At 37.2% G+C, this 72,089-nt stretch overlaps 2 protein-coding genes and 2 long non-coding RNA genes across 6 annotated transcripts; all 4 read right to left on the bottom strand.

Annotated features, from left to right (window-relative positions):
- Positions 1–9,702: 9,702 nt before the first annotated feature.
- On the bottom strand, positions 9,703–12,305 carry LOC113302618. Its single transcript, XR_003336972.1, has 4 exons — positions 12,075–12,305; positions 11,903–11,973; positions 10,945–11,399; positions 9,703–10,838 (listed from the first exon to the last, which is right to left on the bottom strand). It is a non-coding gene; the product is annotated as an uncharacterized LOC113302618 (long non-coding RNA).
- A 32,029-nt stretch (positions 12,306–44,334) lies between these two features.
- On the bottom strand, positions 44,335–46,707 carry LOC113303137. The gene is made up of 2 exons (XR_003337315.1): positions 46,570–46,707; positions 44,335–45,104 (listed from the first exon to the last, which is right to left on the bottom strand). It is a non-coding gene; the product is annotated as an uncharacterized LOC113303137 (long non-coding RNA).
- A 1,213-nt stretch (positions 46,708–47,920) lies between these two features.
- Positions 47,921–48,331, bottom strand: LOC113305509. Its single transcript, XM_026554530.1, has one exon. It carries the CDS (start codon positions 48,329–48,331, stop codon positions 47,921–47,923), a length of 411 nt encoding a protein of 136 aa, XP_026410315.1.
- Positions 48,332–50,401: 2,070 nt separating this feature from the next.
- LOC113306831 (pinin-like) lies at positions 50,402–54,707 on the bottom strand. Of its 3 annotated transcripts, XM_026555747.1 has the most exons (10): positions 54,558–54,707; positions 54,284–54,472; positions 54,137–54,173; positions 54,006–54,073; positions 53,804–53,917; positions 53,273–53,344; positions 52,348–52,431; positions 52,139–52,239; positions 51,712–51,796; positions 50,402–51,071 (listed from the first exon to the last, which is right to left on the bottom strand). In XM_026555747.1, the coding sequence occupies exons 1-10, from the start codon at positions 54,633–54,635 to the stop codon at positions 50,733–50,735; spliced, it is 1,167 nt and encodes a 388-aa protein (XP_026411532.1). In that variant the 5' UTR covers positions 54,636–54,707; the 3' UTR covers positions 50,402–50,732. The 3 variants fall into 3 exon arrangements, with proteins under 3 accessions (XP_026411532.1, XP_026411531.1, XP_026411530.1); XM_026555746.1 differs by having other exon boundaries at positions 54,015–54,173; XM_026555745.1 differs by having other exon boundaries at positions 54,006–54,173.
- Between the last annotated feature and the right edge of the window lie 17,382 nt (positions 54,708–72,089).

Genomic DNA, 72,089 nt, shown 5'->3' on the forward strand with positions numbered 1-72,089 from the left:
GTATTAAAGTATCCAATAATTCTCCAGTCATTAATCATTTTCTTTTTGCAAATGATCGCTTGATTTTTACTCAAGCTAATCTCACTTCAGTAAATAATCTTCTGAAATTACTTCAAGATTTCAGTCCTTAACACATATTTTGGAAGCTAAAACTATGAATTCGAAGGAAAAGTATTTGGGCTCTCCATTACTTCCTGGTCATTCAAATCAAAAATCTTTCAAATCTATATAGTCTTCTATCTCTTTATCTCAAGCAGGTAGATCAACCATGATCAAGCATGTACTTAATTCTATGCATGCTTATCAAATGGGAACTTTTAAGTTTCCTAATGATGTCATTAAGCAACTCACTGCTATTGACAGGAAATTCTTTTGGGTTATAACACCAACAAGGGTTTAAATCCTATTGCTTGACATAATGTGTGCAAACCTAAAGACATTGATAGTCTTGCTTTCAGAGATCTTGATAATCTTAATCTAGCTTTACTCACGAAATTGTCTTGGAGAATATGCACTGAGTATAGTCACCTTATGGTTCAAGTTCTTGGAGTAAAATACTTCATCAACACATTGAAGCAAAAAACTGCTCTTATACGTGGAGTGGTATCACCAAAGGCTTACAAATTGTTCAGCATAATTATTTCATGGAAACTAACAATGGATGTAAAACAAAAATATGGCTAGACAGATGGATCCCAGGTTTAACAATACCTCCTTCACATATTAATATCTTTTCAGGTTCTATGAGGTAGTTTCTGGGATGCTCATTCCTAATACTAATTTATGGAATATTGATATTCTCAATTAACTCTTTGATGCTCATACTTCCAGTAGAATCTAGAATTTGTCTGTGGATTTATCTAAAGAAAATGTTATGCCGTTGATGTCTGCAAAAGAAGGAAAATTCTCAGTTAAAAGCACTTATATTATACTTACCAAGTGTAATAGATAAATGGAGTTACATAAATCCAACAATATGGAGAAGGCTATGGAATTGCAAAGCAGCGCCACAGGATTAAACTCTTTGCATGGAAATGCAGCAAAGAGTTAAATGCTACAAAAAGTGAAAATGCAGGGGATACCAAATACACCCAACTTTTACGTTCGGCAATTTGTATATACAAAACTTAATACAATATCAAGCAGGCTAAGTTAATGAACCTTGACAATATGGATATAAAGTTTATATCTCAACCTCTACTCAATCAGTACATGTACAGATACAAGTTCCGTGAACCTGATTGTTAAGCAGAGTACTTGGACGATCTCAAAAATCAATATCCAAGATCAATCTAGTCGTATCCAAATAATCCAATCGGAATTCCGCCAAGTGGTTAAACTTGTTATCTATCTTTCAAGATACGAATTCTACAAAATAAAAATAATTCTCGTAATCGATTACAACTAAGCGGATATATATACTTAGATTGAACACGTACAAACCTGTGTAAACCCAATTATAAAGATAAACAATATAATGTGGAAAGGGAAAAACACAAGACACCACAAATTTTGTTAACGAGGAAATCGCAATAGCAGAAAAACACCGGGATCTCGTCCTAATTAAACATCACTTGTATTAATCTGATACAAACACTAGCCTACTATCAGACTTCGGACTGGAATGTAGTTGAGATTGGATCCATCCTCCAAGTGAGCTGCAGTTGCGTTCCTTACGTCTCTTGAACCTCGTAAGGTGCTACACACTTTATTTCTTTAGTTGACGACCTTTACATCCTAAGAGTTGTTTCATCCTAAGTGAATACTTTTGATACCAATCCGCCTCTAGTAGATAAGCCTATTTGATTTCCGATTTCCATTTAAATCAAAAGATCAAGGTGTGGAAATATGTTTGCAATAGACAAATCTATCAAACCTCACAAATACGAAACTTACGACTCCCGAATAACATCCTAGATTCTTAACCACCTATCAAGAATAATTGTCGAAATATCAACTAAGATCAATATTAGATATCTTGAGGAATCACAAAGTCTGAGACGAAGAAAACTTTGCGATTACTATTTATCTTGCTTGAAAGAGATTGAAGAAAACCTCGATAACAGAAAAGCAAAATCAGGATACATGAACTATCAAGGTAAAGATAGTTGTGGCTTCAAAAATCCCCAAGCGAAGTCTTTTGGTCGTAGACCTAAACGGTCGATAGAGGACGACTTTACTAGGGCACAAAGTGTCAAGGATTTAATTTCCTAGTTGACATAGAGGCTCTATTTGTAGTTTTCAAAGAACGGGGTTAGCTTATAATTCAATGTATAAGATAACTTGAAAATCAAGTAACCTTCTTTCAGTCTTTGAATCACAATAAGAGTATACACGTCTGATTTGGTAACCGTGTCGTGCATAATGATTGTTCGGTTTGGCAAGTTAGCCAAAGAACTAAAAGTTATTCGATGTTCATTCAAACACTAAAGACTTTAATCATGAACCACAAGCATAACTGTTTAAGTGATTAATGAAGGCTTAGAAGTGTTTAAGAGAGTTTAAGCAAGGCTAGAAATAAGTCTTTGTGCATCTGCTAAGCATTATCGGAACAGTTGGTACAACGGTTCATGAACCGCAAGGCTTGTTCACGAGTCAGGGTGCTATGGTTCGTGAACCGAGTTCGAAAACCCTACAAGTCTCCAGAACTCAGTTGACCTCAGTTTGTGAACTGGGTTCGCCAACTGCTATCCAATTTATCCAACATACAGTTCAATTTACCATGGTTTGCCAACCGGATTCGTGAATTTTCCACGGCTGAACTTGTGTTTCACAAACTAAGTTCGCTAACCTTTCATGTATTTCTGAAACTCAGACACCTATGGTTTGCAAACTGGTTCGCTAACCTACCCTGAGACGAAATTCAGTAACTTCATATTTCTCTCTTATGATGTATTGAAACATTGCCACGTGACAAATCATTTGCATGTGCCATTTTCAACTGATCTACAAATTAATTCATAGAACTTATATTGTTAAAGGATCGTTTAACATCTAATTGCTGAGTCACATTTCGAGATTATTCGCAAGACAAGCTTGACTCGAAATTTACTTCTTTGTAAATCTACTATAAGGCATACGACATAATCTTAATAGATATAATGATGGTATAGTGAGTAAAATAAAATGGTTCAGTATTCACATACCTAGATACAGAAGCTCCCCAAATGTCTTCGTCGATCTTCAGCCTTCAAGGTTGATCTCTGAATACTAAACTACAATTCTAACCTAGTACGAGACTTGACTTAGTAGACTAGAAATCAAGACATAGTTTTGATCACCTAAATTGGACAACGAGATTGAGATAACAAAACTTGTGGATTCAACCAAGCAGTGCTCTAACAAAAAGCAAACTATCCGTTTACAACGATGAACAAGATGCCTACAGCAGTATATGTGGTCAACATGAAGAAACAATGGAGCATATCTTACTTGAATGTAGACATGCTAGAGCAGTCTGGAGAGGGGTTAATGTTAATATAGATTCATCCAAGGAAAAATATAGAAGTGTTTCAGATTGGGTTCTCGATTGGTATTCGATCAATAACAACAACACTAATGAACAATGGCTCTACAAACTAATGATAAGTGCATATTGTGAAAAGATAGATGTGATGCTGTCTTCCAGGGAGTTTCTCTAAACCATATAAACTCGGTGCAAAAAATACATTATCATATGGCATCTCATCTGCGTGACACAGCTAGTTCAAATATATGCATGAATGTTATCAGATACTCTAGAAGGATACCTCCTTTAGCAAAATATTTTAAATTAAATGTTGGTGCTTCATTTGATCTTGATACTAACCAGCTGGGTACTAACATTGTATTGCGTGATAACACATGAAGCTATCAAGGAATCAGGGGAACATACACAAATGGAATACTGAGATCATAGGAAAGAGAATGCTGGGATGTACGCGAAGCTTTGTTGTGGGAAAAAAAGAAGCAACTTTGAAGGATTCAATTGGAAGCTGATGCAAAAAATGTCATTTAGTCAATTACTGGTGATACGCTACTCATACAATGGGAAAATATGAACATTATTAAGGAAATAAAACATTTAGCCTCAAGTTTTTTGCATTGGAGTTTTTCTTTTATCAGTAGAGATGATAAGTAGCAGATCATATCTCCAAATAAGTTAGAGAATCTACTGATGTGGTGGAAGTTTATAACAATTTTTCAGCTGCTATATATAATCTTCAGGCAAAAGACTCAAACTTTATTCATACCTGATGATAATAAAAACTTTCTCTTTATAAAAAAAATAAAAATAAAATGAATAAATCGGGAGGAAGTGGAGGTGAGTAGCGGGAGAAATCCGTGGATTTGGTGCTACCCACATCCGATCCATCTAAATGGCGGGTATAAGACTCTAATTCGTGTCCAATGCATCGCCTATGGATTTGATACCCGGGGGTGGATGGACTAGATAAGGATGGATCCGCCGATTTGTATTAAAATTCCTATTTCAGAAAAATGGAAGCAAAACTAAACAGAAACATGTTTAATTGCTGACTTATAACTTTCTAAATCATCCTTAAATAAATATTCTTACATGTTTAACCAAATCCTCGTTGTTTTATTACGAACATGTAAACCCACAACTTTCCATGAATAAGTAATACGGACTCTGAAGTACATATACTATCTGGCTTGATTGGGGTATACCCAGATTAATTGGGATATACCTAATGAGACAAAACTTGTATCATTTTGAAGTAAACCAAGCCACCCCTTAACCATGTATTTTATAAATGGCTAACATACCCTTGTTTAATTAACACTAAAATTCTAATTAAATTAATTAATTGAGTTTAGATATTGAATAGATTAAAACTTATGAATTTAGGTTATGAAATTTGTTTTTGATTGAACTTATGTGGGAAGATTTTTTATGAAAAAAATTGGTTTTGAGAATATCTTTTGCAACGAAAATGAAAGCGCACTAATCAAACACTTCTAAAAAAAGGGATTGCAAAGCTGTTGTATGAAATCATACTCAAAATTAAAGAAGAAATCAACACTTTCAGTTCTGAAATTATGAAAAGTCAGCAAAGGTCGACGAATGAAGAATATGCCGACTAGTTTTAGCCGGCATGGTATGCGGATGAAGAAAATGCCGACTATATTTGGCCGACAAGATTTATGAATGAAGAAAATGCCGGCTCTATTATTTTTGACACACAGGAGACTGTTGTAAATACTTCACTAGTCGACATCTTATTGATTTCTTACCTTGCCGGCTAACTTAATGTCGGCAAGGTCGACAAAAAAATACCCTGCCGACTATGTGATTTTTGACATACAAAGAAAGGTGTTACAAATGCATGCTTAGTCGGCAAGGTATTAATTCCATAACCTGCCGACTAAACTATAGTCAGCAAAGTTCAAATTTTTAAAACATGCCGACATTAATTACTGCAACATTAGTCGGCAAGGTATAAGGATGAATACCGTACCGACCCTGTAAATATTACTTTCAGAAACAAAACTCTTTGAAAAGTCGGCATTCTATTCATCCTATAACCTTTTCGACTAAAAATAAATATGAAAAATCGGCATGCTCGACAAACAAATACAATGCCGACTGTGTAACTGCAATTCGACAGTTTCAAATTTTTTGATCTAATTTGTCATTCAAATAACAAAACAAAGTATTAGAATGAGTTTGAAAAAATTAATCGATAATAAAAAAAGCATAATCGATGAAATTTTTACATTTGAAAATGATGAAATATAGAGAAGGAAAAGGGAATTATTCATTAGATTGATGATGAAGGAGAAGGAAATAAATTAATAAGATTTTGGTTTAAAACCCAAAATAATTGGTTTTGATTATTATTAGGGAAAGGGTAATTAGGTTACTTTACACATATTAGACACCCCTTAACCCATTATTGTGGTTGGGAACAAAATGGATATATCCCAATTAATCCGGGTATACCCCAATCAATCCAGGATATACTACTGGGTATGAATTATTAGAATCCTAACCTAGCAGATGCGAGATAAAATTACAGGGGAGTGCTAGAGCAACTTTGATCTAGCAGCACTACGTTCACTTATTTGGGATGTTTGTGACATCACCGACCACGACTAACTAACTCTAGTTTGGTAGTAATTTTTGTCACAGACCGTTTTTTAAGGTTTTGTTTAAAAAAGAACCGTATGATTCTCGAGTTCTTTATGGCAACAAAATTTGGAAATTTGCATGAACTAGAATTGGGTCGGGGTAATAAATGGAAGTGATAGATTTATGTTCTCTAGATGGCTGTTTATGGATTGAATTTATGCCATGAACACATCTGGCTAGTTGATGCTACTGTCGTTAATTGTGATGATAAACGAAAAAGGGATACTAGATGTTGCTGCTGTAGTTAATTGGTCAAATGAATGGCATGGAATTTGATTGTTTTAGGGTCCTGGTATGCTTGGGAAATTCGTGGTCTTGTGAATTCGAAATTGCAGGTGCAACTAAACTATAAGAGGAGCTTCCTACAACCAGCTGGAGGCTACCTCTGTACGTACTGAATCTGCGCTGCAGTTGCTCGCAGAAATGCCTTAAAAAAGAGCTTTTGAATTCAGAATTGGAGATGGCAAAAGTGGTGTGCTAATGGCTGAACTACTCTCTCAAGTTGGAGTTAATTTCTCAATGAAGAGGAATCAGACTTTGAATCTATCTGGGGGAGAGGATAGACAGTGAGAAGAGAAGGAGTTGCGGTGATCAACTGCCATGATTTAATGCTCTTAATACTTGTGGTGTGAGTCTCGGGGCAGTTGACAGTGAAGAATGGCCGAGTTCCTCGGTGGTTTGGTCGAGTTTCTGCAAAAAGAAATGAGCGAAAAAGGAGGTATCAGGACTGTTGGTGCCACTGATTTCTTGTAGCTGAAAGGTGATGAAGTTTAGATGGATAGGGTATGAGAATAGACGGGTGCAACTGGTGGAGGTGGTTTTTGGGAGTTCACTGGTTGTGGCCAGAAATGGCTGAGATGATTGAGCTGTTGAGAGCAGTAAGCAAGGAGGGAATCTAGGTGGTCTCAGAAGGTGCTGAAATGAGTCTAGCAGCTAACATGGCTGTAAACAAAGTTGAGTTCGCGCAGTCATTTTGTTTGGACACAAATTTTAGCAGCATAAGTCTTGGATTTATTGTTTTGCTTATTGTTTTGCTTCTCAGTCAGTGGTGTATTGTGTCACAACCGCACAAGTATAGGATGATCCAGAATTTCTTTACACAGATTTTAGTAGCATAAGTCTTGGATCTTTTGTTTGTAAACTAAGGTAAACTAATCTTGGTTAACCCCAAGTTTAGTGACGTCACAAGCACCCAAATGAATGAACATAGTGCTGCTAGATCAAAGTTGCTCTAGCAGTGCTAGAGCAAAATTTTCTCCAATTACAGGGTACATCTCAAGAATGCACCCATGTCCAAGTAATCCTTGAACAGGTTGGATACCCACCAATTTGCGGGTGGATTGAATGGGGTTGGACCACCCATGCTCACCCCTACTTAAACCTGATTGAATCAGCCAAAAGGTGAGAGATTAGGAAGGTTTAGTTTGCAGGCAGTTGGTATGGTGGAATTACCTCCCAAAAAGTGAGTATATGAGGTTAACAAAGGGGTTTTACCACCGAAGTATGCAATTGAGAAGTTAACAGCTCAAGATGTATGACTAGCTAAAAGATAAAAGGTGGATAAAACATCAATAGGAGCCAGATTTTGCAAGCAACCAGCAGCGGCGGTAAAGAACCATCAGACAGAAGACGGTGGTCCACGAGGAACAGAGATAAACAGTTTTTAAAATTACAATCCCCTAAAATTGTTAAGGTGTACATCACTGATAAATTAGTACATTAATGCCCTGATGAACCAAAAGAGACCGTTAGAAGGAGAATTCCAACAAGAGAAGAAATCTCAAAGACAATTAATTCCAAGTAAATGCTTATATCAAGCTTATATTCAAGTGGGCTATTAGGCTACAATTTATTTTTAGTAATATATTTTGAATCCTGATTTTGGGCATACCAAAATCTTTTTAGGCATACAAAACAATAGTCCCATCTTGGGTGACCTTATAAGGGGTACCCTATGGGTAGTTCAATTACTTATATACCCTTAATACAAAAATCTAAAATCAGTTTTCTAAAAAATCAAAATCAGTTTCCCTTACCATCTCTTCTTCCTCCTCCTCCTCTAGCCGAACTCTTCCCCTTCCTGCGAAAAAAAAATTCATCATCGTGATTAATTGTCGATTCGTAAAAATTTGATCGTCGATTAAACTCAACCACATAATGACTCGTACAAAGAAAAGCAGGGACTAGGCAAACCAAATCGTCTTCTAATCCATCAATTGAAGAAGAAGAACCAATTGAAGATGAAGGTGTAGAAACTGAAAATCAACCACCAATTGAACCAACTGCATCTCCAACTCCGGAAATGAGGATAAAAAAGCAAGTTTTACAAACCCAATCTCCTATTTACTGTTTTTCATCGATTAAATGACGGTTACAGTGTTGGGTTCGGCTCAAAATTGAGTTGCGTTTTTAGCCGAACTGTTCTTCACAAAAGCTTCCTGTAAGTGTATATGAACAGTTCGGCATGAAATTTCATGAAATTTCAAGCCGAACCTAGTCACAGATAGAGATGCATAGGGGTTCGACGTATTCGATAATCATAATATGTGCTGAACCTAGCACATTAATGAGGTTCGGCTATTACGATATTGTCAATATGTGCCGAACCAATAACAATATTTTAACCCAAAAAATAACAAATTGATGTTCGGCTCATACGATTTTCGAAATATAAGCCGAACCGGTAATTATTTTTTTTCCGAGCTATTCAGGATGTTGTTCGGCTTACTATGAAACTTTCATATAAGCCGAACTAGTGTCTAGCAAACAGTTCGGCACATGCAGTAAACAGATTCAGTAAGCCGAACCGTTCATCAATTGGTAGGTTCCGCTCATAGATGTGAGCCGAACCTCAACCTGTTTCGCCGAACCATGATTCAAAAAACCTAACTTTTGATAATTGAGAGCTATAGAAGTGAGATTAAGTATAGGATATAAGTGTACCTGTGTATTAGAAGCATTGGGTTCCTCATCAATGTCTTCATCATCAGGATTTGGATCATAAAAATCATCATCTTGAGTTTGTGTTTGAGTTTGAGCTCGAGTTTGAATGGGTGTAAAATCATTCTCATAATCTAAGAAATCAGCCATTTCTGGATCATTGTTGTAGTTGATATGTATTTTCCTAGGTTTTTTAGATGAGTGATGACCCTCCTCATCCTCCATTGAATCAAGAATTAAAATTTTCTCACTTTCTCCTTCTCTTTCTCTCCTGCTTAACCAAACCAAAACTTTGATTATTTTTTTTCCTCAAATTTTTCATCTAAACAACTCTTATAATTCTGAAAATTATTTTAATCACTAAACAAAATATTTAATCACTAATCAAGATTATTAACACTAATACGTAAAGGGCAGATTTGTCATTAAATTTTTGGGTTAAGAGGTTATCTGATTTTGCTATTTCACAACCTTTTTTGTCTTCATTCAGTATGCCTTGGAAGATTTTGGTATGCCCAAAATTATAGTTCTATATTTTTAGTAATATATTCAAGTGGGCTTATATTCCAAGTAAATGCTTATATTCAACATTTAAAGTGGGCTATTAGGCTTTAAAAGAAAACTGATTTTCGGAAATGTCAGCACAAATCAATTCATAATATTTACATGAATGGGCGTTCTTCTTCTTCTACTACTACTACTTCTTATAACTTAGATATACAGAACAAAGTATATTCACACACTTATTCACTCTCTACCTAACCTAGTACCTGTTCTGATAAGCCCTTCACAGTAGGTTGTCTGCTTCCGCACACACTGCGCATCACCATGGTAACTATCATCCTAACTGCCGCATAACTTAGATGTCTTTTTCTTGTTGTAACAAGAGCTTCTCAACATCTTCCAACGGAAACCCCATGGTTTCAGGAACATACAAGTAAATGAACAAACCAACAAGCCATGAGAACAACTACAGAAGAGGCGTACCTTTGATGCCAATAAAGTAGCCCACGACGTCCAGAAAAAAGTGGTGAATTAGTAATTTGGAGCCCCGGTAAGCCATTGCGCCAATGACAGCACAAACAGTTCGATACTTCATCGGATATATCTCTGAAGTTATGATCCATGGTACAGTTCCTATGCCTAATGAGTAGAATATCATGTACACCGCTAGTGCCACCAGTGCTAATAAGCCAAGAGGGGAAATTCCTTCATTGTCATACCAAATCCGATCATCTATACCAAGACTCTGGCCATTAACACGAAAAACGTATGATAGCAACCCAAGTGAAATTATAATCCCAAACATACTAACTAAAAGAAGCCGTCTCCTCCCGCAACGATCTACTAAAGTTGTACAGATAATTATGCCGACAACTGAAAGAGCAGATGTGATGAGAGGAATTGCCAACACTCCCACTTTTGCCATCTCTTCATCATTTTTAGTAATATATCCAGGGCCAATGAGATTAAATACCGTGTAGCTAAGGTGCATGATCATGTTCATACCCACAAACTGTTGAGCCACTAGACAACCAATGCCCGCAAAAATCCTTTTATATGATATCCTACCTCTTATGTCGAATCTTTTGAAACAAATACTGATGGGAAATGCTTTATCACACCAATCATCATAATCCTCTATGCAACCTTCTTTGTCTATTTCTGCTTCCATTGATGACTTCATTGACTACACCTCTCCGGAAACTTCACGAGCAGATCTTATCATATGCAATGTTTCCACAGCTTTTGCTTTCTGGCCCTGATGAGACAAAAGCAGGTTATCTAAACAATGTATTTGAACCAAATATTATTTGAAGTTAGCTGATACTGGGAGAGCCAATTATCACCATCTGTAGAGTTATTACCTCTCTATAAAGCCATCTGGGGGACTCCGGAAGCACCATCATGGCACACACAATAAAATGAATCACAGCTGCAACTATTCCAAGCTTCCAAGGCGATGTTTCGACATCCTTTGTGGAGGATGTTAAATTGATAAGATGATATAGCATTTTCCCTCCAGCAAACTGCAGGAAAATTGTGCTAACTAGGGCACCTCTCATGGAAGGTGGAGAAATTTCGGAAACATAAGTTATTAAATTCGGGATGACCATTCCAACTGCCCACCCTATAAATACTAATCCCCAGAAGTTGACAAATGGATCCTGACCGATACACCATCCCATAGGGATGAAGGTAAAGGCAATAAAATCAACTGATGCAATCGGCACCAACCTCCCCCGGAGTCATTAAGCTTATCGAGCGTAAGTGCTCCTAATGTGAAAGCTGCCGCATGAATACATAACATATCAGTCACGTCCTGCACGAAACAGAACTAAAGTTAACGTTTTTTTTTTATGCAGAGTCTGTGTAAATCGTTCCCGCCAACGATTATCCTCTATCTTTAGAAACAATGTAAATGTATGGTTTAAAACTAGATGCCTCTCTAGTATGGTGGTAAGTCATTAAGTCATTAGATGAAAACCTGCATCCTAATTGACAGATACAAAAAAAACAACAAAAATGACTCTATGTTTTGTTTCAGTTATGACAATTCTTCTGCTCATAGCGATGCAAATCTACCCCGCCCACAATCTAATTTCTTATTAGTAGCTGCATCTTCATTACCTTGTGACACATGCTATTTTCTTGTTAAGTCTCTTGACTAATACTACTTATTCACTGCGGTTTTATTCGTGATACTAATTAGTAATTAGAAATAAGAATTACAGTAATTTAATCTCATGCTCAATAAAAGTGATAATAAGGTCATAAATGTATGTATACATCAACCTCTATAAGTTGAAGGAAGCTAGCACTTACTATTTCTCGTAAATATTTCCAAGGAGGTCTTCGAGCCTCTTCTCCAGCATAGAAAGATGCGTAAATTATTGCTACATCCACAAACATTACGAAATTGAGAGTTTCGAATTAAGAGATAAGCTGAAATTATATGGAGTACTACCGTCTTAATATGTTAAAGATTGGAATTTACCTGTGTAATAGTCACAAATTGAAGCCCCAATACAAGCTACTAGGGCAACAACAATGACGAGAAATCTTTTTCTCAATAGAGTAGTGTCGTGACCATGTAGATCCAAGTAGTAGCTCTGCTCTTGATTATCCTCTTGTTTTTGTGGTATAAGACTTGTCGTCAACATTGCAAAACCCTAATTACAGCTTTTTCCTTTGAAAAAATAAATAAAAAGAAAAATGATAACCTCAGTCAGAGAGGGAAGACGAGGATGAATTTTGTTTATAGAGGCCTCTTATTTATATGGGATACAGTGTCCGAAACCATGCCTGTTTGGGTTTTAGAAGTTGGTCTGGATTTATATTCCTGGATGGGACTAATTTCCACCCTGGCAGTCAGTTTTTGCCGGAAATTTCGGCCGGAATCAGTATGACTCCGTCAAAACGGGTTTGTCTCGACCGAATTTAATTTAGATTTTTTTTTCGAGGTTCGCGTCCGGTTGGCGCAATATTTTAGAATTTGACATGGAAGATAGAGTTAGTTTGCCCCTTTGCGACATAGTCAGTCCCATATCAACTTCGGTTTCGTTGGCTAGTTTCTTATGAGGCTCGCTAGTAGGCTAACACTGTTCAACAAATGTAGTAGTACGTTGTTGGAGCTTAGCTTGTTAGGGTTAGTTTCTTATAATGATACTCTTTATCTGATAATAAATATTCTCAAGTTCATAAAATATTTCATTAACTAAATAAAAATAAAATTTCAAATAATAGAAAACTCGCAGAATTAGGTTTGTATCCATATTAGTTGTGCGTGGATAATTAAACAAAATAGGGTCATTAGGAAGTAAAACAAAAACCTCTTAACCATATAGCTTTCACAACGATAAGTTTGACCCCTGATTAATCATCAATAATCTATTCAATTAGTTAAGTTAAAATAGTGAGATCAAATTTGTTAAACATTTTAATTATTCTTTTTGTTTGATTCAACCTTTGAATCATGTAAGAAAAAAAGTGGAATTTTTTCCCCAAGTTTTTTGGTTTTAAGAATTTTGTAACGAAAATGAATTACTTAAGTCAAACACTTATTAATACCGAATTGAACAGGTTTTTTCTGGTTTAATTCTTCAAATGACAGAAGCAAATCAGAGATTCAAAACTCAGGTCATGAAAAGTCGTCATAGTCGTCTGCAGAATAACATGCCGACCAAGTTTAGTCGTCAAGATCGTATAATAACAAAATGCCGACAATTAATATTCACATAAAATGTCGTTGTGTTGTTATTGTTCCAACCTTACCGACTTACTATTATCAGGCATCGTCATGTTATGGAATTTTATCATCATGAAGGTGGAATGTCATTCTCATCCTCTACCAGGTGGAATTGATTGGTCTTTATTAGTTTTACCAGAATCACTTGGTTCATGTGGTGGAGATGGCTGAGTATCTTTCCGTTCACGGATCTTAAGCATTCCCGGTTCTACGAATTCCCCTCTAAGTGCCGCAGTTAAGAGTTTTTCGCCTTTGCGATGAGGTTTTGAAGGAGGAGTAGCATGTCTCTTTCCTTGCTTGACTTTTTGAAGCTTAAATAATAACATAATACACAAGAAATCAATTAAAATCATATGTACAAACTAAAAAATCAAGAAAAATGAAAATGAATTGCAATTAGTCGTCAAGGTCGAAAGTTTGAAAATAATGACGACTACTTATCTTATGGACTTAGTCTTCAAGGTCAAATTTTTTACAAAGCGACAACCAATACTTAGTTGTCAACTTAGTTTTACAAAACCATAACGAATAATAACCAAATCATACATATGAAAACTTAGTTTTGGCAAGTTATTGGTAGTCATGGTCGAAAATTCTACAAAGTGACGACCAAAGCTTAGTCGTCAACTTAGTTTTGCAAAACCATAACGACTATTGTGCACATAAAAACTTGGTTTGGTCAGTTATCAGTCATGATGGTCGTTTTAATACTTAGTCGTCAAGATATTATTCCTATAAAGTGACGGCCAATAACCAAATGGTACGTGCACATGAAAAACTACTTTTGAAGGTTATATAATCGGCATGCTTAGGTTTTTCGAAATTTGACGACTAATAATGTTGCACCAGCAGTCGTCAAGGTGATAAGATGAATATTGTGACGAGCTTATAAATATTACTTTCGGAGATGAAAAGTCGTCATGATACTAGACCTAGGAAGATAACGACTAAAACTAAACAAAAAAAAGTCGTCACGATAGTCGATGAGATATCCTGATGACCGCACAACTGCAGTATAATTATTTCAATTTTCTGACCTAATTTGACATTCAAACAACAAAATAAAGTATTGCGTTGAGTTTATGCAATCACTTACTTTCTCAATTTCGTCATTTCATCGGTTTCTTCACCCATCGATTTTTTTTTTCGTTTGTATTGTTGTATTGATTTCAATTCCAGGGTCATCATGACTAGGTTTTCTATTAGTGTGTTTGGCATGACTCTGCATGTTTGAAGGTCAATTGGCGATGAAATTTTCGAATCAACGATTTTGACGAATTAATAGATGAATTTTTCAAACGATGAAAGATTGAGAAGAAGAAGAAAAATGATAAAGTGGGATTAGTAGTGATTGTTAGGTCGGGATGGAGTAAAATGAATTGATTTGAGTTTGAGTTTGATAAAAACAAGGGTGATTTAATTAGGATTTGCAAGGGTAATTTCATAATTTCACCCATTTTGGTACCCTTTTGCCTTGCTTCTAGGTCCACTTAAGATCTTGTATACCCCTATTGGTTTGGATATTACACAAATTCACCGAGTAATCAAAAAGCTCTGGCACCTACATAACATAAAATTCTATAAATATATAAATAAATTAGGAAATTATATAATTCTCGTTGTTGAAAAAATCAAGTTTTTATAAGCTAATAGGTCATAAACTTTATAACACTTCCCAAGAAAGAAGATTTGGGAATCGAGAGTTCGAGATTTAGATTGGTAGAGTATGGGTAAAAAAATGTTAAGTGCGTGTCTTATTTTATTGTACAAATACATAACTTAGCAACTTTAATGTGTGAAAGATGTTTTGTTTACAAATTATAGTTATAAAAAATTGGAATCAATAAATTCCACCGAGATTTCACCGAGAATCTTCCCGAGATAAAATTGAACTAGTGTCTAGGTTCCATCCGAGATCCGATATTGACTACACAAGAAATGAATACAAATTTCATGACAAAAAAAGTTAACCGAAACTCTATAGGAAATTGTTTTGCTACAAACTAAATACAAAACACAAATTTCAAAACATGAGAAATTATCAATAGTAAAAGAGTAACTCTCTGCCTCATTTACCCTTTCTTACTTTTCTCCTTTTTACTTTATGCTAAATCAACCACACCGGACATAGCAAAATATATAGAACAAGTATAGTCCTATTATTCTCTATATGCCACAGTCAAATATGGTCAAACATCCACACCAATTTCCAACATTACCTAATTTACATTTTATAGGCACCGACAAAACCACTTTAGATTACTAAGATCTAAGAAACCAATTCACAAATCAATCAACATAGCGTGACACATTAGCAGTAAGCTCACCAATTTCAACATTTATACTAGCGTAAGTTAGTAATGGTTTGCATGTGCTACTATAAAAGCAGTTCCACAATCAAATCCAATCAAAACAGTTATCAGTGCAACATCGAGGTTAATTCAAGTAGTAAAACACAATACCTGAAAACATAACCAGAACATGCAAGATGATGATATTATATCACAGTGAGTTTCTTCTTTGTTAGAAGTGCCAAGAACTTGGCAGATATATAAAATGTTGCATTATGCGCCATGCTGAAAAGTTCCATATACCAAACATTGTACCTGAAAAGTACATAAAACAATGAATTAACTTTATAAGATACTCATGTCATGGTCATTGATGGTTTAATGATCTAACATTATTAACTGCAGTGTGATAACCAATAGTAATGATTCCGTATATCTACGCGATTTCTATGCATTCAGGTGCAGAGACTTTTGGGGTCATTGTCAGGATTATGAGTCATGAGCCCGGAAACATTACATATACTAATCACCTACCTCATATATTGTCATTTCTACAAGTGTATAATGATGCTCATATATCCAATGCAAAATCCAAAGAAAATATTCATATTATGATGGTTTCAATGTCCAAATATGACTAATAAAATAATTGTTCTAGTATGGCACACCGTGAGTGACATTGAATTTAGAAAAGGTTGAACGTCTAGCAAGTACTGGTTATTCATTTAACAAAACTAACAATCAACAAAGTAACGAGTACTAACATTCAGGATGTACACGAATTTCAAGATTTCTTACCATGTTAACTAAGAATGATTCAAACATGTGGCAATCTTGGAATAACATTTTTAGAATCACAGTGTTCTCCTGGAACTAAATGGATTAACCACATTTCATTTAGAAGTAGTATCTACACATTTGTAGAAGAGATTTAAAATAAAATTGACTACAACCATCAAATGATAGAGATAGCTAGACTGTCATCTTAGAGACTTACCAGAGCACTCATACAACCACAAAAGCACGAAATTACAATATACCTACCGTATGTGGAAAGGAATCCAGGTTTGGAAAACATGATAAATAGACAATAAATTTCTTTTGCAACAAACCAAATCCAAATATTGTTGACCATGTACATCATCCTGGTTATACATCAATCACATATCTACTGAACTCTTGAAATCATACTAGGCGAACTGTGACCATTATTGATATCCCCAATAAACACTTGGAATCACATTATCACAGTTCAACATAAGTAATTTTCACTCTTCCAACAAAATTTTATATAACAGTAGGCGGTAAACAACTTCATTAGCTTTAATTATAACCCTAAACATAATTTCACTGAAAAACCTTATAACCAACGAGACTACTATTTTTTTTTTCTAATCCCAAGTTATAAAACCTGAAGTGTAGCCCTCCCGCAAGATAGAAACCTTAATGTGTAAGAATAAGAGAGTATCTATCGATTCAGTTGTTACAGTTTTGTACACTCGTCAATTATATGTACGTAAACCCTTCAAATGATAATATATAGTTTCTCTTTTAAACATGCATGAATTCTTGATATTTTTCTTGTAACACCCTGAATTCCGGGTCAGAGCCAAAACCTGTATGGATATCCGAACTCGAAGCATCACGGGTCGGAAAGAGACTTATGCATATATTTTCCTTAGTTAAATGTTTGTACCAACCATAATTGCAACTTTATGAAACATAAATAGATGCATATGAATTTACTAAACATCTTTAGCTACATTTTTGTTTAAATTTACATTTCAAGCAATAAAATAATAATTAAACTAATTTCATAGTTTTCACTTCCAACTTCCAAGAAATCTGCAAGAACGTCAATTGAAGTGAGATGACAGCTCAATAATTACCACACAAGTCATTTAAGATTCAACATATAAATTCACAACACCAATAATGTTCAGTTCATCTATTTAAGTTTCGACACATCATTTCACTGTACGAAAACATCGGTTCGTACACCCACCTCTCGTTATCCGGCACGGACAACCTCCATAGATGGCCAGGAACATAAGTTCCTATGGGGATCATTACCCAATTAACTCTTAGGGATCATTACCCTCCGTCAACATAAAACCATGTTCCATCTGACGGTAAACACATGAACTCATTATAAATTTTAGATCATTTTTGAAAACAAAAATAAATTTTACAACTGCAAACATCTTCCACTAATAATTTCATGGTTATAACGAGGAAACCGCAAATGCAGAAAAACCACAGGACCTAGTCCAGATTTGAGCACCACACTGTATTACGCCGCTACAGATTCTAGCATACTACAAGTTAGCTTCAGACTGGAGTGTAGTTGAGCCCAAAAAAATATCACACTGATTAAGGTACATTCGCGTTCCTTGCGCCTCTGAATCCCAGCAGGACTCTACACACTTGACTCCCTTAGCTGATCTCATCCACAACTAAGAGTTCCTACGACCCAAAGTCGAAGACTTGATAAACAAATCTGTCTCCTACAGAAAACTCTATTCTGATAGATAAATTTGTCTCCCACATAAATACCTACGAAGATTATTCCATCTTTTGATAAATCAAGGTGAACATAAACCAATTGATAACCTGGTCTTATATTCTCGAACAACAACCTAGAAATATCAATCACCTCACAAAAACTTAACTATGTGGTAGTATGACAAGTTATTGTGGAATCACAAAGAATGAGACGAAAAGATTTGTGATTAATTTTTATATCTTACTTATCGGAGATTAATCTCGAGCAAATCTTAGAGAATATAATACTCAATACGATAGAACAAGTAAGATTAGAACATGCAACTACAGAGAAAATAGTTGGGTCTGGCTTCAGAATCCGAATGAAGTCTTTAGGTCATTAACCTATAATGGTTTTCGGAAAAACCTAGGTTAAAGGAGAATCGACTTTAGTCGCAACTAGTATCACACAGGAGGTGTGGGGATTAGGGTTTCCCAGTTGCTAGAGTCCCCTTATATAGTCTTCAAATCAGGGTTTGATAACTTTGGAACAAAGCAATCAATATTCACCGTTAGATGAAACCTGATTCAAGATAATATCTTTCCACCGTTAGATGATCTTATCTTGTTACACACAAATTAAATATACATTCATTTAGATATGGGTAACCGTATTGAGTTGGCTCAATAATAGTTAACCGAAGTTAGCCATATGAACACTTTTTTATTAACCATGTTCATCTTAACACTTCTAGATCAATTGATAATCAAATGAATTTAATTGTGTTACTCATAGAGTTTTCCAATTGTTTATATTCTCATATAAGTATACAAGACATAATTGAAGCAAAATCGGACTGATTCAAAAGAATCAGTTCATGAACATTTTAGCCACGGTTTGCAAAGATTGCATTCCTTAATATATAAATGTATTTGTTAATGAGTATGAAATCATAATTAACCTATTTTAGAACTTGAACCACTTAAGTTTGTAAACGGGTATGCAAACTTAAGTTCCAGACATTGGTCACAAGCCGACAATTTGCAAACGGGTACGCAAACTTTAGCTCCGGATCGAACTCAGTGAAACCTTTTGCGAACGGGTCCACAAACTTGGTTCCCGGACTTCAACAGTTAAATCAATTTGCAAACGGGTATGCAAACTTAAGTACCCTGACCTAAACAGTTGCGAACGGGTATGCGAACGGGTATGCGAACTTAACTTCCGGTCCTGAATTCCATGAAATTTGTTCGCGCACTTAGTACACAAACCGTAATGTATCCAGACATGGGTTTTAGCTCTTAACTCTCATTTCAATCATTGAAACATTCTTAGAAGATGACGATAGATGTCTCACATAAACTATTAGATTATAAGCAATTTTCAAGTGATCGAACGATTAATACGAAACATTCCGAGTCTACATCAAATGATTTTCTCACACAAGTCATGTAAGATGTTACCAGGTGATTTTTCACATGATCATCTTTTGACTTTTATAAAGAATAATTATGAATGTAGTTGAAGCAAAAATCTTTCCGACACATATTTCGAGAAAGATATAAGCGAGTTAAACTCAGCTCCAAATTTCAAAGGTGTATAATGTAAAGTATATATGGCTATACGAATTTGTCTCAATAGGAGATAAAATATAATAGACTTCTGAGTGATAGATGAGTTCAAGTCTCTACATACCGTTTGTTGATGAAGTTCCACAAGCTTCCCTTAGTAGTTCTCCGTCTTCAATCGATGAACGCCGTGAAGTTTAAAGCTCAACTGCTTATTTTATCCTAGTCCTAGACATAGCTATAAGTAGACTAGAAATCAAGACTTATAGTTTTGACAACTAAACTTGACAAAAAAGCTTGAAATAGCAACGCTTGCGAGTTCGACCGAGCGGTGCTCTAACAATCTCCCCCTTTGTCAAGTTTAGTGACAAAACTATCAATACATATGGATTACAAAATAAATAAACTTTGTAGCTACTCATCCAAATGCTTGATTTCCTTGGTTCTTCAACACTCCTTGAATTCTTCGCCACTCCATGTACTCCAGTGATTCTGAACGTGTTCAACTCAGCATTATAGTTGTTGAAGATCTTTAGCCATAACAATAAGAAAACAAATGTTCTCAATTATTGTTATACAGTGTCATGGTATTATTACACAACATCAAAGTTCAATTGTATCACAACTTTGACAATAATACTACGATGATATATATCATCCCCCCTAGTCAATTCTTCATCTCACAATGAAAAAAACTCCCCCTTACATAATGATCAGTAAACTATATGTATATGTTGTGTGAACTACAAAATAATTCTCCCCCTTTTTGTCAATATAAATTGGAAAAGGTACGAAAACTAGCGGGATCATAATGAAATTCTCAAAGAGATACTTCGTAACTAAAAGATAACATATCAACTTTGTTTCGATGATTTCACATAGTCGAAACTTAGTGTCTTCATCAAGGAGTTTATAAAGATACAAAATAACTCCTACAATATTTCATAGCCACACTGCCCACAAAAATTTGGCAATTAAGCACAAGTTCAATTAAGAACTCTCCCTCATAAAATGTCATTCCCGAAAGAACCACAAGAGCGACCTTACTTTTACAAGAGAAGAAGGATTTTTTTTGGATATTAACAAATCACATGAAACATGAATTTGTATCCAGAAAATTCAATTAAATTAACCACAAAGGAACCTTAATGATTATTTTAATCGGAAATGCTCAACATAAGAAAACTTACAGAGCCGTACAATACTTTCACATAGAAGTGGATCAGGGAAAGATCAATACTGCGGAATATTCAAAAGTTCATTTTATCTTTTATCAATATTTGCATAATGACATAATAGACTTAACTTTTGACATATATGAGACAATCATAGTTCACGGACGTAAACACACATATCCCATAACATTTTTTGCATACATAAAACCAATAAAGATTAATACTGCAAAATCATCTTCCAAATATCTTAGAATTTGAATAAATAAATCCAAAAACATTGCAAGATGAAAATCGTTGCTATTCCAAACCCTAGTATCCTTCTTAAAACACTAGAATAAATTCTCATAAGAAGTTTCCTAAACAAAATAAAAAATGATCAAGCTTCTTTTATAACTTCATACCTTTGAAAGACTCCATCATAAAAGGTATCAGTGATATCCTTGATTCTTTTGACAGTGGAGATTCCATGTTCATGCGTTAGAACATTTACTTTTCGATCAACAATACGGGAAAGATGCTTAGCTTTGATGTAATCCACGATGAGTTTCTTCTGATTCCATATCAAGACCTTTTGATTTTCAAGGATTTTGGTCTGACCATCAAAAAGCTGGTTTATTTGTAGTTGAAAATTTGCAAATTCGACCCTTGAGTCATTCTGAAAAAGAATTAAATCCTTGACAGATTCACCAATCCAGGAGTTGTACTCTTTCCTTGCAACCATTTTTTTCAAGACAAATTCTTGAACTGAATCGCATCCTTTAATGTCTTCTTCCATCTCAAGATTCACCACTTCATGAGGCCTTGAAGAGTTTTTCATTTTTTTTTTAATTAGGGATGGGAAAACAATATAATATGTATATATATGTTTACGAACAAGAGAAGGATATGCTTATTATGGAAACCCTAAAAAATCCCAAGAAAAAGACATGAACGTTCATGGACCAGTTATGGAAGGTTAATGGATCAGAAATGATCCAATAATAAGGAAATACACTTTGTTGTCAGATATCTCATATTTTCATAGCTCAATAATTAAAAGATTTACTTCATATCAGATCATATGATAAAAAAAAAATACAATAGTTACTAGGAATCAAGAAATGACTCAACATTCACAAAAGAAGAAAACAATTATTTCAAACATAAGATAGATGGTAACCTACAATAGACTTGAGCATCTCGCAAATATCATCCTTGTAACTCTCAAGTTAGATACAAGGATGAAATTACCTAGAGCTAGGTAGCAAAGCGAGATGTAATCCCACCATGAATATTGAGAGATGAATTGTAATACCATCTAAATGTTTGATCCCCGTCTTCCCTACCTTCATTCGGTTATTTCTTATCCCAGATGAATAAGACATAAACCTTTTTGAGTATCCTTCAGAAGGATTTTTCTGAGGATTAAATCTAGGACCTCTAGAGATTGGTTCCAAATGATCAAAAATGAGAGAATTCCATTTCCTAGACTTAGGATTACCAGACTTATTCTCATTAGCACTGATTAGATTCAAGATAATATCTTTCAACCGTTAGATCGAAACTTAGCTTGTTACACACAAATGAAATGCACGTTTATTTAGGTTTGTCTAACCGTACCCAAACATATACATCTAGTTGGTTCAACAGTAGTTAACCAAATGGTTAGCCATATGAGCACTTTCATATCAACCATATTCTTCTTTACCATAACTAGTTCAAATGACTCAAGTGAACTAGTTAGAGAGTTGTTCAATTGCTTAGATATTATAGAAGTATACAAGACACAATCGAAGCAAAAACGATTTGATTCACTCGAATCAATTCATGAACTTTATAGCCACGGTTTCCAAACTTGCATTCCTTAGTTTATATATGTTTAAGTTCATGAATAATCGTTTTTAGAAAATAACCAACTTAAGTACGCGGACTGGGTACGTGGACTTAAGTACCCAGAATAAGTTTGTTTTTCAGTTCACAAACTCCGGCAGAAATTCTCGGGATGAGAACTTCCGACAGTACGCGGACTTTAGTTCCGGTTTTCCTGAGCAGCAAAGTATGCATACTTTGGTTCAAGGAATAAGGACTTATACACGTATGAGTTACCACACAATGTTTATATCCAACCATGTTATATAATCTAAACTCTCATTTCAATCATTGAAACATTCTTAGAGGACGATATATAGTTGTTGTTCACACACTATTTTTCGTCAAAGCAATTTTCAAGTAATTGAAACTTAACATGACTTTCGTTACTAGTAAAGATGAACTTGGCCAAAGAGAAAGCTTATTAACACATATTTCGAGAAATAGATAAGCGAGATAAACTCGGCTCGAAATAGCAAATGTGTATAATCAAAGTCTATATAGCAAAACGACTTTTGTCACAAGATAGGAGATAGAGTAGATATACTTTTTGAGCGATAGATAAGTTCAAGTCTCCACATACCTTTTAGTCGACAAAGTTCCACCAGTTCATTGAGTAGTTCTTCGTCTTTGTATGATGATCGCCATGGAGTCTTGAGCTCAACTACACTTTCTATCCTAGTCCGAGACTTAGCTATAAGTAGACTAGAAATCAAGACTTATAGTTTTGATCACTAGAAACATGCTTGAGATAGCAACGCATGCGATTTCGACCGAGCAATGCTCTAACAGAGGTAACCTCAAGACTTTTGGCATAATCAAAAACTTTGGAAGACATTTTTATATGCGTAAAATGAGACAAACTTCTATCCACAGAAATCAGACTGCTACAAACATATATTTATGAGGTCTTAAACGTGTTTGCCTGCTCTGATACCAATTGAAAAAGCGGGGGTCTAACAACCACACCCAATATTTCGTTTAGACAACTGTATGGTGATAGGTGTCTAAAACACCTAATTTACTATGTAGTAGTTATGCTTTCTTTGCTATTTTTTCTTGTGAATATTGTATTTTACGTTTGTTTTGAGTGTTTTAGGTATTTTGGAGTCGCACAGAGGAAAACAAGAAGAAATCACCCAATTTGTGTGAAATGGGCAATATTGTCATTTCATAGGCGAACACTATCTGGAGTCCATTCAGTTTTAAGGGGCAACTCTACTTGAAGGAGTACTAAATACAGATCAGCTGAGGATAAGGGGCTGGACTTTGGTTAACCCTTATCAGAAGTGACCGGGTGTCATTATCCAGCCTTACCCTAAACCTAAATTCGAGAGAGATGTCTCTCATTCATCCCAATCATTTGCAAACTTAAAATTCAGAGAAAAAGAAAAGAGGCAGCAGTTGCTGCTGTTACTTCCGAGAGAACAGATCGAGAAGATATGAAGAAATTGAAGCTGAGATAGAGATGGGTTTTGTCTCGAGATCACTATGTTGTTGTTGAAGAAATTGCAGACACAGGGAATTAGGGTTTGATTCAAGATTGAATCTGGCAGCGAGAGATGATGGTGCTATAAATAGAATTGATGAGTTCGAGATCGAGAATAAGATGATGAATTAAGGAACTGAATAGCTCATGGAGATAAGCAGCCGAAATTGTAAGTAAAGGGGTTCTAAGATTTACAGTAATTGAAGATGGAAGAATCTGTTTGAAGAAAAAGATGTTCATAGCTCAAATTGAGGAGAAATCGGCAAGACCTGATGCTGCAATCGATAGAGAAGTTAGGTTTTGCTGTCTCTGTAAACCAGATGAAGAAATAGGGACTAATTGAGAAGACCTTGTGATGTTGATGCCATTATTCAAGATTACAGGAAGAATTATGAGATGGGTCTGTTAATGGAACTGGTTATGGTTTGTGGTTGCTGACATTGAGGATTATGATGGCTATTTGAGGTTCATATTGAGAATTGAGAGATGGGTTTGGCTCAAGAACCTAGTTCGCTGTTGTTGCTATGAAGATGGAGATTAAAATGGGTTTTGTGGCCGGAAAATCAATAAAAGCTGATGGAGATGCTGTTGTGTTAAGAATGGTGGTTTGAAGTGATAAGAGAAGTGGGTTTGTATCAGAAACTGCAGTTGTGAGTGTTGACGATCAGGGTTGGTGTTGTTGCAGTACAGGAATGAAGGAAGAATTGTGCTGATACGGGTTACAATGGTGGAGATTGTGCTGCAGTGAATCAAGAACAGGAAATTGGGAGATGAAGGTGGTACTGTGTTGCAAATGTTGAATGAATAGATGTATGTCAGGATTGTTACAGGATGTGAAGAAAATTGCCTGAAACAATGGCCGGAATATCACCAGAAACAGAGGAGGCTCTGCTGAAATTGTTACTCGACTGAGTTAACTCAATACCGGCCGATGAGCCGATTCAACCCACTCCAGTAAGACCAGTCAGCCAAGTTAGATAATTGACTCAGTGGCTGATTCATTCTCTGCCTTGACTACTTGACTGACGATTGACCTGTTTAACTGTTAACTCTAAGGGAACCGTGGCGGAATATTCCGTCAGTGGAGATAATTCAGATAACCGGTAGTGGATTTCTGGCCGTATTCCGGTGGAACCAATGAAGTTCCGGCGACTCAATTAGTGAAGAATTTTCTAGACTCATCTAGACTCATGGGATGAAGAATTGGACTTGAATTTGGATAGTGAAGATGGAAGATTTGAGAAAGAAAAGGACTTGGAAAGAAGACTTACAAAGGGAAAGGGATTCTATTCTTAAGAGGATTGCTAGGAAATTGAAGCCTATAAATAGAGAATTTCTCTACGCACACCTCTACACACACAACACTTGTGTTTTTGCTTGCTTTTTCAAAATTCTTCTTTAATTATTTGTGTGAATTTCAAAAACATGAGTAGCTAATTTTCTTATTGATTGAGAATGAATTCCTGGTTTTTAACATGTTTTGAGTTTTATTTTTAAATCTACTTTGAAGTTTTTCACATGATTATCGTTAGTTTTTACTAATAGGAATGTTTATACATTCATGGTTGATTGATATATTGTTTAGGTGGCCAACTAAATTGATTTGTTAATTGATCTAAAGCTAGTGAAAGTTAGGGGATAAGTAATCGTTTCTTGACTCTTTAAACAAGTAGCAAACACGAGACCTTGCGGAGGGATTCCGTGGAGCAATTGTGTGTGGAAACAACGTTAGCAAGTTGACCTTGAGCTAAGAGTCTAACTACTAATATCAACCTAATAAATTCATAAATCTTAATGCGTTTAACTAAATTACATCTTGAGTGAGCTACTACTAGGTGGTTTGGTGAATAGAATCCGGTAGTCGAGAACTTCCGTATCCGGTGATACTAGGGATTTAGGGGTTTAACACTGAGTTAGTTGTTTTACCTACGATTGGTGATAATCTGTGACTAATAAAAAGTGGAAAAGAACATAACTTTATTTATTGTTTTGCAACGAAGAAGGATTCCTTGATCTAATCTCTCTTATTGGTTTCAACATACACTTTTAGTTTCTTTGTTTATTTTCTTTTTATTTTCAAAACCAACCCCCCCCCCCCCCCTTTCGTGACAACTTTACAACTAAAAATCTCTCGCTCCTCGTGGGAACGAACTTGACTACACTATATTACTTGTTAATTAGGTAAAAAAACATTAATTAATTTGTTGTGGTTACGACACGTATCATATGGACTAACTCCAATATAATCCCAAGAGAATCAACTAGTCAGTCAAACCCAATAAAAGAAATTATATCCAAGAGTTATATCTCTGTTTCTCAATGTAACCAGCAAATCAAACAGATATAAATCCGCGATCCTGATTATTATGAGAAACAACTTGAACTACCAAAGACCAATGTTCAAGTGTCAATCAATTTCGATCAACAACCAAAGGTTGGATTTACCAATTGATTTAACTACGCACAACCTGTGATATTTCAATTATATAGAAAATATAATGCGGAAAAGAAATAATACATACACCAGAAGTTTTGTTAACGAGGAAACCGCAAATGCAGAAAAACCCCGGGACCTAGTCCATATTTGAACACCACACTGTATTAAGCCCATACAGACTCTACCTACTACAAGTTAAGTTCGGACTGGAATGTGGTTGAGCCCTAACCAATTTCACACTGATTAAGGTACAGTCGCGTTCCTTACACCTCTGAATCCCAACATGACTCTACGCACTTGATTCCCTTACCTGATCTCACTCACAACTAAGAGTTGCTACGACCCAAAATCTAAGACTTGATAAACAAATTTGTCTCCCAAAAAAAAGTTTATTCTGATAGATATATCTGTCTCCCACAGAAATACCTACGAAGTTTGTTCCGTCTTTTGATAAATCAAGGTGAACATGAACCAATTGATAATCCGGTCTTATATTCCCGAAGAACATCCTAGAAATATCAATCACCTCACAATAACTTAACTATATGGTAGTAGAACAGTTATTGTGGAATCACAAAGAATGAGACGAAGAGATTTGTGATTACTTTTTATATCTTATCTATTGGAGATAAATCTCGAGCAAATCTTATAGAAGATAGTACCCAATACGATAGAACAAGTAAGATCAGAACACGCAACTACATAGAAAATAGTTGGGTCTGGCTTCAGAATCCCAATGAAGTCTTTAAGTTGTTAACCTATAATGGCTTTAGGAAAAACCTAGGTTAAAGGAAAATCGACTCTGGTCGCAACTAGTATCACACATGAGGTGTGGGCATCAGGTTTCCCAGTTGCTAGAGTTCTCCCTCATATAGTCTTCAAATCAGGGTTTGATAACTTTGGAAAAAAGCAATCAATATTCACCATTAGATGAAACCGGATTCAAGATTCAAGCTAATATATTTCCACTGTTAGATAGTCTTAGCTTTTTACATACAAACCAAATATACCTTACATCTGACAAGACGTCACTACGGCCAGTAGCACATTTTATTGAATCATTCAACATTCCTACGTAAGAATTACCAGGGTACCTTTTTTTATATACATGTGTCATGTTCCACGACAGAACCCTTAGTATTGACCGACATCATCTTCATACCAAACTCTAATTCTCACACCACACGTGCCAATGGAAAACCATGACAGCCACGTCTCCACGCCAAGTGATGAGTGCTAAAAAGTGCATTTTTCTATATATTTTTCTTGGCATTTAACTCATCTTTTGTGCATTAATTCTACATTTTATCCCATATTCTGTATTTTCATTGTTTTCAAGAATAAATATTTTTATTAATTAATTTTGCATTTTTAGGTTGTAAATAAAGTTTGGATGAATTACGGAGCAAAAAGAGCAGAAAAGTGGTGGAAGCCAAGAGGAATCACACAAGGAAGCCGCGAAGAATGTTGTGCGCAAGACCAAAAGGCTAGAACTGGGCTTGAAGAGGAAGAATTGTTCTTAAAGAAGATATGGGCTTGGCATACCCAAGGCCCAAAACCCTCACCCAAACCCATTTCCAATATCCATACCCGCCTTCATATTCAGCCGTCAGATTGGATCATCTCAGCATTGTACGGTCGCTTCATCATAGTGCATCAAAATCTGAAGCTCCTGAAAAACACTATAGCGCCTAACTCCATCTTGAGCCGTCAGTTTCGTTGTACTTTCGCATCCAACGGTCGCTCCTCGCTTCCTTCCATCTCGTCGTTAGATCGATCCATCATCTCCACATCCCACGACTCATCCTCGCTGTTCATCCAATTTGCTACAACCGCCCAACACCCGAGTACTAAATATCTATACCCAAAACAAACAACCCCCTTCTCTCTTCGTTCTTCTCTCCCTCACCTCCTATGCAACCACCATTCCCACCACCTTCTCCTGCTGCCTCCACCAACTCGAGCAGAGCTCGAGAAATCAAATCATCACCACCCTATACCACCAACCCATCACTACCCTATCTCTCTCTAACGTCTACCAATTCCTTTCACTGATTTCCCCTACTGCTAGGGTTTTGAAAATTGGGAACGATAATTGATGGACGTGGCAGAGAAAAATAGCTGAGGACGGAGAAAAGACAGCAAGCAGAGGAACAACGACGACATGGGTGTGATTTAATTAATCGAATTAGGTGAGTGGAACCCTAATTTTGTCACTGTTGAATTTGGGAATTTGGGGGAAAACATTGTAAACCCTAATTTTGAATTCTGGGTATAAATAGAAGGTGTGGGTATGTGTTGTGGTTATGCCCGGAGTAGCCGGTGCACCAATCCTTAGTAATTAATTTAAGTTTAATTTCACTTTTCTTCATGTTTTAGTTTTCTAACTAGGGTTGAGATGAAACCCCTAAATAATTAGAATTGCTTGATTTTGTTCTACTTGTTCTCCATGAATTTATATTGAGAAGCATGATTTAATCTCTGAATTCATAACAATTTACTTTCACCTTGTATGTCATGCATCCTTGGTAGTTTGATCAATTCTTTGTTATGTATTCAAGCTTTGTAAACTGATTTAGTTCAATTGTGATTGCCCATGCCTTAAACAGATAGGTAATGTTAGGAATTGACACTTATAGTTCAGTCTTTGATTGGTTGTGCTGTAACAAGACAACCAATGCTTGGGTTTGACAGATTTTTGGCTTGAGGTTAAATCATCAATTTGTGCAAGTGATCTATCACATCTTCAAGGTAGTTTGAGTCTAGAACCTCTATAACTCCTTGATTAAAAGAGAACTAGTATATCAAATTAAGGAGTTCTAAACATTTAGGTGGCGGATTCGAAACCGTAGTTATCTTTGTATTTGTTTTACATTTGATTCTTTAGTATAATCATCAATCCTAGCCGTATCGGCAAACAAAATCCCCTTTGTTCACTCTTTCGTCTTTAATTAGTAATCGTAGAACTTAGAAGTTTACCTTCGCATCGTTACAACTCCCTGTGAGATCGACCTGTATTTGCCGTTATCTATGTTATAGACACTGTGCGCTTGCAGTTTATTGTAGGCTTGTTTAAAGTCCTACCACCAAGGCATGCCAGCCGCGCCTCCGTGCCAATGCCAAACCATGCCAGCCACGTCTCCGCGCCAAGGCATGACAACCATGCCAGCCGCGCTACCGTACCAATGGAAAACCATGCCAGCCACGTCTCCGCTCCAAGGCATGCCAACCATGCCAGCCGCACCACCGTGCCAATGGCAAACCATGACAGCCACGTCTCCACGCCAAGGAATGAAAACCATGCCAGTCGTGCCTCCGTGCCAATGGAAAACCATGCCAGCCAAGTCTCCGCGCCAAGGCATGCCAACCATGCCAGCTGCGCCTCCGTGCCAATGGCAAACCATGCCAGCCACGTCTCCGCGCCAAGGCATGCAAACCATGCCAGCCACGCCTCCGTGCCAATGGAAAACCATGCCAGCCACGTCTCCGCGCCAAGGCATGCCAACCATGCCAGCCACGTCTCCGCGCCAAGGAATGCCAACCATGCCAGCCGCGCTACCGTGCCAATGGAAACCATGCCAACCACGTCTCCACGCCAAGGCATGCCAACCATGCCAGCCGCTCCTCCGTGCCAAAGGTAAACCATGCCAGCCACGTCTCCGCGCCAAGGCATGCCAACCATGCCAGCCGCGCTACTGTGCCAATGGAAAACCATGCCAGCCACGTCTCCGCGCCAAGGCATGCCAACCATGCCAGCCGCGCCTCCATGCCAATGGCAAACCATGCCATCCACGTCTCCGCGCCAAGCCATGCCAACCATGCCAGCCGCGCCACCGTGCCAATGGAAAACCATGCCAGCCACGTCTCCGCGCCAAGGCATGCCAACCATGCCAGCCGCATCACCGTGCCAATGGAAAACCATGCCATCCACGTCTCCATGCCAAGGCATGCCAACCATGCCATTCGCGCCTCCATGCCAATGTCAAACCATGCCAGCCACGTCTCCGCGCCAAGGCATGCCAACCATGCCAGCCGCGCCACCGTGCCAATGGCAAACCATGCCATCCGTGCCTCCGTGCTAAAGGTAAACCATGCCAGCCACGTTTCCGCGCCAAGGCATGCCAACCATGCCAGCCACGTCTCCGCGCCAAGGAATGCCAACCATGCCAGCCGCGTCTCCATGCCAATGGCAAACCATGCCAGCCACGTCTCCGCGCCAAGGCATGCCAACCATGCCATCCACGTCTCCACGCCAAGGCATGCCAACCATGCCAGCCACGTCTCCGCGCCACCGTGCCAATTGCAAAACGAAGGGTTGCAACAATCAACGACCACCCTTTCATCTAAGATGCAAATCTTAGCCGTTCAAGGTCGCCAGCTGACGCGTGGTAACCTTTGGCCCAACGTGGCCGCACCCAAACTATGCCAAAACCCTAGTTTTTGGATGCCCCTAAACTATGCCAAAATCCTAGCTTGGCCACGCTTAAATCATGCCATGAACGGCCTTTCCTTCACGACTTCCAAAACGAAGGGTTGCAATATTCAACGACCACCCTTCCATCTAAGATGCAAATCTTAGCCGTCCAAGGTCGCCAGCTAACGCGTGGTAACCTTTGGCCCAACGCCAAGCCACAATTTTGGTCGCGCCCAAACTATGCCAAAACCCTAGTTTTTGGCTGAGCCTAAGCTATGCGAAAATCCTAGCTTGGCCACGCCTAAACCATGCCAGTCGCACCACATGTGACAATGGCATGTCGTGCAACCTTTCCGCGCTAAGTCATGCCAACCGTGCCACATATGCCAATGGCATGCCGTGTCAGCCGCATCTCCACGCCAAGGCATGCCAGCCACACCACATGTGCCAATGGCATGCCGTGTCAGCCGCATCTCCACGCCAAGGCATGCCAACCATGCCATATGTGCCAATGGCATGTCGTGCAACCTTTCCGCACCAAGGCATGCCAACCATGCTGCATGTGCCAACGGCATGCCATGCCACATCTGCGCACCCAAAGAATACCAACCATGCCGGCGCTTCACATGTGCCAATGGCATGCCAACCACATTTTCGCGCCAAGGCATGCCAACCATGCCAGTCGCACCGCTGTGCCAAAGCCATGCTAGCCTTTCTCCATGTCGTTGGCTGCCAAAACGAAGGGTTGCGACAATCAACGGCCACCCTTCCATTTAAGATGCAGCTCTTAGCCATACAAGGTCACCATCTAACGTGTGTCGACCTTTGGCCCAACCCCAAGCCCTAATTTTGGCAGCGCCTAAACTATGCCAAAATCCAAGCTTGGCCACACCTAACCATGTCAAAGCCATGCCGGACATGCTTTCATGTCGTTGGATACCAAATGAAGGGTTGTAATAATCAACGGCTACCTTTCCTCTCAAGATGCAAATCTCGACAGTCGAGGGTCACCACCGAGCCGGCAAGTCTCACAAGCTCAACTTGCCAAACAGCAACAACATGCTACATGTTTTCCATGAAAACACTCGAGACATCAACACATGTCACAAACTGGGGGATGCTCATGAGGGTATTGGTTTGGCGGTTTACAGAGTGCGGTATACACTACGCCCGTTACAAGACAGTGTCATAAGAATGAGGCGGTTAGTAAATACAGGGAGTAATGGTGAAACGCTTTCCTTCATTATGGAACATCAATTCCAGGCGTTACCAGTTACCACCTCCTCCCATTTACTCATCCATTTCCATTTCTTACGAGATCAGAGTACGTTTCACTTTGACTTGTATAAATAGGTCTTACCTATTACCACCGAACAACAAGTTTCGGACAGGAGCATACAACACTCAGAAATCACTTGTTAGCTTTACCATCTATTAGCTTTCACTTTCTGATACAAGTCAAACAACTACTCTTCCAGAATCAACTACTCTGGTATCAACACTATCTTCGCTTCCCTCCCCAAAACCAACCTTTCTCCTTCACTTTGTGACCGAAGCAAGTCTGGAACGACCATTTCTTGGTTTAGGCCAGATTTGTACAGATTGATCTCTCGAATATAAAGTGCTTCCTTGCAGTACATTGTTTAGGGTTAAGACTCGTTTCTCACCCACAACACACGAAATTACCGAAACCAGCAGAAACTGTTTTCACCCTCAAAGAATTGGCGACCACAGTGGGAGATTAATCTCTCGGTTACAATATCGATTTCCAACTCTCAATCTCATACTTCAACCCAGACATCAAGGTGGTAGAAGCAAACGATCCGCTCAGGGATCGACGACTCAGTTACCATTCATGACACGAGAAGAGGTGATTGGGGATTTCCAAGATAGTAGAAGCAAACGATTCTCCCAGGGATCGACGACTCGGTTATCAGGTGACTCAGGGACGACTGGGGACTTTCTACAATCACGGTGGTGCTTCAGACAAAACTTGGACTTACACCCGGAAGATTCATTTTTCGTCAAGAGATCCGAAAAACCCGAGTAAGTCTTGCCTAGAAAAAATACATGGTTTACTACTTCAAGTTTTCACGGGAACGATAAAACCGATAGCCATGTTATATCTCATCTCATGCTCTCTACCGAGATGCAGCGCTCACGATTCTATGGTTTTCCTGGGATGTTTGCGTCACTTGCAATCATAACCAAGACAACATTATTCTAAAACAATTCATTCAAAAAGAGTAATCCAAAACCCTCATAGATAACAGTTATCTATCAATTCAAACCAAAACCATAAACCGGGCATTTAATCTGCCTTTCAAAAAAAAAAAACTAAATAAAGAAGTTCAGAAGACAGGAGTGCATTTAAGTAAAACTATCCAGTAATGGCTTGCTCTTCTTGGAGAAGTCCTCCCTCGCGCTTTCGAGATCTGCCCTTTTCAGATTCAGCTTCCTGGACAACCTTTCGATTTCCGCTTCCTGCCGTGTGATTTCATCCACAGAAGAGCCTTCGACTGCTATGGCTTTCAACTTTTCAATCTTATCAAAGCCTTCGACAAACCAGGAGACGTTGAACTCATGGTCTACACACATATCACGATGAAACTTCCAACTTGTAATCACGTCCTCAGAAGCGGTGCGGCCAGTCACTTTGCACATATCATAAATCGCAAATAAAGCTTCCTCCACACGTTTGTCTAGCGCAAACTGACTAGTGACCTTTTTGGTTGTGGCAATGTGTCAGTACCTTTCCCATATCTTGGCATATAGCGTTTCATATTTGGCTGGCACGCTGAAGCCCCCGATAAACACATGATCCGGATAAGGAACCAAGTATGGAGGAGCAAAAGTGACGCCATCAACTGAACCAGTGACCAGCAAGGGATTCCCAACTACAATTGTGCATGCATACACGGAAATTCTCTCTGTTATTTGAGTCGCAATAACACTTTCAGCTTGATCAACCTCCGTTTCCAGATTGCCATATGTAGCTTCCGCGGTTAGAGGTAGAACTGTATCTCCACGAGCCTCCACTTCAGGGCCATCTCCAGAAGTGGATCCTTCCTGTAATGTCACGAGTTAGACACTTTCAAAAAAAAAAAGGGGAAGAGGAAGAAAGAAAGATGCGCACAAGACTCACTGATCCTCTTTCAGAAGAAGATTCAACACTGCTGTCGGAAGAGCTATTCTCGTCATCACGAGATTCAGATTCAGAGATTTCCTCCTTTTCGGACTTCTCTTCACCGTGGGAAGGTTCAACATTGCCACCCCCTGCCTCAAGAAGTGACGCCTTCTGACGACGTGCAAGTTCAGCATTGCCACCCTCCGCCTCAAGAGGTGTCGCTTTATGACGACGCGCAAGTTCGGTAAAGGCGTTTACACTGCTGAGACCCTGAACAAAGCGCCAAGACGGAAATTCAGAAATGAAATGAATATTTAAACAATCCAGCTAAGCCGGCGAGAAGATGACGCATACTCGGATATTGGAAGAGCTGAAAGTCACGATAGCCGCCGGATCTGCCGGACCTGACCGAAATCCACCTGCACGATTCTTTGACCTTCGTTCCTTCCCTTGGGGAATGTCCACATTCCGACTAGGGGACTTTCGCTTAGTTGAAGAAGGATCCCTCAATAGCGGGTGCTTTTCCAAAACCTCAGGGGAGGGTTTACCGCGGGTATTCTCCACTGTATTATTCACGAAATCTTGGATAACAAGGAACTCATCCTGCCAGAATGCATTATACTTGGAAGTCGTCGACGGGTTTCTTTCCAAGGGCAATAAGGGGAGACTCTTACCCCGCGCAAGGGCACTGACGTCGAGAACGGCGGGTAACGGATTCTCTGAAAAAACCGGCTGACGAGCAAGAGGGACTCTTTGGTCAAAGCCTACATGTCAAGCTGCCCGATTAATATTGTAGGAGACTACCTGGAACGATCCTCGAAAGAAAGACGGTATACAACCAGGAAAGCAACTTCGCATGAATACAACCTCTCCAACACTCATATTCTTTTCGTCAGAGAGCAAAGACATGTTCGGAGTAGAAGCAAAAGTGTTAACCTGAACTATGGATGCGCACACCAGGGCCCAAGGGGGAAAGTTGACCGCGTACGAATTGTCGAGAAAATCAACCAGGTTTGAACCGGCTCTTGGGCGCCTATTCGACCAGCGAAGTATTCTCGAACCGCTGCAAGCCTCGGGAAGTGAAGCCAGCGGTTTAGGAGCGTATCTCTCGAAATGCTCCCATAACCATGCCTGGAGGAAAGCGGCATGGACATACGAGTCCACTTTCATGTAGCCATTTGAAGGGCGCATGTCTGCAACCAGATGATCCAAGTGTGTGTACAGAGAACCAAGAAACAAGCATCCACGGGGGAGAACGATGCCTTTCGCTAATTTTATGGCAAGCTTGATAAGTTCCGGTCTTATCTCCTTCCTACCAGAGCCATCATCGAAAATATCTATGGATAACCAAAGAGCCAAGAATGCCGCGACATGAAGTGTATTATTCTTTTGATCCGGCTCCAACTCATCGGGAAACCATTGAGACACCACCAACTGTAGAAACAGCTCGTCTCATTTTCTTTCCGAACGAACTCTTTCGACTTCGCAACCAGAGCGGTGCGTGTCTCTTATTCGTCTTCTGATAACTTGATATCGAGGTTTCCTGTTATGGGAAGATTCAACAAAATGGCCACACTTTCTAAGGAGATAGTCATTCCGCCTCACCTACATACGGCCGTGTGAGTACCTGGACACCACCTGGAGATGAAAGCAACCAGACCCGGGATATCTTTCCTAACTTGAAGCATTGCAGAGGCCGCGACAGCATCAATGATTTGCTCCCCGGTCAAGCTAGCTCTTACGCAGTCTTGGCTTATCATGAATCACATCCATTTGTCGAAAGAACGCAATGGACTCACACTGATTTTAAAGCCAATAGGGAAAGCAGAGTACTCTCCTCTGTCGAGACAGAACCGTATTACACCTTCTGGTAGAACCGATTGGATCCTGCTTTCATCTTCTGAACCGGTCAGAAGAATCGACACATACTTGGTATGATTTTTCCTAGCTGTGACAGAAGACATCGTGAAGAATCCATCATCCATGTTTGGTTTGGATTTGCCAACGTATTTTGGTACATCAAGACTTTTCTCAGGTGACATCCTAACGAAAGTTTCTTACGCTTTCGCTATCGAGGTAACTACACTAGAAACAAAACAAAGGGAAGTTACTACAAGGTGCATGAAAGTTATTTTGTCAGCAATGGAGAATCCATTTTAGACGCGAACCAACTTGTTTTGGTTGCAAAGTCATAACATGCATAACCGAATAAATGGAGACTATCAAATCCTACGAAACCACGGAAAGCACACTCCTTGCGAATCCGTACCTTGCAACGGAAAGTACGCACCCGACCAAGAAAGCATGCTTCACGGCGGAAACTATACGCACGGCTACACCAAGGAAAAGGAGGAAACCCTAGAAACTAGGTTTTCTTGGGGAAGGAATGGGTGGCAGTTACCTGCCCATGCATGCCTACTTTGCGTAATAATTAAGGTGGCCAACATTACCACGGTATTCATGGAAAGTATATCTACGGCTAGGGTTCACACCAATACAGAAGAACAATATTTCTACAAGTTCATGAAAGGTACACCTATGGCTATGGTTTTCACCAACACAAGAAAACAAGAAAAACAAATTGAAGAGTAAATAATGGAAGACATACCTGGGATATACTTGCTCACTTTATTGCTACCGCGCGGCCAGGACGTAAGAACAAAGGTGTGAAATAAAAAGGAGAGGCCGACCCCTTTTATAGGCGTGACACTTTGGAGTTTGAATAAGGAAAGGACTTCCTATTTGAGTTAAATAAGGAAAAGAGGCAATCAGGCCCGCGAAGAAAAGCCACCACCGTGCAAACATTCTGCGCCATGCGTTGCCTCACCGTGCCAACAACCCGCGCCATGCCAAGCCAACACCATGCCGAGCAATCCGCACCATGCTAAGTCCACGCCGACGCCGACGCCCACGCCACACCGATCCAACGCCAAGCCCGAGCCCAAGCCAACTCCCACACCAAGTCTACGCTAACGCCCCCATTACAAGCCAATAATACGCTGGTGGCCCCATTCCAAGCCAATACTACGTTGGCGGCTCCATTCCAAGCCAATATTACGCTGGCGGCTCCATTCCAAGCCAATATTACGTTGATGGCTCATATTCCGAGCCGAGCAACGCCAACAACTCTCTAAGCCAGTACCTCCGCGTTCCCTATCCCAGCACTGATGATGTGGGACCAAGTCAAGTCGACAGTCTACATCTCACCATTTCACGGTCTAGCCAAAAAAACCACGAGTAGAATTTACACAAGGCCGTCAACACAAGAATCACGAATTCTCCTTACCTCTTGAAAAAAGTTAGTCGGGTCTTCCTGACCATCTTTTCATGACTTGCCATTTCGATTATTTTCCTTGCATGTCACCATCTTATGCTTAACTCGAAACAATTCCCCTGTTCCAACCATGCCAGCCGCGCCTCCGTGCCAATGGCAAACCATGCCAGCCACATCTCCGCGCCAAGGCATGCCAACCATGCCAGCCGCGCCACCGTTCCAATGGCAAACCGTGCCAGCCACGTCTCCGCGCCAAGGCATGCAACCCATGCCAGCCGCGCCTCCGTGCCAATGGAAAACCATACCAGCCACGTCTCCGCGCCATGCCAACCATGCCAGTCGCACCACCGTGCCAATGGCAAACCAAGCCAACCACGTGTCTGCGCCAAGGCATGCCAACCATGCCAGCCGCGTCACCGTGCCAATGGCAAACCATTCCATCCACGTCTCCGCGCCAAGGCATGCCAACCATGCCAGTCGCACCACCGTGCCAATGACAAACCATGCCAGATACATCTCCATGCCAAAGCCATGTCGGCCCTACTACATGTCGTTGGCTGTCAAAACGAAGGGTTCCAACAATCAACAGCCACCCTTCGATCTAAGATGCAAATCTTAGCCGTTCAAGGTCGCCAGCTAACGCGTGGTAACCTTTGGCCCAACGTCAAGCCCTAATTTTGGCCGCGCCCAAACTATGCCAAAACCCTAGTATTTGGCCGCGCCTAAACTAAGCCAAAATCCTAGCTTGGCCATGCCTAAATCATGCCATGACCGACCTTTCCTTCACGGCTGCCAAAATGAAGGGTTGTAACTATCAACGACCACCCTTCCATCTAATATGCAAATCTTAACCGTCCAAGGTCGCCAGCTAACATGTGGTAACCTTTGGCCCAACGCCAATCCCCAATTTTGCACGCGCCCAAACTATGCCAAAACCCTAGTTTTTGGCCGCGCCTAAACTATGACAAAATCCTAGCCTGGCCACTCCTAAGGCATGCCAACCGTTCCACATGTGCCAATGGCATGCCGTGTCAGCCGCATTTCCACGCCAAGGCATGCCAGCCGCACCACATGTGCCAATGGCATGCCGTACAACCTTTCCGTGCCACATGTGCCAATGGCATGCCGTGTCAGCCGCATCTCCCACGCCAAGGCATGCCAACCATGCCACATGTGCCAATGACATGTCGTGCAACCTTTCCGCGCCAAGGAATACCAACCATGCCGCATGTGCCAACGCCATGTCGCGCCACATCTCCGCGCCCAAAGCATACCAACCATGTCGGCGCTCCACATGTGCCAATGGCATGCCAACCATGCCAGCCGCACCGTTGTGCCAAAGTCATGCCAGCCTTTCTCCATGTTGTTGGCTTCCAAAACGAATGGTTGCGACAATCAACAGCCACCCTTCCATTTAAGATGCAGATCTTAGTCGTCCAAGGTCACCAGCTAACGCGTGGCGACCTTTGGCCCAACGCCAAGCCCTAATTTTCGCAGCGCCTAAACTATGCCAAAATCCAAGCTTGGCCACGCCTAACCATTTCAAAGCCATGCCGGCCATGCTTTCATGTCGCTGGCTACCAAACGAAGGGTTGCAATAATCAATGTCTACATTTCCTCTCAAGATGCAAATCTCGACCGTCGAGGGTCACCACCGAGCCGGCAAGTCTCCCAAGCTCAACTTGCCAAACAGCAACAACATGCTACATGTTTTCCACGAAAATACTTGAGACATCAACACATGTCAGAAACTGGGGGATGCTCATTAGGGTATTGGTTTGGCGGTTTACAGCATGTGGCTTACACTACGCCCGTTACAAGACAGTGTCATAAGAATGAGGCGGTTAGTAAATACAAGAAGTAATGGTGAAACGTTTTCCTTCATTATGGAACATCAATTCCAGACGTTACCAGTTACCACCTCCACCCATTTACTCATCCGTTTCCATTTCTTACGAGATCATAGTACGTTTCACTTCGACTTGTATAAATAGGTCTTACCTATTACCACCGAACAACAAGTTTTGGTCAGGAGCATACAACACTCATAAATCACTTGTTAGCTTTCCCATCTGTTAGCTTTCACTTTCTGATACAAGTCAAACAACTACTCTTCCAGAATCAACTACTCTGGTCTCAACACTCTCTTCGCTTCCCTCCCCAAAACCAACCCTTCTCCTTCACTTTATGACGGAAGCAAGTCTGGAACGGCCATTTCTTGGTTTAGGCCGGATTTGTACAGATTGATCTCTCGAATCTAAAGTACTCCCTTACAGTACATTGTTTAGGGTTAAGACTCGTTTATCACCCACAACACACGAAATTACCGAAACCAGCAGAAACTGTTTTCACCCTCAAACACCTTCATTTAGATATGGGTAACCGTACCTAAACGTGTTACTCATAAAGTTGTTCAATTGTTTATATTCTCATAGAAGTATACAAGACACAATTATAGCAAAATCTGATTGATTCAAAAGAATCAGTTCATGAACATTTTAGCCACGGTTTGTAAATATTGCATTCCTTAATATATTAATGTATTTTTTCATGAGTATGAAATAATACTTAACCGATTTTAGAACTTGAACCATTTTAACCACGGTTTGCAAACGGGTATGCAAACTTAAGTTCCGGACATTGATCACAAGCCGAAAATTTGCAAACGGGTACGCAAACTTTAGTTCCGGACCGAGCTCAGTTGAAAGTTGAAACCGTTTGCGAACGAGTACGCAAACTTGGTTCCCGGACTTCAATAGTTAAATCATTTTGCGAACGGGTATGCAAACTTCAGTTCCGGTCCTGAATTCCATCAAAAAAGCACACTTAGTACACAAACCGTAATGTATCCAGACATGGATTTTAGCTCTTAACTCTCATTTCAATAATTGAAACACTCTTAGAAGACGACAGTAATTGTCTCACACAAACTACCAGCTTATAAGCAATTTTCAGGTGATCGAATGATCAATACGAAACATTCTGAGTTTACATCAAATGACTGTCTCACACAAATCATGTAAGATGTTACCAGGTAATTTTCACATGATCATCTTTTGACTTTCGTCAAGAATAATGGTGAACATGGTTAAAGCAAAAAGCTTTCTAACACATATTTCGAGAAAGATATAAACGGGTTAAACTCAGCTCGAAATATCAAATGTGTATTATGTAAAGTATATATAGCTATACAACTTTGTTTCAATATGAGATAGAATGGACTATACTTCTGAGTGATATATGAGTTCAAGTCTCCACATACCTTTTGTTAATGAAATTCCTCAAGCTCCCCTTAGTAGTTCTTCGTCTTCAATCAATGAACGCCATGAAGTCTAAAGCTCAACTACACATTCTATCATAGTCCGAGCATAACTATAAATAGACTATAAATCAAGACTTATAGTTTGGAAAACTAAACTTGACAAACAAGCTTGAGATAGCAACGCTTGCGAGTTCGACCGAGCAGTGCTCTAACAATATCCAAATTCCACATTAAACTAATGGCTCAGTCAAAAGATATCGATTTTATATGATTATTATGAAAAGTGGGAAAATCACATCACGTTAACATAATATTTACAGTAAATTCATATTAACTTGAAATTAAGCAAACCTAAAACAAAATGAAAGATAAGACAAATATTTATAACTTTTTTCAAGATCCAAAATTATTCCAACATCATCGAGATAGCCTAAACACGGTCAACAACAAACAAAACGAAACTACTAGAATTTCAAAAATTATCATCCATAATACATGAAACTTTCAACAATATACCTAGGTTTATTATCTATAATAGTAGAAATCTGATTATGAATTGGATACATAAATTTATTGGGTCGACCGACCGGAAGGCCCGAAGGGAGGGAGTCCTTTTTATTACAAATTTTTAGTCAGATGGATCCTAACTAATTTGATAAAAAGATTTCAAATATTTCTGTGTGCAATTTCTATATAGTCCGTTGTTAAAAACACGGAATTGATGGGAGCCGTTCATCGGACAAGGGATTTCCGTGTGTATATTTGATATGGTTCGTTGGATAAGATGAATTTTGAAATACCGGATTTGATGGAAGCCATTGATCCATAAAGGATTTCGGTATGGTATCTTCACTGCATCACCAATCCAAAAGATAAATCCAGCCCCAGCAACCACCATGTCTACAATTCAGTACCATCTCCACAACCACTAGCAGTGATGCTATGGTGGATACGACTTTCGACATCCCCTTCAAACCTATGTTATCCCTCCATGTCTTCACCACCACCTCAACTGCATCCACCACCGCCACTGCTACAGCACCGCCACTACTTCGAACACCGCCGCCACCTCCGCCACCCCAAAATCGAAGTACTCTGTTAACCCAAAAAAAAAAACCCGCCAGCAACACTAAATCACCACCATCAGATGCCGTCACAACCACCACCAGAACCACCTCCTCATTTCTTCACCTACACAAGCAGTAGCAGCAGCAGCAGCGCCGCCACCATTACCACACCATCAGAACCAGAACCACGACCAACACCATAACCCCAATCATTACTATCACCGGTAACACCATTATTACTACATAATCTTCGAGCGGAATCGATCGATTTACAATCTTCAAATTTGATTGATCCTAAAAACGGCAAATGCTATAGGCCTCATCTTCAGGTACAAACAAACTGTGATCTTCTTCTCTAATTGTTTATCAAATAAAAAATCAAAATCACAAACCCATTTTTCCAAATCGAAAATCAAATAAACCAATATATCTAATAAAAAATTGAATTAACAAACAATCATACTTAAGTGTTTCCTGAAGAAAATTGGTTTTCAAGAAAAGAAGACATAAAAGGGAAAATTAGTTTTTAAGACAAGAGTTAGGCGGGAAAGTTTAGGAAAACGAAGAAGATGAGGTCTGACCGTCTGAGAACCCCAAAGTTTATACTTTGGATGATTTTTATTTTTATGTCAATGGGTTTGTTGACTTGACAGTTTACAGTGCATGTGGAATACTTGGACTTGGTAACACGTGACTGCAAATGTAGGATTAGTTCGAGTGTTTGCCATTTCAAAATTCTCTTTGAACCGTGATATTAGACAGCGTAAAAACAATACACTCAGAATGAAACACAAGTTCTAAATACCAACGCTTCTAAATGTACCGCGCTTCTAACGTAAGAACTTTTGTACCAGCGCTTTTAATGAACTTTTGGGAATACCAGCGCTTCTAAATGTACCGCCCAAAAAACAGAAGCAAAACCGCTCTCTCACATTGCAGCTGGGCCATGCCCAATGGAGATTAGCAGGGGCCATTTATGTGCCCCACCGTTAAAAAAAAGTGAGAGCACGGTTTCTATTTTGTTTTTTTGACGGCACGTTTAAGAACTTTTGTTTCAAAAATTCTCTTTGAACCGTGATGTTAGACAACGTAAAAACAATAAACTCAGAGTCAAACACAAAAATGGGACCCCCAATTTTTCTCCCAGGGACGGGTCCCACTCATTGTGTCTCTACACGGTTTCTGTTTAGTTTAAAACAGCGCTCCATATAAAACTACTGTTGTCAGTTTCAGAGTTTTCGGCAGTGCATCCATGTCTATCTTGCCCTATGGATATACTATGCTCTAACAATCTCACGTGAAATGACCAAATTATTTGATCTACAAGTATTCAAGGGTGAAATATTTTCCCATGTACTACTTCCGTCGTGGGTTTTACATTTTCATAATGTTCATTAAAATGAATCTTTTAGCATGAGTTATAAACGGTCAGGATATGTTAAAATTAAGGGTCAGGATGCCGATTATTAGCGAAGTGATACCAATTCAGCAATCTAAGGATCATGATAGCTTAATATTTATTTGTACTATATAAAATGGTATCACTTTCAACTGATACTGTATCCCTTTATAAATTGGTTGCATCGGTTTTTGGAATCACATTATTTCTTTTTTACAGTCCTATAATAGAGATGTTTCGTTTTTCTCAATCGGCCCTCCCCACCGTGACAACGATGTTCTAGTATATGTAAATTAGTGAATTCAAACAACAAAAAATCATGTGAAATTAAAATCAAGCAAACCACCTAAAGAGAAAAGGATCTAACATTCTACCTTTTATTAATTACAATCTCCTCTATAACCATCAAAAAAGGATCTAGAAAAGAATCTAGCATTCTACTCGGTTTCTCTGATATGTTAGTTTGCTTGCCAATTGCCAATTATACTCCTGAAAAAAATAGGGCGTCACAGAATTTGCTTGCACACACTTTAATAAGAAGGTAGAAAATCCAAAATTTATTTGTTACACAAGTACAAATATTTATTTATTTTTTGAAGAAAGAATGTTATATTAAAGGAAAAAATATTTACAAAACCAGAACAAAGTTAATCACATACGTTACATGTGAACAACAGTGTCCCAATGAAATAGTATTTGACTCACACTAAATCCTCTAAACACCTCATCCTCAAAACACCGCAAAATGATAGTGTTCATGAGCAAAATTGACTCATAAACCAATTCGTGTCTACCACCAAATACTCTTGAGTTTCTTTCCTTCCACAGATGCCATAAAATAGCATAGTTCACCATTCAACAAAGCTTCCTACATTTACCTTGTAAGTTATTTATACTCCAAGACTCAAGATGATCCAATACAGTTGCAGGGAATGTCCAAGACACCTTAAAAGCCTTCACAAAGAAATTCCAGACCTCTGCAGCATAAGGACAGTGCAGAAAGATATGGTCTGCAGTTTTGTAACGGACCAGTGAATTTTTCCTTTTAACGAGTTGGATTCCAACCCGTCCAGCAAGGCTAAACCCCGGTCGCGCCACTCGGAAATAAAAATAAAAACAGTAGAAATATACTCTTAATTCATATCCAGGCAACAGTGTATACAACGCCAAAGGTACGAATGAAAACGAAAAAATTTACATGTAAATAATCATTTGTCGTAAGAAAAGGAAGACACATTCATTTAGTACACGAAGTGAAATTTAAGTACCAAGTTGTTTTTTAAAAATTAGGCAACAGTACTCCTCAAAAATTTCAAACTTAATATGGACTTGATAAAATTCCAAACTTAGTCCAACCCCAGTATTATAAGAACCCAGCATAAAAACTAACTTTCTCAGCCAAAGAAGAGTTAAAAAAAAAAGAAACTCACCAAATTTTAGGATGCCACCAGCACATTCTCTCAACTACTTGGGGGTTTTAGCTTAAAGAGAAAATGAGCCATTAAAACAAAATAAGGAAAAGAATATAGAATATTACGTACAGTACACTTAAGTACTAGTTGAAAACAAGATTAAACAAACAGTCCTAAAACTAGATCAATTGACATCCATTTTAATAATCCTATAGCTAGCAAATGCAACTTGGTATTAGATTTACAAAGTAAAAATTCCACATATAGTGATACAAGATTTTAAGACCTGCCAGTAAAAGATAGCTATGTATGCAGTCAAAGTAAACATCCAAAGTCAGACCTTGTACCGTACTATATCATAAATACACATAGACGCCGAAATGCGACAAAAAGGTAAGTTACTGTCGACAAACAACTACCCCAGATAGTCCCATGATATACACATCAAAATATAACAAAATACTAACTTTCCAAGCGATAAAGCCTGTCGTAAGCTCTGTCCGGTTTACTATTGCTACTTCTCTCCGTACTCTGTTGGGGGGGAAAACAAAACAAAACGGGGTGAGCGAATGCCCAATAGGGGTTACGAAATAATTTGTTGATAGTAAAGCAATAAAAATGCAAATCAAACTAAATAAGTTGATCATCAAATATAAATGCGTAAGCAAGGAGCACCAACAATAATTAAGTAGAGAAAGAAATACTCATGCAAATACCGTTTAAACAAGATTCAGAGCTGTAAATAAATTTACTCTACTATTCATGGTCAGTGCCACCGTCAGGGTAGTTCTGGATACCAGCCATCGTTGCCACAACGATCTTCCGGGTAGCCACCGAGGTGGTGGGGTGCCACTTAGGCCTGAAGTTCCTAAAGTAGAGTCTAGCTCCTCGTGACAGCAAATCACAAATGAATTATCATGTAAAGAATACTTTCTGAAACCGGATCCAATTCTCAACAATCAAGAGCAACGACGCCGCAACTTACCAAAAACCCGCGCCAAGCAAAAATAGCAAACTTGAAGTATAGTTTACACATCATGGAAATTTCAGCAAAACCAGATCCATAAAAACAAAGTACAAGATACACGTAATTCATTCCAAATGAGTCTTGCCCAAGGAATATGCATTTGATATCAAGCAGGTGATCAATTGGCCTTAAAAGAAAATAAAACAAAGGATTTCATGTATATGGTAGAACAGCTAAAAATGGATGATATAGATTCAAGGTAAAACAAAGTTTAGGTTGGAAATTAAGTTTGGGTTACGAGATAGCCAAAAGAGTGAAAGCAAGGAAACCCCATAAAATGATTTTGAAGAATTTCAACCGCTAGATATGAGTGGAGTTCTAAATACAAAACTCATTTGAGCATTTTGCAAAAAAAATCAATTAAAGGTTAGTTTGTGAAAAAAATAGTACCACTCATGATTTAAGATGAAAACTAGTATTTGAAATGCCCCAAATTCATTCTTATTCTTCATAAATCATTTACATTTCAATAAAGAGAACGAACACACAAAAGATAGGATTTCAGACCAAGTTTTCGATGTTGCAAAAATCAACAGAGAGCATGGATGGTTTACACCAAAAAGATCATAAATAAAATTGGTTAGGTTGTAAGCCTCATAAATACCCACTTGGTGAAACTAAAATTTTCAGAGATTACCCATGGAAAGAAATCAAGCAACAGTCCATTTAAAATTTAATATACATAGATCATGAAAGGAATTCCATTTAAACACTTTATCAAACAAGTTTTAGGCCATATTGAACACCATTTTCTGCTTCATATCGCATTAAAAACTCAGGAAGAAAAGAACTCAATCAAGTTTGATGCAATAGAAACCAAATCAAATTATTCAATGCTTCAAATTCGTACCCAAGAAAAGCATGCATCATAATCATGAAATAATTGCAGAGATTAAACATAAGACATACACAGTATTTTAACCCATTTGCAAAATTTTGAAACAAAAATTAAAGAGAAAGGACCCCTACCTCAACTGTCGTTTAAGAACCGGCAAAGTACAATCCAGGGAACGATCAGTAGTATCTTCAAAGGAGAATGGAATTTGTTTTTCTCTTGGTTTTGGTCAAGTTTCAACAGCAAAGATAACAACATGAAAAAAATGAACGAGAAACGGAAAGCCAAGTTGCTGCTTGGTTTAGGTTAATTTGAAAAAGGTTTTCTCCCTTAGCCACGTGTCTCTCATGCTTAATGTAATAATGTTTCTAGAGCTCTCTATAGTTTCTACTAATCAAACACCAATTGCTGCTAAGAGGTGACTACTTAGCTAAACAAAGTATTCATATGGTTTGGGCTATGGCTCAAAGTCCAAGGAAAAAATTCGTGTCGTTACAAGTTTCATCCACTTGCTGACTCTATAAACATAACTTGTTCTACACATTCACACCTCTATGACTCAACATTGTTAATGTTGGAAGAGAATAGTGAAAGTTAGTTCATAGCATGAAGCTCACTTTAGAAGGAATTGTTCTTATTCAAAAGAAATCACCTTCCATTAACAACTCATCTGCTTTTTCTGAGAAATCTGGAACAGGTCCTAGCTCATTGCATAGGCTATCCCACTGCAGCTGCTCTTGGGCACTCAGTTTTCTTCTAGAGAAACGCTGTAATCTCCCATTAATCACCATTTCAGCAATAGTAACATTCTTGTTACAAACAACCTTATAAATGACTGGAAATATGTCTTTTAATGGACCATTTGAAGTCCATTTGTACATCAAAAATCTAATAGACCTTCCATTTCCCTGTTTGAAAGATAAAGCATCATTTAGAAAAACAGTAGATTTCAAGATATTCTTCATAACCCCCTACCTTGAAGTTTTGCATCATCACTTGGCATCAAACTTTCACAATTATTCTTAAGCTTTTGATGCACTATCCTTCTCCAAAGAGCTTTTTTCTCCTTAGCATATCTCCACACCCATTTTTCCTTCAAATCCTTACTAGTTAATTTTAAACTTTTAACACCCAAGCCTTCCAACTTTCTTGACTTACAAATCTTTGGCCAGCCAACATTTTCCTCTTGTCCTCTTTTGCATCCCAAAGAAAATTTCTCATTAATTGAGTAAGCTTCAGTTCTATACTTGCTGGCATATGTATAAGAGATAAAAAGTAAATGGGCAGACTAGCAGCAAGACAACTCCTTATCAACACCAGCTTCCCTGCTTTGTTTAAATATTTCTACTTCCAAGTTGCCAATTTCTCCTGCATTCTCTGAACCACCTCCTCCCAAACTGAGACATTTTTAGAAGTAACTCCTAATGGTAATCCCAAATATTTTATAGGAAGTTGTTCCACTTTACATCCTAACTCCATTGCCAGCTATTGAATCATCTCATCAGCACCAACACTAATCAAAGAACTCTTCTCCAAATTCAACTTCAACCCTGTAAGCATTTCAAAAGTATTAAGGATAATAAGCAGCTTCCTCATCTCCTCCACATCTGCATTAATGAATATCAGAGTATCATCTGTAAACTGTAAGTGAGAAATCACCAAACCTTCCTCCATTACTTGAAACCCATGTATCTGTCCTCTATTAACAACATCATTCACTAACTTGGATAAAACTTCCACCACTAATAAAAATAAGAAAGGTGATAAAGAATCATCTTGTCTCAATCCTTTTGAGGGTTTAAATTTCTCAGTTGAAATCCATCTCCTGCCAAACCCATGCTTTTCCAGAATGCAAATTAAAGTTTTCCACTTATTGTGATCAAAAGCCTTCTCCATATCAACTTTGCACAAGACTCCAGATGCTTCAATCTGCTATCTATACACTCACTTGCAATCAACACCCCATCCAATATTTGTCTGTTCTTAATGAAAGCTCCTTGAAAGTCAGAAACCAATTTAGGCATTACAGTTTTAAGCCTATTAGCAAGTACTTTAGAAAGGATCTTATAAGCACTTCCTAACAAACTTAAAGGTCTAAAATCCTTTGGAGCACAACAAGTACAAATATTAAAAGTACTTGCGTCTTGTTACTCTTTTTTCATAATTTTAAATAATCATGGGTCTGGTAAAAACTGAAAAAAAATTGGGCCTGTAAATAAGAAAGCAAAACAAAATTGGGCCTTAGCCTGATTTCCCCACACCTAGGGCTGAGCAAAAAAACCGTAACCGCGGATTTCATCCGTATCCGTCCGCAAAATTGCGGGTGAAAACCAATCCGCAAGAGTTATGGACCGGACACGGGTGCATTCTCAAATCCGCACGCGGTGCGGTTACGGTTGGGATTTGATAACCGCGGATTACCCGCACCGTAGGACATTTAGGAAATTTAGTAAATGTATTAAGGATAATATGGGAAGTTGGAGTTTTATACATAAACATCTTTATCTTTCGGTGAAACCTAATAGCATCAGTTTTTTTCGAGAGGAAGAGACCTTCGATTCTTCTTCTTCTCTGAGCAAATTAGTTGTTCTCTCATTCATCTTCTTCTCATCACAGTAAATATCCTTCTGATCTAAAGTCTCTCTTGCTACCAAATTAGTTGTTCTATCATTCTTCTTCTTTGAGCAGCATCAGCATCAGTAACTGTAAGTAGTTCTCTCATTTTCATTTCTTTTGACTTTCAATGATTATTATATGTTCTAGTGATGTTGATTTCGTTTTAATTGGTTTGGAATTTTCTTAGATGTCAAAATAATTTTGAGTATGTTTGATTTAGGGTTTTCTTAAATTAGTTTTTTTCTTCCAGTTTAGAGATTTTGGGTGATTTGGTCGGTAAAGACCATCATCTCTGGTTGAAGTTTGTATTATCAGTGCTGAAAATTAAACTAGTATGTTTGATTATTAAACCAGTTGTGGGTGTGGATTGTCTAATTCATGTATGTTATTTATGAAACAAGGCAGATCCACAGATTGGAGAGAAGAATCTTCAGGAGAACAATATTTAAAATCCTTGGGTAGGTGGTGAAGCTTGTATTATCAGTGCTACAATTGTTTGGGTATGATGTTGCTATCTCTGCATTCTGTAACATATCTTCATATTTGCATTTTGTAACCATTCATCTGGTTGCATCTAATCATTTTGTAATCTGTAATTGTAGCTTATCTCTGTAACATCTTGGTTGTAGGTTTTGTTTCCAGTTCATCTATATAACTGCATCTTATTCCAGTGGGTTAGCTGAATCACTTTCTTGTATTCATATCGAGTTTGGGATTCTGTTCACCTGTAGCTAGTTGTGCTCTGCAATTTAGATTGTACAGATTGTTCTTATAGTGTATCGTATTCTTTAGTTGTTTATCAAGTTGCATCTAGTTATAATATCGTTACAAATCTGTAGCTCTTGTTGTAGCTTTTTGTGTATCTTCTGTCTATTGTTGCTTTTGAATTACTGAATTAGTACTCTTTTGTGTTAAGAATCGTCTGTACTCTGGATTTGAAATTCTAGTTTCTAACTTTCTATACTTAGTTTTTTTTTAAGATTTTTGTGATTAAATCCGCGGTTAATCCGCAACCGGCCCGAAAAATCCGCAGAGGGCAAATCCGCGGGTGATTGGGCCGGTCACGGTTCAATTTTCCAAATCCGCAACTTTGACGGTTTGATTGCGGGTGACCCCTAATCCGCATCCGTCTGTCCGTTGCTCACCCCTACCCACACCACATGACATCCGCGTGAAGACTACATTGGATTCTTCAGCGGCCTATCAAAAAAATTTTTTGTTGTTTTGATCAGATCGGCCTATCAACTTACTGACAGCTAACTCTTACTTGAAAGAGTAGAAATTTTATACTTTTGGAAGCTCAAATTAAAGATGCTTCTACTCTGCTAATGTCTATTCAAACTTCAAATGCCAATGTTCTGACCCTCTGAGTTCTTGAACTAAAAAAACAATTACAGCATTTATAAAGAACTGGCAAAAGACAATCTTAATAAGAAAAACAACCCCAAAAAAGCATTCACTTCAAAATACTCTAATTACAATAGCTTTCTATTACCTATAGAGTACTGCATAACCAATCCCTAAATCCTAGAAAATGAACCGCTGACTAATTAATCTTAAAACATCTGTTACACAATCCATAAACCAAAATACATAAACATCTGGACTCTGTGTTGGAGCCCAACATGCCAGGCTCCAGTAACTGACCTCACCATGTGTTATTGAGAAACCGAGCCGAGTATTAAGCAGCGTCAATTCTCTTATCGTCTTCGACTTCCTCAAGCACATCTTCGATTATGTCATCTTCACCAACATTTATATCTTCAACATCTTCATCATCACCTGCACCTTCTTCAGGGAATTTTCTAGTTGTCTTGGGGCCATACTCGAGTTGGCGGGTTTCTAGCTCCTTGTCCATTGTCTCCTGCAAGTTCATAAGGTTATTGTTCCCCTTCCTTGCATTCCTTCCGTTTTGCCATCTATCTAATTCTGTTTCGACATTGGCGAGGCATTGTTCTCCAATTTGCTTCTGATACTCGGACAGCTCTTCTCTTCTAGCATTCTTCCAATTTAGAAAAGCCTGAAACGTAGATGTATAACTATAGTTAGTTCCATCAGTTGCAATTTGTGAACATGATTGCTCTTTCATTAATCTAGGTGTCATTTGACTATCTATGTTTTGCAGTTGATAGTCATCAACTACAAATGATTTACCATCGACGCTTTACAATTGGGAAATCAAATTGTCGTAAACTAATACTTCCTCTGTCCCACAAAAAGTGGGTCTTTCACTTTTCAAATTTTGCCTTTTTTTTTCAAAAATAAAAAAAGTGAAAATCGCTTTTTGTGGGACAGAGGAAGTATTAGTTTAAACTTATATGCTATAGACTCTTATGAGTTAGCATGGTACTACTATGTATAGAAAATATTTGGAGGGAATTGCATAGGGCCTTCAAGAAGATGTTTTGTTCTTTTTCTTCGTATTTAGCAACCCCAAGACTAAAAGAGCAGAAAGCAGGGTCTAGAACTTAGATGACTTAGAAGTGGTTGACATGATCTCATCTAATAGCAAAACCTAGTTGACAGCCAATTTATGAGCTTGAAAGCTTTGATGGTTCATTCCAAACTCTCAAGCAGATTTGGCTTTCACCAGTTTCTCTGTGAAAATCCTATCTTGTGTGGCAGTCTTGAAAAAAAGTACAGAACTAATGGGATCAAACCTGTTCTTTTTGCTCCGCAGCCAATGTCTCATCCTCAACCAATGGTTTGGTAGGCAAGTAAAATATTGGAGGCTCTGCTTTTGTCCTGATAAGACACATCAATCAATCAAATCAAATAAATGTCAGTCTTTTTCCTGAATAAATTTATATCTGTGCTGCGAAAATCTTGAGAAGAAGGAGCCTTTAGTTGCTTCAAACCCAATACTATTCAAACGAACAGAAACTTATCTTTGTCTCAATAAAATTCTGAATATGGATACTTGGGACCAAAATTAAAAATAACCTGCAATTATAGAAATAGATTCTTTAGAAATACGACCATGTATAGTATTTCAAGAAAGCGACAACTGACAAGAACTCCAAAGAAAGACCCCATACCTAAGTTGACAAACAGCTTTGTCAACAACTCTGATTTGACTGCATTTACCTTAAGAAATTGTTAAGCTTTTTATGGTGCTCGGTCCAATGAAGAAACAGAAGCTCCAATTTCTTTTCTTCTGCCTTGGCAGCTACACGTGCTCGGAGGGTCTGACAAACACGGTTAAGTAAATAAGGAACCAAATAAAAGAATCGGATGCAATATGGATTGACAATTGTTTTCATTGTTGACACTCCTCAATAGTACTAGAAACCCACCAGATCACGCCTCCTTTTTTCGGCAATTTGTTCTCGCTCTTGCACCCTCAGCTTTTCACTTTCTTCGCGCGCCCTTTGCTCAGCCTACACACACTATTAATCAATCACCGCATACAGATAACAAAAAGACAAAATTATTCTTCGTAAAGCACAGTCTAAGGACTTTATCAGGCCAAAGGTTAAATCCCATTTTGTGAAACCGTAACCTATTTAATATTATCCTTCTTCCATGATACTTATCAATTAAAGGGAGGTCTCAAATAACAGAAGATCAAGTCAAAACTAGAAGTGACAGTGTATTAAAGTTTCAAAATTTGAAGCTCTAATATGGCATGAAGTTTTTTGAGGTATCAATGTGTTTTCCCTATAAGATCTCAATACATCAGCTGGCACCTAACTTTTTACTACCTCAGGGGAAACTGAAGAGTAACACATTACACAATATCATTATTGTATAGTATGGTAGGTTCCTTATCCCCACATATTCCAAATGCTTACAAAATCCTTATTCTAATAGCCTTACATTTCAGTGCCGGTCTGTTGCATTTGCAGCAGATGTCTTATATGGCTCATGTCATTTCACGCAAAAGGTTCTGTGATAATAGATTTTCTTGTTCAAAGCGACAGCATAAATTCCCTATTTCTTGCTCATAACAGAGGTACATACATTTGCATTTTGTTTAAGGCTTGCATATGCAACAAACCGACACTGAAATTTTATCTCTATTTTGCCTGGTTGCTGTTTTTAAGGATATCTTCTGTAGATGAGTTTCAAAATAAGTATTTCATTCTTACTTGTAGTTGAGATAAGATAAGATAACGGCAAAGCCTAGTCACTTATATTTCATCGAACAACAACTGGAGATCAAACACATATGTTATCCCTCGAGGAACATACACAGAAGACAAAAGTCTAAATACTCACTCTTTGTAAGGAACTTGACCTGCGCATGAATGCATCCGTCGTCGATAGCTGCTTATCTTCCTTCCGGAATTTCTGAAACAAAGAGCAGTAAGAATCAGTTTGCAAGAGAGTTCCAAAGCTTATCAGGAATAGTATACTGCCTCTTGAGGCTAAAAAAAGAAAAATACAATACTCTGAACCAAGTAAGAGATTATGTCACATAGACATTTGGTACGCAGGCCAGTGCCTAACAATAATAAGCATTCCTCTGTAAACCGCGAATAATAATCTTTCCATTTAGTATACAATATATAATTAGTGCCACTATGCCAGAAATAGAAATAATTTCAATGATAGCGGGGATAAGTAATGTGCGACCATAAGAATTCCTGAATATCAGATAGCAAAAAGAAATAGTAATGCAACGCAATCGCGCATAGCTTCCAAAAAAGTAAGAGTAGCGCACTCAAGCAGCAGTTTCTCTCATTAAGACCCTCACAGCTAGCAGAACAAAGATAAACATGTCCATAGTATATGAAACTCTCATCTTACCTCCAGCGTTCCTAAAAGGTTTCCAAGCATCCTCTTGTTCCTATTAACCAAGCTTGGGTCCTCATTCTTCGGCAAAACCCTCGGAACATGCTCTTCTGATATGCCATTGAAATCCTAACAGTAAATAAACAAAGACATTATAACGCAAACTTTCCTACAATAAACACACAGAAATCAAGAAAATAATTAGTCGCAAACATACCTTCCTAACCTCTCTATGAGTATCTCTCCTAGTATTTTCACCACCATGTTGTTGCTCACGCAATTCATTCACCGCCGCCGCCGTTCCATCACTTTCCTTCACATTCGTATCCATCGCATCACTATCAGCAGCCACTTCCTTCCCTTTAACTTCTTCTCCATCATCTACCTTCACTCACCCAAAAACAAACAAATCAAAATTGGGTCTTTTCACAAATCTGAAGCTCCAATCTTATAATTTCATTACAGATTCTTCGAATTCATATTGACATTGATTACCTTAACAACAGCTGATAAAAGACGTCTTTTCGGTGCTGATTGATCTTCAGGATCAATAGGACCACCAGGTCTAACAAATCCCCTTTGTTGGTGACGATTTCCGGCACCATTAGAGTTGAAATTTCGGGGGCCGTTTGATGCTAACCCACCTCGACGAATACCTCTAGGATCTCGAAGACGTTCAGTAATCTGAGATCGACGATTCAAAATTAAAAACCGAATAATAATTGTAAACGGAAAAGGGGATTAGGAACTAGGGCTTAGAGAAGCATACCTCCCATTGTTGACGTTGAAGTTCTTCAATTTCTTTACGAAGATTTTCCTCAGTTTTCTCGATTTCGGTGCTTCCCATTTTTATCGAGTTGAGAACTGAAAGAGATGAAGATTTTTCTGTTGGAGTGAAGTTTTGAGCTCTTTATATCTCTTAAAAGTTAAAATAACACAAGAAGCTAAAACCCTCGTTTCAAACTACTAAAGGCGACTTTGATATTGTGCATGGCAATTTTTGCTAAGCTGGTACATCCTCCAATTCTGGTCCCATGACATGCTACAAATCTAAACCCTTCGTCTCGATATGATGAACTTCAGTGGGCGGCAATGGGTCCCAACTGAATATTTATGGATTGGTACTTTTACGATATGTCATAGAAAAATTGTAGGGTATGAAGTACTTTTGCAATTTTTGACAGTTGGGCCAGCTCCGTTGAACAGATCCGACCAGACTATTATTGTTAAATAGTCACAAAAAGATAATAAACCGTTAAGATTTATTCATTACTAGGATATAACCCGTGTCGTAACGATACGGGGCTATGAGTTGTTCTGGTGTTGATTATTTTATTTTTTCTTGCGAGACTACCATGAAATGAGCGTGGGAAATTTGGGGGAGTGGTAATCTTTCTTAAACTGAGCTCGAAGCTTTGATCGATATTATTAACATTTGCGGGATCGATTTCTTGTTATATGGTGATTAGGATGTCCATATATGAATATACACTGATATTTATACATCATGGAGTATTTTTTTCAGTGATTAAGATATCCATGTAAGGGTGTACACTGGAACTCCACACAGATTCATTTATGATAATTGAGATAACTATCCATTCACAATTGTTGCAAATAATATCAACAAAATTGAAAACCTAAAGTCCCAAGCAGGAAATCGTAGAAATTCATAGTTTGATAAAATTAAATTGTCGATTACATTCCAAATTACAAATGCAGTTCAGTCAAGTGTAATTTTTTTTCTAGATTCAAAAAGTTAAATCTGAGCTGCGAACCCTTCTTGCATATCCATGAAAACTGTTATATCTACATTAATTTTTAGAACCGCTGACTATTCTCAATGTATAATTGGCATGGTTATACATTAGTAATACTCAAACCCATGGTAAAAAAATGGTTAATCGGTTGGGTTAATATAATTGACGGCCAGTCATTTGATGGCCATCAAACATGTCATTTGCATAAATATGGTAATTAACATTCGTCATTCCCTACAACTTTCTAGGTTTGAGAGACGTTACATTGTACTATGAAGCCTCTTGTTAAAGAATGATGACTATACATTTATGGTTTAAACTAACATATGAAAAACGCCCAGCTTACAGAATAGAAAAGAAGATAAAAATGAAAAACATTGAATCCTACAACATTCCTTTGGATATTAGTAGTATGAAGCGTCCTTGAATCTTTCGTAGCGGTGAAAAATGATGCACCTGATGAAGTTGCATACAACATATGCCAACTATGCTTTTCTTTGTAAATTAATAATACAATCTTGTAGTCTTATTAAAATAGTAAAAGACTCGCATTAAATAAAATTCCAGATCCAAACAAAAGAAATTTACCCCTCTAATATATGAATCGATAAATGATACATGTATAGGAGAGTTGCTCTTTGTCGGCATATGCATTTGAGACTTAAAAGTAAACAAGAGACCCTGTCTAAATACCAATGGTATGAAAACTTGCAAATGGAACTGATATTACACCTTGACCTAAGAGTACATGAGAGACCTAAATTTCAGGCTTAGCAAGATGGTTAACTATGTATAAATAATTTAATATGATCTTCTAAAATAATAACCATTATTGGTATCAACTGCATATAATCATTATTTGACTATCCATGAAGAATCTATGATAAACAAATACTCAATTGTAAACCATAAAAAGGTTATAAGTACGAAAAGATGTAATTTCAAGGTTTATATGATACAAAGAATTAGAAGAATAACAAATATAATCAAGATACTTCAATCTATTTTTTTTTTGAATGAAGAAAGCGGTAACCCTCTTAATTTTCATTAATATAATAGATTTGCATACATCAGATTCAAGTACATCAAAAGTGAAATCCATGAGAAAATGCAAAGATTTTGTATCATAAAAACAACAATTGACTCATAATACATCTTTAGCATCAAAAACTTGAATTTCAATCTATTTTATACCAACATGTACACGACTCTAATCCGATTAAGAGTATGAACTCTCCAACGGCAATAACAATACAGTTAAGAAATGCCATTTACCGACCCAAATTAAGGGCATAATCAATGGAATCGTCATTTTCTTCGTCATTTATTTTTACTCCATGTAAATCCTATAACCTTTGCTTGAAGAAGTCAAAGTCTTATTGGACAATTCCTTGTCCAGAGAAAACTAAAAAAACATTGTCTAAGAAAATATAAATTAAAAGATATGGTATGGTAATAAAAATAAACCTAACAAAAGATTAAAAATGAATACCTAGCAATCATACATCGGATCAGTATCATTAGACTGCAAATGAAAAAACAAAATCGAGATAAAAAAATAAAAAATTAACGAAAAAAATAAAAGAGAAATTAAACTGCATAAATGAGATAAAAATTAGGCGTATGACACCATGAATCCATGGATGTAAAAAAAATAAATAAAGAAAAAAGCTAACAACAATTATCTCAATCAACCAAATGATGAACCTTGGGGAAAAAATTGATTACAAAAGGGATTAAGTTAATGGGCGTTTTATTTTGAATAAAAGTAACGTTTGACATTATATGGGAGGAAAAACTCCCAAATAAATGCACATTAAAAATCTGTTGTGCATGAAGAATCTAAGATAAATAAATACTCACTTTGTAAACCATCAAAAGGTTATAAGTGTGAAGAGATATAATTTCAAGGTTATATGATACAAAGAATTAAGGGAGTAACAAATATAATCAAGAAACTTCAATCTATTTGACACCAACATGTACACGACTCTAATCCGATTAAAAGTATGAGCTCTCCAACGACAATAACAATACAGTTAAGAAATGCCATTCACCGACCCAAATTAAGGGCATAATCAATGGAATCGTCATTTTCTTCGTCATTTATTTTCACTCTATGTAAATCCTATAATTTTTGGTTGAAGAAGTCAAAGTCTTATTGGACAATTCCCTGTCCAGAGAAAAATAAAAAATATTGTGTAAGAAAATATAAATTAAAAGGTATGGTATGGTATTAAAAATAAACCTAACAAAAGCATAAAAATGAATACCTAGCAATCATATATTTGATCAGTATCATTTGACTGCAAATGAAAAAAAAATCGACATAAAAAATAAAAAATAAACGAAAAATATGAAAGAGAAATTAAACTACATAAATGAGACAAAAATTAGGCGTAAGGCACCATGAATCCATGGATATTAAAAAAATTAAAGAGAAAAGCTAACAACAATTATCTCAATCAACCAAAACAAAAGTGAGATCATAAATTGAGAATAAAGTCGTGCAAGTGATGAACCTTGGGAAAAAAATGATTATTGAATAAAAGTAACGTTTGACATTAAGTGGGAGGAATAACTCCCAAATAAATGCACATTAAAAATCTGTTGCGCATAAAGAATCTAAGATAAACAAATACTCACTTTGTAAACCATCAAAAGGTTATAAGTGTGAAGAGATATAATTTCAAGGTTTATATGATACAAAGAATTAGAAGAATAACAAATATAATCAAGAAACTTCAATCTATTTGACCCCAACATGTACACGACCATAATCCGATTAGAGTATGAACTCTCTAACGACAATAACAATACAGTTAAGAAATGCCATTTACCGGCACAAATTAAGGGCATAACAATGGAACCATCATTTTCTTCGTCATTTATTTTCACTACATGTAAATCTTATAATTTTTGCTTGAAGAAGTTAAAGTCTTATTGGACAATTCCCTTTCCAGAGAAAAATAAAAAATATTGTGTAAGAAAATAAAAATTAAATGGTATCGTATGGTATTAAAAAAAGACCTAACATAAGAATAAAAATGAATAGCAATCATATATCTCATCAGTATCATTTGACTACAAATGAAAAAACGAAATTAAACTGCATAAATGAGACAAAAATTAGGCATGAGGTACCATGAATCTATGGATGTTAAACAAAAAATCAAAGAGAAAAACTAACAACAATTATCTCAATCAACCAAAACAAAAGTGAATCATACCTTGAGAATAGAGTTGTGCAAATGATGAACCTTGGGAAAGGAATTTGATTAAACTGCATAAATGAGACAAAAATTAGGCATGAGGCACCATGAATCCATGGATGTTAAACAAAAAATTAAAGAGAAAAACTAACAACAATTATCTCAATCAACCAAAACAAAAGTGAATCATACCTTGAAAATAGAGTTGTGCAAATGATGAACCTTGGGGAAGGAATTTGATTATAAAAGAGATTAAGTTTATGGGTATTTAATTTTGAATAAAAGTAACATTTGACATTAAATGGGAGGAATAACTCCGAAATAAATGCACATTAAATATGCCTAAAATGTTGATTAAAAATATTAAATATGTAGCTCAATTTGGACCGTTCTTTATATGCCATAAATGTAATTGAATAACTTAAATATGTGCCTCAATCTGGGTCGTCCTTTATATGTCCAAACTGTAGATGACCGTCCATTGGTGAAAACACCATTTTCCCTTATAATATAGATTATCAATCTTCATCCACTTCGGTTAAAGATTCTTAAGTTCAATCATCTTCAACTCATGAGTTTTTGTTGGGCTTTATCCAATTTCACTTATGCATGCTATCGGTTATCATTATTATCAGTTTTCATACCGCAACTACTAATAGTCTCGTTAAATTATCTCGCCTTAATCTCACTCGTCTAGGATGTATCTCAAAGCGCCGAGACTGAGAAAATCATTTCACTCCCAGGCCGAGACTGGGAACTTTGGCGAAATTTTGACCGAGATTGACTGAATTGCCTCTACCTTTTATCCTCATTATGGTGGAAGTACGATTTCCTCTTTTGTTAATAACTTGTGTTGAGAAATATGTTTGGCACATAAGCAAGGGAACTTCCCCTCGTGGAAAAACGATATTTAACAAAAATAAAATAAAAATGGAGAGATTGAGACAAATAAAAATAAACACTAAGAGAATGAGCGTCCAACGCCAATGACTGGTATCTTGAAATCCGCACGAAAAAATCCACACATATATATAGGGAGGTTTATTTATCATGTTAAACATCATTAATGGGAGGTATACTTATCAAGATTAGAAAATATACCTTACATTTTTGATATTCAAGCTCATCAATTTATTTCCAGAGATTTTCTTCCATTTTTTTTCGATTTTATCGGGTCCCATTTATATCGAGATAAGAATTGAGAAAGATGACGATTTTGTTAGTTATCTCAAACTACTAATGAGAGCCTTCTGATGGGTAGTTGACTTTTTATTTTCTTTTCCGAAAATAAGGTAATAATGAAGTAAATCTCAATTCTGCATATCCATATATTTAACTTATTTGGCCAAAATGATATGGTTGTTTTGGTCCTACCTATTAAAGATAGTGGACATTAGTAGCTAGTTAGGTTTTAGAGATTATATAAAGATTATGGAGAGAATGTTAGGTAAGAAAGTTCTAAAATTTTAAAACTTTAGGTAAAAAAAGAAAAGTGGCTTTTAGAGAGATAATAATGAACGATTCTAGTAACAAACAAGATCATCTACAACGAGTGATTCTAAGATATACAATCAGAATTCAAAACCATTTTATTTCTCAGTTAATCATGTACGTCGGTTGTTACGTGAAATGAAGAAACCCTAATTCAGACTATTTGCAATACTTGTATCACTTTTTCTTTTTTACTCAAGTACAAAGTGGAACTAAAGAAAATGTTAGAGTACTGCTCGGTCGAACTCGCAAGCGTTGCTATCTCAAGCTTGTTGTCAAGTTTACTTTCCAAAACTATAAGTCTTTATTTCCAGTCTACTTATAGCTAAGTCTCGGATTAGGATAGAAAGTGTAGTTGAGCATTAGAATTCATGACGTTCATCGATTAAAGACGAAGAAATACTAAGGGGATCTTGTGGAACTTCATCAACAAAAGGTATGTGGAGACTTGAACTCATCTATCATTCAAAAGTCTATCTACTTTATCTCCTATTTGAGACAAAATTCATATAGCTATACAGACTTCAATAATACACATTTGATATTTCGAGCTGAGTTTAACTCGCTTACATATTTCTCGAAATATGTGTTGGTAAGAGCTTTAACCAAGTTCATCTTATATTCTTGACGAAAGTCAAAAGATGATCATGTGAAAATCGTCTTGTACCATCTTACATGATTTGTGTGAGACAGTCATTTGATGTAGACTCGGAATGTTTCGTATTGATCATTCGATCACTTGAAAATTGCTTTGACGCTAATAGTTTGTGTGAGACAGTTATTATCGTCTTCTAAGAATGTTTCAATGAATGAAATTGAAGTTTAGAACACTTAACCATAATTGGATTTTGAGCACAGTATGCGTACTTGCATATGTGTTGATCCAAGACCGAAATGTAGTATGCATACCCGTATGCGTACTGGCGAGGTCAGATAAAGTACGAGAGATAGAGTATGCATACCTGTATGCGTATTGGAAAAGTCAGTTGAAGCCCGGGTACTATAGTATGCGTACTGGATTTAACTGAAAGTTGGAAGTGTACGATAATATGCGTACCCGTTTGCATATTGGCGACACAGTCCAGGTCCGGCTATTTAGGTATGCGTACCCATTTGCATACTTGAGTGGCTTATGTTCTAGAATCGGTTTGTTCATGAACTAATACATTTATATAATATGGAATGCAATCTTTTGCAAACTGTGGCTATAATGTTCATTAATTGATTCGAGTGAATCAAAATCTATTTTGCTTCAATTTTTTCTTATATACTTCTATGAGAATATAAACAATTGAACAACTTTAGAACTAGTTTCATTTGAGTCATTTGAACTAGGTATGGTTAAGATGAACAAGGTTGATATGAAAGTGTTCATATGGCTAACTTCGGTTAACTATTTTTTGAGCCAAAAAATGTGTACACGTTTAGGTACGGTTACTCATATCTAATTGAAGTCACTTTTCATTTGTGTATAACAAGCTAAGTTCGATCTAACGGTTGAAAGATATTAGCTCGAGTCTAATCAGGTTTTTCATCTGACGATGAATGTTGAATGCTTTGTTACCAAGGTAACATTCATTGCAAACCTTGATTTGAAGACTATATAAGGGATAAATCTGGCAACTGGGAAACATAATCCCACACCTCCTGTGTGATACTAGTTGCGGATAGAGTCGATTCTCCTGTAACCTTAGGTTTTTCTAAAACCCAGTAGGTTAACGACTTGAAGACTTCATTGTGATTGTGAAGCCAAACCCAACTATTTTCTCTATAGTTGTGTGTTCTGATCTTGCTGTTTTTTATCGTGATTGAGTACTATCTTGTATAAGATTTGCTCGAGATTTAATCTCTGATATGCAAGATAAAAAGTAGTCACAAACATCTTCGTCTCATCGTTTGTGATTCCATATTATTTTGTTTCGCTACCATACAATTAAGATTATTGTGAGGTGATTGATATTTCTAGGATGTTCTTCGGGAATATAAGTCTGGTATATTAATTGGTTAATGTTCACCTTGACTTATCAAAAGATGGAATAGAACTCATAGGTATATTCTTGGGAGACAAAATTATCTATTCAATATACTTTTCTGTATGAGACAGATTGGTTTATCAAGTCTTCGACTTTGGGTTGTAAGAACTCTTAGTTGTCAATGACATCCGCTAAGGGAATCAAGTGCGCATAATCCGGTGTGGTTCTAGAGGCGTAAGGAACGCGACTGTACCTTGATCAGTGTGAGATTGGTTAGGGCTCAACTACAGTCAAGTCCGAAGTTAACTTGGAGTAGGCTAGTGTCTATAGCGGCTTAATACAATATGGTGTTCAAATATGGACTAGGTCTCGGGGTTTTTCTTCATTTGTGGTTTCCTCGTTAAAACTTCTTGTGTCTGTATTATTTCTTTTCCGCATTATGTTTGTTTATATAATTGAAGTATCACAGGTTATGCGTAAGTTCAGTCAATAGTGAATCTAACCTTTATTTGTTGATTAAATTGATTGACACCTGGATATTGGTTTTTGATACCGTCCAAGTTATTTCTTATATTCAATCGGGTTCGCAAATTCCTATTTGTTTGATTGTAGATTGAATTGAAAAATTGAGATATAACTCTTTGATATACTTTCATAAGATTGAGTCTGACTGTCTAGTTGATTCTCTTGAAAGTATATTGGAGTTAGTCCATACATATTGCTAAAGGAAATATTGGGTGTGGTTGTTAGACCCCCGCTTTTTCAATTGGTATCAGAGCAGTCAAACACGTTTAAAGACCAAGTAAGTCTGTGTTTGTAGCAATCTGACTCTATGGACAGAAGTGCTATCTCTATAAATGTACCGCCAGTCTTCGGTCTTCGATGGCGTGATTTTCAATCATGGGTTTATGTTGTTAATGGGTAATTTGCTCTGGTTGTTACAGTATGCGATGTAACTGTTCCAAAGGATATCGGTGATTATGATATTGTCGAGATTCTTGCTGCAAAGCAAAACTCTGAAGGATTGAATTCAATCATCCATGCCATTACCCTAGATCTTCAGCACCATGTGACTACGTGCACTCTATCTAAAGATGCGTGGGATACCTTAGAAACCGTATTTGAAGGGAATACCTGTGAAAAAAGCTAGGCTTCAAAACCTAAATTCTGATTGGGAAAACCTTCTATGGCAGATGGAGATTCATTTGATGAGTTTAATCACAAATGTCTGAAATTGTTAATGCATCTTTTGTGTTGGGTAAGAATATTCCTAAAAAGGACATTGTGATGAAAATTCTCAGATCATTGCCATCTAGATACGATTATAAGAAACATGCCATCGTTGAAGGAAATAACCTTGATGCGCTTTCCACAAATACTCTTGTTGGGAAGTTAAAGATCTTTGATCATTAGCATGTATCAAAATTTGGAAAGGATATTGATTTCAAAGCACAAAAGAACACTAAACTACTTGATAAAAGTAAAAGTGTTGGCATCTCTGAAGATGATCCTTCTGAGACTGATTCATCGGGTGAAGAGCTTGACAAGTCAGTCTCTTTGATCACAAGACAGTTTAGATATCTTCTTTTGAAGAGAAGTAAACGGTTCACTAGAGATAAACCTAAGTCATCTATCAAACCTCATAATCGTGTTCCTCCTAAAAACAGGGATACTGATGACGAGGATATGCCATGGTGCTTCAAGTGTAAAGGTTTTGGTCATTTTGTAAATGAGTGTCCAAATCATAGAAAATACACTGGAAACAAAGGTCTTGCTGTAACTCTTGATAAAATATCTGATCACTATGATTCTAATGAAGACGAAAAATCAAGTGTTGAACTCCTCTGTGAAAATCTTGATTTTGATAATTGTAGAAATACGTACATTGACCTCGATATTCTTCCGGGAGAAACTTCAACCACTTTAGAGGATATAATGGATTTCTCTTTGTCTACTCAGGTTCAACCGTTTTTCTAGCAGCCTGTACATCTATGACTTCTGAACCATCCTCCATATGTTTCAAGTACAAACATAAGATGAGATATGTCAACAAAATTCAACGAAAAGAAAATCGATTAGCAAACAAGCTCAAACTTGTTCAGAAGTCGTCTGAGGTATGTAATCTCATCTCTTCTGCGAAGAAATTAATTTCCAAAGAAAAAATGAGACCACTAGAGAAAAGAGTACGGTCTAAACAGTCTGTGAATGAGGGTTCTAAGAATTCTGTTCAAGAAGGTTATGGTGGACATATTGTTGTTGACCCAGTTACAACTTAAATATGTTGGTTGTGTATCTTGTCTCATGTGCCTGGTTCAAAAGAGACAAGGGTTTGCACACCTCAGGCTTTAGGAAAAGAGAAAAGTGTTTTTTTTCTTTCTTTTTGTTTCATTTTTCGCCAGTTTGCTTCCATCTTTTCATATCTAATTTATATTGAAAGGGCTTTTATAAGTTTCATCAATAAAAGAGGGTTAAAATCGACAATTATGCCTTTTTAGGGTTGTGAGTTGTGCGTACGTGAATCCTTTTTGTGTTTAAAGGTTCCGTAACCCTACATTTTTTCCTTCTTTGAAAACTCTTTTTATCATAAGAATAGTTGTTGAGTCTTATTTGTGAATTCCTCTCACAATCTCATACTAGTATGGAGAATCCAAGCATTATATCTACTGATGGAAAGATGTTAATAATTTTGATCTAACTGTTGAAAGATATTATCTCGAGTCTAATCAGGTTTTTCATCTAACGGAGAATATTGGATTCTTTGTGTTAGAGCACTGCTCGGTCGAACTCGCATGCGTTGCTATCTCAAGCATGTTTGTCAATGCTAATGATCAAAACTATAAGTCTTGATTTCTAGCCTATTTATAGATGACTCGGACTAGGACATAAATAGTGTAGTTGATCTTAGATTTCATAGAGTTCATCCTTTGAAGACGAAGAACTACTAAGGGGAGCTTGTGGAATTTCTTCTACAAAAGGTATGTGGAGACTTGAACTCATCTATCACTTGGAAAGTCTATTTCTACTATCTCCTATATTGATACATAAGTCGTGTTATGATATAGTTTTCTCTATACACATTTGAGATTTCGAGCTAAGTATATCTCGCTTACATATTTCTCAAAATATGTGTTGGTAAGCTTTCGCTTCGACCAAGTTCATCTTATACCATGAGAAAATTTCAGAGTAACATCTTACATGGTTTGTGTGATACAATCATTTGATGTAGACTTGGAATGTTTCGATAATGATTATTTCAATATCTTGAAAATTTCTTTGATGCTAATTGTTAGAGAACTGCTCGGTTGAACCCACTAGCATTGGTATGTCAAGTTAGTTGTCAATTTTAGTTGCCAAAATGCATTCTTGATTTAGCATACTAAAGATAGTTTCGGACTAGATTAGGTCTAAGAAGTTGAATCGAAGTTATTCTTAAAGGATGAAGATTGAAGACTACAAAAAGACACCAACAAGTACTTCATCAAAAAGGTATGTGATTGATTTCATTTGGATTCTTTTTCAATTCTACCTTTCTAATCTATCAAGATAAATGTTCACTCTATGGAACAATTTCAATGACGGTAAATGTACATTTATGTATATATACTTGAGGTTATTTGATTCATGACCTTGGATACAATAACCTTTATCCTTATAAAGAATCTCATTTCATAGTGAATGATCTTATGAAACCAACGAGCCAAGAATCATTCAATTCCGAGTTATAAAGATGAAGTTATGAGTGATTTATTTAAGTTCGTTAGTAGGAAACAATTCATCGGCTGTTTGTAACAGTTCATGGATTTGGGCCCAATTCGTGACTAAAAGCTATTTTTGGTCTAGTTGGTGATGTTTCCTTGTCTAAGCAAGATGGCTATTAATCCAAACATATTTGATTACCATATTAAAGTGTTTGTGATAACTTTTAATTCCTACCTAAGTTAGAATGTGATTTATTCACATAAATAAATATTTGCTAATTAATTATTTATTCATAATATTTATAAATTAGGAAAGATTCCCATATTTAGGAGAGTCTTGAAAAAGGAAAATAGCTTTGCTTAGCTTCCATGCTATTGTTCATTATAAATAAAGGGTTCGTAAGTTTACACGTTTTCCATCCCTTTTGGAAAATAGGCGTAAGCTTTGCAGGTTATTTCCATGTCTTCTGTTCTTCGTGAACAAGAGTGAGATAAAGTCTTTGTATTGGGGATCACAAAGCCAGGTTGAATTAAATCTTCGTGATTGATTATACAACTTGTAATATAGGTTTTTCACCTCTTGTCGATTCTAAGGTTTTCTCTTCTGATATAAAACCATACAAGAGTTGTTGATCATAAACCATAGGTTTTGATAGATTTCAGTTTCCGATCGTATACCAACACTTGTTAGTCGAAATCAGAAACTAGAAAGAAAAACTTCTGCTGAGTCATCTCGTAAAATCCTTGAGAAGTTTTAAACAAGATATCTCTAGATTTATTCTAGTTGTTCTTGTTGTAGAGTTATTAGGTTTCTCTTCCTATTTTTGAAGAGTATAATAATCCCTAATCTACAAGTTTGTTTTGATATTACTTTTACCTAGTAATTGTTTTTATCAAAATAAACACAAGATTTCCAAAACCTTGATTCATATCTAAAGGGAAATCAAACCGGTGTTTTGTGCAAACAAAATATCAAATCGTATCAATCGTGTTGTGGTATCTTCTAAAGAGAGCCTCGGCTTCTGCTAGAAAATTTGTGTGAAGAATTTCTAAAGAGAATCGGTATTCTGCTAGGAGTTCTAAAAGTGCTGAAGAAGGTATTAATCTAGTCCGAATAGGTAGTAGGAAATTGGTGTAACAACTTACAATCAGTGTGTGTTTATTTTGGACTAGGTCCCGGGGTTTTTCTGCATTTGCGGTTTCCTCGTTAACATAATTCTGGTGTCTGTGTTATTTCTTTTCCGCATTATATTTTATTTATATAATAGAAATATCACAGGTTGTATGTTAAGATCAATCAGTTCTTGTATCTGACCTTAGGGTTGTTGAGTGAATTAATTGACACTTGAACATTGGTCTTTGGTAGCGTTTAAGTTAATCCTCTTATATTCAATCGGGCTCGCAAATCCCTATTTGCTGATTGCGGATTGAATCAAGAGATAGAGATATAAAACTCTTTGATATACTTTTTATAGATTGAGTCTAACTGTCTAGTTGATTCTCTTGAAAGTATATTGGAGTTTGTCTATTCAGATTTCCAAACGAAATATTGAGTGTGGTTGTTAGACCCCCGTTTTTTCTATTGGTATCAGAGCAGGCAAACACGTTAAGACCTCATAAGTATGTGTTTGTAGCAATCTGATTATATAGACAGAAGTGCTATCTATGTACACGTACCGCCAGTCTTCGATGGCACGAACTATTTATGGTGGAAAATTGTAATGTGTTCTTTTATTCAAGCCCGAGATTTTCGATCATGGATTACTATTGTTAATGGCTATAATCCTCCATTAGTTACAGTAGACGGTGTAACTGTTGCAAAGAATATTGGTGATTACGATGATATTGAGATTCATATTGCAAAGCAAAATTCTGATGGATTAAATGCTATCATCCATGCCATTACCCCAGATCTTCAGCACCACGTTACTACGTGTAATAAGTCTAAAGAGGCTTGGGATATCTTAGAAACCGTATTCGAAGGGAATGCTGCAGAGAAATAAGTAAGGCTTCAAAATCTAGCTTCTGACTAGGAAAACCTTCGCATGTCTGATGATGAAACCTTTGATGAGTTTAACCAAAGACTTTCTCAAATAGTTAACTCCTCATTTGTGCTAGGAAGAACTATTTCGAAGAAAGATACTGTGTGCAAAATTCTCAGGTCTCTACCATCAAGATACGAGTCTAAGAAACATGCCATTGAAGAAGGAAACGATCTTTCTACACTCTCCAGAAATACTCTTGCTGGAAAGCTAAATATCTTTGATAATTAACACGCAAGAAAAGAGGCGATTTCTCTTACAGCTGCAAACAATTCTGAATCCTCTAAGGGTAAATCTGGTTCGCCAGATACTAAAGATGTTACTCCACGATAATTTAGAAAACTCTTGAGAAACAGGAAAAAGAGTTTTTCTGAAGGTGCAACATCTCCTAGTGATGATGTACAATGCTATAACCGTCGTGGTTTCGGGCACTTGTCTTCAGTATGTCCTAGCTGGAGCCGTAGACAATTGACATATGCAGCAAATTTGCCTACTCTTGATGATGGATTTGAATTTTATAATCCCAAAGAGTTGGCTTGCGAGGTTGCATTAGCTTCTGAAAAATTCTTGCGGATACTGATTCTGATTCTGACGAAGAAGTGTTCCATGTGGATCCAGTTGCTAATAACCTTCTTAAAGAAAGTCATAAAAAACTCTCGGAAGCTGAAAACACCATTTTCAGTGAGAAAATTAAATATGAAAGACTTCGTAGTCGAAATAAAGATTTGCAAGACCAACTTGATTCTAGTGGTGCAAGAGATTATCTCAACGAAATACGAAAGCTTATAGAAGAAATTGCTGAAGGTCGTGATCGGGAAATTATTCTTCAAGCAAAGCTAGATAACTTGGAAAACATTGAGATGAACTTGTTATTTGATTCAGAACGAGAAGATCTCAAAGTTCAATGTGAATCATCCAAGAATGATCTAGTTATTGCGCTTGAGAAGGTCAAAAGTTTGGAAAAAGAAAACTCGAGCTTAAAAGAGAGTTTGTCTAGAAATAGCAGCTCAGATAAATTAATCTCGATATTGGGAGCATGTAGAATTCATCGTGATACATGAGGATTGGTCTGTGAAGGAATAGACGCTCCTAGTATTTGCAAAGAGGTAAAATTTGTCAAAGCTAAAGTTTCTTCTCAACCAAAACCTTCCACGGTTGACAAAAGTAAAGTATATCTACCAACTACGGATGACGAAAAGAGGAAATCCTGGAAAGCTCCAAAGAAAGCACACACACATTCAGGTAATACTAAACATAACTTTTTCCATTCTACTAAACATTTTTTTATTGTGGAAAACCAGGTCACTTGCAAAGGAATTGCAGATTTCTTAAACGAGATAACACCAGATCTGATTCTGTAAGGATGACAAGATCTAATGTTCCAAATCGGAGAAAAACTTAGTCTCATAATATCAGTTCTTTCAGTATTCCCCCCAAGAATTTTCATAATTATATTGGGGAGAAAAGGAAATACGTTGCTCCAAAAGCTACTCAGTAATGGGTACCAAAGAAGATCAATAAAGCAACAAAGACTATCAAGAAGGATCTCCCAGACAAGAGTTCGACAAGGGATATCATCTTAAAAAGGTATGGAGCAGTTATTGAAAGTTTCAAGGAAGTTGTTAAATTCCTAGATTCCATGTTTGATCTTGTTTTAAATACCTGTGGTGAGCAAGATTTTGTTCACCTCAAAACAACCTAATTATGTTGGAAGTGCATCCTCACCAAGAAGCCCTAGTAAATGCGACAAGGATTGCAAAAGAATTGGGGCGCACATATTATGTTGGGAAATTTCTGAATATGTGGAACAATTTATTGTTTCGAGCTGATTTTATCTCGCTTACATATTCCTCAAAATATGTGTTTATAAGTATTCACTTTAACCAAGTTCATCTTTACCAAGTGACGAAAGTCATGTTATGTTTCAATCACTTTGAAAATGGCTTTGGTGACAAATGGTTTGTGAATAACAACTATATAACGTCCTCTAAGAATGTTTCAATGATTGGAATGAGAGTTTAGATTATATACCCAATGGTGGACATAAACATGGTTGTGGAACCACATTTATGTACAAGTCCTATTCCTTGAACCAAAGTTTGGGAACTTTGTTGATCAAGAGAACCGGAAGAATGGCGTGAGCCAAGTCCTCGAACTCAGTCCGCGAACTGCCGAAGTTCTCAAACCCGAGAATTTCTGCTGGAGCTGACAAACTATTTGCGTGAAACTAAGTCCGCGAACCGGCAAAGTTCTCATACCCGAGAATTTCTGCTGGAGTTTGTAAACTCTGCTCGGTAAATTAAGTCCGCGAACCTAGTCTGCGAACTTGAGTGAGGTTATATCTAAAGATGATTGTTTTGAACTTATTCATAAATACTAAGGAATGCAGTTTGCAAACCGTGGCTATAAAGTTCATGAACCGATTCAAGTGAATCAAATCATATTTGCTTCAATTGTGTCTTGTGTAGTTACATAAGAAATACTTGCAATTGAACAACTCTCTAACTAGTTCATGTGAAGTCATTTGAACTATAGTTATGGTTAAGATGAATATGGTTAGATACCGCATGTATGAGTCTTAATTACCTAACTTGATTTGTGATTGGAATTCTTAATTATAACAGGTTAGAAGCAATTATCAAATCCATGGATGTTGGTTTTTATTGTCAAAGAATCTTTTTTCATACTCTTATGGTAACCATTCTTGGCATAAATCCTTATGAAAAAATTATTCTTCCTTCTAAGCATATCAATTCTTGTTCATACAAGTTTGTATCTTAGAAAAGATGATCACAATATTTGATCTTCATGGTTACATATTGTGTACTATTACCATGAGATAGTTCTATTGTTCAGTAACTTGATCTCATGAGAGAATTTCAATGATTGGTTCTTACTTCGCATCTCCTTGTGGGTTTTCTAGAATCCAATATATAAATCCTTATCTCTGGCGTAAGGTCACTCTTGTTTTTCATTCGGGAATGACATCTTATGGTGGATAAATCTTAAATGAACTTGTGCTTAATTGTCATATCTTTGTAGGGAGAAGCGGGTTTGGAACATGTAGGGTTTACTTGCATCGTAATAAACTCCTTGATGAAGTCACTAAGTTTCGACTCTGTGATATCGTCTAAACAAAGTTGATATGTTTCTTTCTTTTGGTCATGAAGTGTCTCCGTGAAAATTTCATGAGGATCCCACTAGTTTTCGTACCTTTGCCAATTTATATTGACAAAAAGGGGGAGAATTAATGTGTAGTTCACACTACAAATACATATGGTTTACGGATCATTATGTAAGGGGGAGTGGTTTTCATGTTGAGACGGAGTATTGACTAAGAAGGAGTGATACATATCACCGTAGTATTATTGTCAAAGTTGTGATACAATGAAACTTTGATGCTATGTAATAATACTATGATGGATCTTCAACAAGTACAAGATGAACACACGAAGAGTTGAAGAACCAAGAAAATCAAGCTTGTTGTCGTTTTTGCTTTTAACAAGTACAAGCCATATGTAAAATGGTTTTGTCACTAAAATTGACAAGGGTGAGATTGTTAGAGCAGTGCTCGGTTAAACCCACTAGCGTTGGTATGTCAAGTTAGTTGTCAATTTTAGTTTCCAAAATGCATTCTTGATTTAGTATACTAAAGATAGTTTCGGACTAGATTAGGTCTAAGAAGTTGAATCGAAGCTATTCTTAAATGATGAAGATTGAAGATTACAAGAAGACACCAACAAGTACTTCATCAACAAAGGTATGTGATTCATTTCATTTGGATTATTTTTCAATTCTACCTTTCTAATCTATAAAGATAAATGGTCACTGTATGGAACAATTCCAATGTATATGTACTTGAGGTTATTTGATTCATGACCTTGGAGACAATAACCTTTATCCTTATAAAGAATCTCGTGTTATAGTGAATGATCTTATGAAACCAACGTGCCAAGAATCACTCAATTCCAAGTTATAACGATGAAGTTATGAGTGATTTATTTAAGTTCGTTTGTAGGAAACAATTCATGGGCTGTTTGTAACAGTTCATGGACTTGGGCCCAATTCGTGACTAAAAGCTATTTTGGGTCAAGTTGGTGATGTTTCCTTGTCTAAGCAAGATGG

The sequence above is a fragment of the Papaver somniferum genome, chromosome 8 (genome assembly GCF_003573695.1).
Source record: "Papaver somniferum cultivar HN1 chromosome 8, ASM357369v1, whole genome shotgun sequence".
In the NCBI taxonomy this organism is placed as follows: domain Eukaryota; kingdom Viridiplantae; phylum Streptophyta; class Magnoliopsida; order Ranunculales; family Papaveraceae; genus Papaver; species Papaver somniferum.

Excerpts from the sequence above, each read along its gene's own strand:
- LOC113305509 (XM_026554530.1), bottom strand. The coding sequence starts at position 48,331 with ATGGAGAAGGCTTTTGATCACAATAAGTGGAAAACTTTAATTTGCATT.
- LOC113306831 (XM_026555745.1), bottom strand. The coding sequence starts at position 54,635 with ATGGGAAGCACCGAAATCGAGAAAACTGAGGAAAATCTTCGTAAAGAA. Across the intron at positions 54,174-54,283 it reads TTTTATCAGCTGTTGTTAAG|GTAGATGATGGAGAAGAAGT; the intron begins GTAATCAATGTC and ends GGGTGAGTGAAG. Across the intron at positions 53,918-54,005 it reads CTCATAGAGAGGTTAGGAAG|GATTTCAATGGCATATCAGA; the intron begins GTATGTTTGCGA and ends ATTTACTGTTAG.